Source organism: Ictidomys tridecemlineatus, chromosome 4 (assembly GCF_052094955.1).
Source record: "Ictidomys tridecemlineatus isolate mIctTri1 chromosome 4, mIctTri1.hap1, whole genome shotgun sequence".
NCBI classification, from domain to species: Eukaryota; Metazoa; Chordata; class Mammalia; order Rodentia; family Sciuridae; genus Ictidomys; species Ictidomys tridecemlineatus.
The window spans coordinates 185,323,166-185,395,254 of record NC_135480.1 but is presented as its reverse complement, the minus strand read 5'-3'; the positions used below and the strand labels follow the sequence as shown (position 1 = coordinate 185,395,254).

At 39.9% G+C, this 72,089-nt stretch overlaps 1 protein-coding gene and 1 pseudogene across 2 annotated transcripts; one reads left to right on the top strand and one right to left on the bottom strand.

Annotated features, from left to right (window-relative positions):
• Positions 1-16,040: 16,040 nt before the first annotated feature.
• Rad23b (RAD23 nucleotide excision repair protein B) lies at positions 16,041-55,651 on the bottom strand. 2 transcript variants are annotated; one of them, XM_005329734.5, is made up of 10 exons: positions 55,173-55,651; positions 43,393-43,474; positions 41,681-41,760; positions 38,398-38,666; positions 34,092-34,147; positions 28,719-28,846; positions 23,346-23,481; positions 21,952-22,079; positions 21,069-21,239; positions 16,041-17,373 (listed from the first exon to the last, which is right to left on the bottom strand). In XM_005329734.5, exons 1-10 carry the CDS (start codon positions 55,236-55,238, stop codon positions 17,260-17,262), a joined length of 1,230 nt encoding a protein of 409 aa, XP_005329791.2. In that variant the 5' UTR covers positions 55,239-55,651; the 3' UTR covers positions 16,041-17,259. The 2 variants fall into 2 exon arrangements, with proteins under 2 accessions (XP_005329791.2, XP_021585059.2); XM_021729384.3 differs by lacking the exon at positions 43,393-43,474 and having other exon boundaries at positions 55,173-55,650.
• On the top strand, positions 24,213-25,432 carry LOC144377457 (60 kDa heat shock protein, mitochondrial pseudogene; annotated as a pseudogene).
• Positions 55,652-72,089: the final 16,438 nt, after the last annotated feature.

Sequence of the window (72,089 nt, the reverse complement as noted above, 5' to 3'; positions counted from 1 at the left end):
GCTATGCTCACCTGTTCCTTTGTAATATAACCCCTTGCCCTGTTTAGGATAGAATCTTCCATGGAAGTGCCTTGTGTGTGTCCCCTCCTCTTACTGTGTCCTTGGGTGTGGCCTACCCAGGTGTCAGTCAACCTGCTGACAGTGGACATCATGAAGATAGACTCAGCCCCCTGAAACCTGATCTCTTGCCTCATTTGAATAGCTTCTCCTCAATAAAAGGGGTCAGTGAGTGTGCTCTCTCTCTCTCTCTTCCTGTGGACCCTTAAGGTAAGAAGAACCGCCACAGTGACCCCAAAGAAAAAGGTATTTGTGTCTCTTGTGTGGTTATTTCGTACAGCCCAGTTAGCCCAGTTTAACTAGAGTGACCCCTGAGCCTTTTAGTCACGAGAACAGAAACCTGGCAAAAACCTGTATCACAACTCCAGATTCATGAGCGTGCCCTCCACATGGATGCCCACCTTGGCATCGCAGTGATGTCCTGGAGAGAGACTCCTATAGGCGCCGGCATCTCCAGGAGCATCAGCAGCCAGCTCAGATTTGCTGTGCCATCACCAGAAGGATACAGTACACCAGCGAGCCAAGGGGTGTTGTCCTTCCTGGTTAGTGGAGGGAGAAACTGAGGCACAAGTGAATTGCACACAGACCCAGGCTCCTGCACCCACCTGGCTCTTCCCAGGCAGGCCCTGCCTCCCAGGCCCATCTCCACCTGCTGGCTCAGGCCTGCCCCTGGATGCTCACCCTCTGCTTCTCCTGGCTCTGTCCTCACCTCTGCCCTTCTGCTAACTATGGAGCCTCTGCCCCAACTGTCACGCTCACTTATTGGATCCAGTAAGCCCTGGCCGTTTCCCCCACCCCTGTTACACAGAAGTAACAGCCCCTACCCATCCTTCCTTGGCAGGGTTACCCGGAACCTTCTCTGGCACTGGGTTCTCCTGGTATCCAATCACTCTGGCTTTAGTGTTGCTTAGTCACAAATCTTGCCTCCCCACTTTTCTTCTGCCGCTGGATTGCAGCAGGTGCACCCCCAGCTCAGTGCCTCTGGGCTCTCCATGTACAGCACCCTTTCTACAGACGGTCTACAGACGGACTCCTCCTCCTCCAGAATCAAGTTCAAAGTTTGTTTTTCAGAGAAGAGCCCCCTTGCCTGATCATCCTAAAGAAGTCCCTTTCCCCATTTTGTGATCTTCAATGCACTGGTCATCGTCTGAGGTCACCTGACTTATTGGTGGTATCGTCACAACAGTAGGGTCCAGAGGGGGGCAGGGAATAAAGCCCAGGAATGATTTAATATCAGGATTTAGTCACGGGGCATCAGAAGAGCAAACCCAGGAAGTGCACCCAACTACCACCCCATCTGGAAGCTGGGGAAACAACAGAGGAGGCCAGGAGCCACCTCTGTCATAGAGTGGAGCAAGCGGAGGGGAGGGGACGATCCGAGGGCAAGCAGGCCACGAGGACACATTTGTTCCCAGCCCACTGTCTCTCCCCTGGAACGCAGGTTCAGGGAGGGCAGGGCCTGTCCTGTTTCTGTTCCAGCATCTCCTCGTCTCTGAGCACAGGCCACTTTCCATACATGAAGACTGTGGGGGATGGAAGCACGCTCCAGCCTCAGTTTCGACAGTCGTCACATGCAGATAAAAATAGCCACCCTAAGTTAGACTGCGATGAGTAGATGAGAACATTTGGAAAGTACACACGCCTAAAATTATAGGCAGCGTGTGACAAGGACTCCGAAAAGGACAGTAGACTACATGAGCTGATCTGCTTTCCCGTTGCACTTGGCCATGGGCACCAGACCCAGACGAGGAGTGATTTCCTGTGGGCTACTTGCGTCTCCTGATACAATAAAGGGGTTTCAAAAAATAGCACGGACATTTTTTTTTTTCATGTGACTTTTTTCTTACAACCTTTGCAAAAATGATCTCCACGTCCTCCCTCTAAACGTCTATGTGAATTCAGTAATAACAGCTATTAATGATTGAGAGCTCGTCCAGGCCTGGCCCTGTTCTAAGCACCTCACCTCTATCAGTTCCCCTCATCTTCACCAAGACCCTACAAAGTAGAGGTTACAGGTGAGGAAACGGAGGTACAGACAGGTGAAGTGACCTGTCGGAAGTCACACAGCTGGTAAACGGCAGAGCCGGGCCTCTCCTCGGTCTCTGGTGTACAGGGGTGTGCTACACAGCTTCCAGTGGGCAATTGCTCACGAGGCCCCTGACCCAGAACAGCCCCAGGGCCGTGTATGAGGTGTGGGGTGCAACAGGGATCCCCAATGGGCCTCCCCTTCTCTCCAAGCCAAAGCTGCATGGTCGTGGGTGAGAGTGACCACAGGTGGGAGGAGAAGGGGCTGCTAGCTGGCAGCTCCTGGGGAGCAGGCTCAACCTGTGGCCCTTCTGTGGGCCCTGATACTGCCCCACCCCCGTCCGCCCAGCCGAGGACCAGGGGTGCCCGATGGGTCACATAAACACAAGCACACTGCTGAGCCGTCGCTGGTGGGAATTTTCCACACACCAGCACAGAGACGCTCAGGGGCTCAGTAGTGACCTAGTCAGCAGGCTACATTCTGAGGCTGCCCACACACACCTGGGGCAGCCAGCGGCACCTGAATGGTCTGTGGCCACCAAGCCTTTGTGGGAACGGAGAGAGGCGAGGCAGACAGGTCAAAAGTTGACAACGGGGAGTGAAACGCTCTGGAAGGCCACATGCAAGGTGGCATCTTGATTTGATTTGGGACCAGGAGAAGACATTACTAGGAATCCAAACAAAGTCTGTGGTTTAATGACTTGTAAGCCCTAAGCCCAAAACTCACAGTGGCCAAACTTAATGCTGTCCTCTCAGTTGTGCTCAGTGACCACGGTTCTGCCAAGTGCTGACGCTTGGGAAACTTGTACAGGAATGTTACAGTGCAATTTTTTCTGAAATGTTAAATCATCCCCAAAATGTTTTTTTTTAAATTTATTTAATTAATTAATTAATTTATTTATTTTTTAGTACTCAGAGATGGAATTCCAACTCCTTCACATACTAGTTCAGTCATTAAGCTGGAGAGAAGACCCCGCCCAGTGGCCCCTCCAGGGCAGAGCATGTTGCTGAGCTGCTGGGAGCAGCTTGGCCCATGGTCACATCCGTCCTGGGGTAGCCACACCTGGTGCCCAAGTGTGTGGGGGAGGAGCATACAAAGGCCACTTTAGCCAGATGTGGGACCGCTGTGCCAGGTCGTGCTTGGTCCTCGTCATACTGTGGGCTGGCCAAGGTCAGGTCTATCTTACCCCTAAACTCCATTTCAGTGTTGGCTTCCAGAGTTGGGGTGAGAGTGGCCCCAGGAATCAGGTACTTAGCTGGGACCTGGCAGCTGCTTCCCCCACTTCTGACTTGGCAGCAGTGGATTGGATGGTGCAGCTGTGGGTGGAGGGTCAGCTGCCAGTGAAGTCAGGAATTTGGACCTGGGGGGCAGGGCTGGGGCTAGTGGCTACAGAGGCAACGACTCTGGATGGTCCTTGTTGAGCAACACTTATGCTCCTACTGAAGATACTGGGCAGCTGAGGTCTGGTAGTAACAGCAAGTCAGAAAGGGAACTCAAACAGCCTCTTTAGTTGCATAAAAAGAAACTGAGCATGGTGGTTCATGCCTGAATTCCAGTGACTCAGGAGGCTGAGGCAGGAGGATCACACATTTGAGACCAGCCTCAGAAACTTAGGGAGGTTCTAAGTAATTTAGTGAGACCCTATCTCAGAATAAAAAATAAAAAGGACTGGGGTTGTGGCTCAATAGAAAGTGCCTCTGGGTTCAACCCCCAAAACCAAAGAGAAAGAAAAATAAAACTTCTTCTGTAGGGGACAGGGAGAATGAACCGAGGACAAGCCCAAGATTTAACAGAGTGGCTGAACTTCAGAGACAGGTAACCCCGGGGCAAGGGCCCTGTTGTGGGGGCTTGAGCACTTCAGGATGGATGCCCTGGGTTATTTCAATATCCCAGAATCTGAAGCATGGCCCATCCCCCTCCCTCCTTTTGGAGGTGGTATACAGAGGCCCCTCCCAGAAAGCATGGTCCCCAGGGCCTACCTCTATCCCCCTTCTCCCTTGGAGATTTCCTTTAAGAAATCCTTATGTACTGTGAGCATAAAATAATATTCCTATTCTATTTTTGAGATTTTATAGTTTCATCTTTTACATTTAGGTCTTTAGTGAATGAAAGATAACTAAGAACACACATATAAAGATGTGATCTTGTTTTCGTGCATAGGAACTGGTTTCCCCAATACCATTTTCTAAACGTTCTATACCTTGTCCACGGAGTTTGGTTTTCTTTTTGCAGTACTGGGGATTGGACCCAGAGGCACTCTACCTCAGGAATGACCTCCTGAATGGAGCAGTGGTGGTAGACACCTGGCAACCTGTGCCAGCCTCACTACATCCCCAGTCCTTTTTTATTATTATTATTATTATTATTTGAGAAAGAGTCTCACTAAGTTGCTAAGGCTGGCCTTGAACTTGAGATCTTCCTGCCTCAGCCTCCCGAGTCACTGGAATTGTGGCCTGCACCACCATGACTGGCTACCCACTGAGACTTACTATCACTTCTATCCCATGTCAAGCGCTTGTGTATTTATGACTGTTTTAGGATGCACTATTTTGTTCCACGTGTTGGCTTTGCCCAGTGTGGCTCTTTGACTTCTTAACATGTCAATAACTGGATAGTTATCATCACTGCAGATAAGGACACTCAGACTTAGAAAATTGAGTGAGAGCTCTAAGATCATGCAGCTCTAAGTGGGCAAAGCAGGATTTGAACTGAGGTCCAAGTTCCTTCAGAGACCACACAATCTTCTGTCTACTGTCTTTCTCGAGAAGGAAAAAGAAACAGGATGGTAATTTGATTGCAGTGGCTTCCTGCTTCAGTCTCAAAGAGGTCAATTGGTGCCTGGAACTGGACAAGGAGTCACAGTTGGCATTTCTCAGGAGCACCCAGCAGGGCAGAAAGAGCAGTGCTGGCTCAGGACCCAGAGAACAGCCCCCGCTTTAATGGGCTTCCTGCTTCCTGTACCGTGGCCAAGGGAAGGGCTGGGAAGCCTCATAATCATCTTTATATTTTGAAAATAGACCTAAACACATCTGCCCCCTGCTAAAAGCAAAATAAACCACACTGCCTACCCCTAAGCGGGGTGACAATAATTCCCAATGAAGCAATAGGCTTATAGACTTTTGCTTGTTTGGGTTTTAGTTTTCTTTTTAGCCAATAAGTCGCCTTCCCCCCTAAAATTTATGTGCAGAAGTTCACATATCAAATATTAAATTGTAGCTTGGGAGGTCGGTGGCTTGGAGCCTTCCTGTTTAATGTCTGTGCCAGGCGTAAAGTAGGTGCTTAGTAAAATAAGTAAGCCTTTGCCCTGTCCATGCATAAGGTGGCCAACCATCAGCTCCAGCTGTAACTAAGGGTCCTGTCCTAAGGTAATCTTCCACCCCGAGGACAATGCCCAAGCCACTCCAGTGATCCGTCTTTCTCCAATTTGGTGCTTTCTTGCATCTGTCCCTTACAAGAGCTGTGACCTCAGCCTGAAGTGCCTTTCCTCCCTCTTCTCTGTGTGAGCTCTTACCAAACCCTCCCCCCAGCTCACACATCTGTTCCACGAAGTTTCCTCAATTCTTGCCAGTTCCCCTGGGGTCTGCACTTTGTGCTGATTCTGCACCCGGTGGAGTATTCTTGAGGACCTGGTAAAGCTCCGTCTATCACAGGACTCCTCAGGGTAGGGCCTGGGTCCCGTAAGCCACGGCCTGGGCCTAGCACTTCATGCTCAACACTGTCCCCTGAACAACTAAATAAGCGAATCAACAGCTTAGCTCCAACACCTGAGCAGGTACACAGCGGCAGACACGGTGGAGGTGTGTCATGGGAGGAGGTGGCTCAGGACAGACCTCCCGGATGGAGCAGTGGTGGTGGACACCTGGCAACCTGTGCCAGCCTGAAAGCAGGCGGCTTTATCTGCGTCCACGACCAGGGAGGACCTGGAATCTATGGGGCTGGGGTTTTGCCATCACAACTGAGCAGCTCTTGGAGGGAGGGCCTTCCTCCTGCCTGGGGACTCCTCTTCTCTAACACCCAAGCCTCCCATTCTGCTATCTCTCAGACCCAGGCCCCTGAGAAGTCCGTCCACCTTCATGGCCCCTGCCAGGCTGGGAAAGAGCCCCTCACACATCCCAGCTCCCGAGTTTCCTTTCCAATCCTGTAGCCAATTGTTCCACAGATACCAAAAGTCCCTGCTGTCCCTGAGAACTTTCCTGGGTTGCAGTCCCAGATGGTGGCCAGAGGGACCAAGGTCTGGAGGCCCAGACCTGTTTTCCTGACCCCTGAAACAGGCAGATGATGGTCATCTGTGTGTGTGTGTGTTTCAGTCCACAGCGGGCCATCTGTGAGACCTAACCCAGCTTTCCTGGGGGTGGTGTCAATCCACCATTGCTTAAAATTGCATCCTGTAGCTTGAGATTCTGAGCTCGGTTAACCCCTAAAGAAGGGGATTCCGGAAGGTGCTAAAGCAACCTGGGCCACAGAGAAAAAGGGCTCTCGGGAAACTTTCCTGGGTCCCGACCCCCAGATGCCTCAGGGGCCCAGGGGCTGCAGGCACCACTCACTGAAGAATCACATGAGCGAGTGAGGGCCGTCCCTGCAGCTGCACTAGGTCAGCAATGGTTAACCGGGAGTGGGGAGCTTCAGGGGGGGTTGCAGGCCAGACAGTGGGTCCTTCAGTGACCTCAGGCGTGAGGCCCAGCCCTCTGGCTGCAGGAGCTGCCTGTGTTCAAATGGGTTTTGAAGGTGAACAGAGTGACCTTCTAACGGGACAGGCTTCTCCATCCCTGCCCCACTCCACCTGCAGTAACGTCAACGCGGGAGAGGAACACCCGACTGACTCCAAATCCCATCCGCTCTTCCTGTGTCCTCCCTGCAGGGTGGCCTTAGGAGGGACAAGGGCCAAGACCATCCCTGAGACCTGAAGGGAATCCTGTTGTCTTCTGGACCTCTGACATGAAGGGGGCGGGGGGCGGGCAGGGAGGCCTGCAGTCAGTGTGAATCCCCATCTCCACCAGCGGTGTTCTAGTTCTGAGCACGGGGGCCCGTGGCTCAGCCTCTCTGAACCTCGGTCTCCTCATCTGCGCAGCAGTTCTTCCTGAGGATCCAGTGCACTACCTGCAGCCCTGTAGGTCGATTCCCTCTCTCCTTTCCCCTGTGGAGCCTGGACAGAGAGGCCACTATGGGCTGGACTTTCTAACCCAGGCATCTTCCCTTCCTCCTGCTAGCCCGATTCTCCACGGGTGGCATCCGCTCTCCCACTGTCCCAGAGAACCCAGCTCTTCCTCTCCTGCCTGGACCTTCTTTCTCATTTGAGCTCCTCCCCTGAAGCCACCTGGGCGCTCCCTCACCACGAGGGGGCGCGACAGGGCACGCTGACGGCGGCTCCCCTTCGCCTTTCCAGCATGTTCTTGTTGGGTCCTGCATGTCCCTGTCACTCACTCGGGTTTTCCTTGTATTTTCCCTCTATAATGACAGACGTGCTTCTCTCCTCCCCAACCCTGCGACCTCCCACGGCGTCAATGCACAATGCCTCGCCCTTGCCACCTCTGGAGCCGGGACCTAGGAACAACTGCGCACAGACGGTGGCGGTCAGACAGGCACCTGGAGATCGGGGTGGAGCAAGGGCGGGGCCTCTGTGGCCTCCACCGAGCCTCAGCAAGTGGGGGGTCAGTGGAGGAGAGGAGCATGGAGGCTGTCTAGGCAGAGGGTCCAGTCTCTGTGAGTGGGCAGAGGCGTGGACAGGCCGGGTAACAAAGCCCTGGACCAGGTAGAAGGTGTAGACGGGAGCAGGTCTGCGGGGCACCTTGAAGCCAAGCCAGGGAGCTCAGAGGGGCAGAGGGGCTGCAGCTCCGGGAAGGCCATCTTCCATCCGGGTCTCCAGCGCCGCAGTGTCACTCAACGAATCCGGGTGGGAAACCCATGGCACCCCACTGGGGACTTGCAAGCCTTTTGGCTTAAGCACCTCTTTACCTCTCGGGAATCATTAGGAAGAGTCTTTGCTCCTGTGGATTTTACCTGTCAATATTTACATGATGGAAATGAAGGGTGTGAAATAAATAATTGTTAATCATTAATTCATTTAAAATAAACATGTTACATGGTGGGATTCATTTGGGTGGTGCTGAGGATTCAGACTGGGGGCCCTGTGCCTGCTAGGCAAGTGCTTTGCCAACTGAGTTGCATCCTAAGTTACCACATGGTGGAATTTAAAAAAAAAAAACTATGAAAAATAACTATTTGTCCACAGTTTAGCAATTGTGAATTGTGCTGCTGTAAACATTGATGTGGCGGTGTCCCTGTAGTATGCTAGTTTTAAGTCCTTTGAGTATAGACCGAGGAGAGGGATAGCTGGGTCAAATGGTGGTTCCATTCCCAGTTTTCCAAGGAATCTCCATACTGCTTTCCAGTTTGGCTTCACCAGTTTGTAGTCCCACCAGCAATGTATGACTGTGCCCCCCGCAACCCACTGCAGCACAGTTCACAATAGCTAAACTTATAACCAAACTGGATGCCCTTTAGCAGATGATTGAATAAAGAAAATGTGGTATATGTACATAATGGACTATTACTCAGCAATGAAGGAGAATAAAATGGCATTTGAGGTAAATGGATGTCGTTGAAGAAGATAATGCTAACAGAGGTTAGCCAATCCCAAAAAACCAAATGGGGAATATTTTTCTGATAAAAGGAGGCTGATTCATAGTGGGGTTGGGAGGGGGAGCATGGGAGGAATAAACGAACTCTAGATAGGGCAGTCGGGTAGGAGAGGGAAAGGTGGGAGGGGGTGGGGGGCTGGGAAAGACGGTGGAATGAGATGGTCATCATTACCCTAAGTACAGGTATGAAGACACGAATGGTGCGACTCTACTTTGTGTACAACCAGAGACATGAAAAATTGTGCTCTATGTGTGTCATAAGAACTGTAATGCATTCTGCTGTCATAGGTAACAAATTAGAATAAAAAGTAAATTTTAAAAATAACTCTTTTTTAAAAATTAGAAGCATGGCGTTGTATCTGATCTTGGCTGATCTCTCCGGGACCTAGTTTCACAGAGGACTGGATTCTCACAGCCACTTCCCTCCACCTGCTGGATATCCCACCACAGGGACCTCTGGAAATGCCACTGTGTGGTTCACGCCTCAGGTGGGCGTGAACATGGCAAGTGGAGTCCTGGTGTCACTGTGAAAGTGGTGTGGACCTCGGAGACTCCCTGAAGTGGTGCTCGTGCCACACCCAAGGAAATGCCGGTCTGCAGCAACCGGACACTCGCCAGACTGCTAATGGCTGTCAAAGCATCATGAGGCACAGAGACATCACGGGAGGGATGGAGACTGGGTTCAGGGAACGTGAAGGGGCAGGGCAAAGGAAGCCAGCGTCACCTAGGGGACCTGTGTAGTAGCTTTGCCCAGTTGACCTCAGTTGAACCCATCTGTACAAAAGGCAATAACACCTGGTCTAAGGAAAGCACTTAGCACAGGGTGAGGCCCTGGACTTGTCAGCTCCCTTTCCTTGGACCAGAATAAGACTTTACAAAATCAGTAGCATTTTAGTAGCTGGGAGATGTGTGTCAGTACATGGTAGGCTGTGTCTGCTTCTGTAACAAGGACCAGACATGAGCCCCAAATGCAGGGACACCTGGAAAACTCTGGTATATTAGCACAACCACTTCATCTAAGTGCAATGTGGCTGTCCAACCAGTGAGCTCAAATTTGGGCTGCATTACTATAGGTATCATGCACAGAACAAGGAAGGTGAGAGCTTTCTGAGGTTCATAGTGCTGAGATCCTCCCTACAGTATTGTTTATTAAGTTGGGGAATGGACTGAACACACTCATTCTATTCGGGATTTCATTTTCTCAGCATGGAGGAGAATTGGCCAAAGTATGGGAAATAGTCAGGGAGACGCACAATCGCTTTTCTGAAAGAGCTGAAGAATTGACCCAGTGAAGAGGAGCTTGAGTGGCACAGAGGGCCCCTGAAGAAGAAAACTAGGGCCTGAGGATGGATTAGACAGAGGCTGAGGGGAGACTAAGCAGGAACTGTCCAGTGGCCAGAGAGCCTGGAATCTCAGGCCTGAGCTTGCAGGTCTGAGTGCCAGCCTCGGGCACATTCACGTGGAGGCCGGAGGGCACCGTGCTCCAGCCCTGGGTGACCATGCACAGGCCCTTCCCTGAGTTCCCAAGCCTCTGGCCAAGAGGAAGCCACAGCACCAGGACACGATGGTCCCTGGAGGAGGTGGGTTTTAAATATTGAGCTCCCTGCAGCCCCCTGGGGATTTTGGATGGTGATAGTGCAGGGGTGGGACCAAGGCACCTTGAGGTCATAGAAGTCACTCCCACTATTGAAGACAGCAGAGAGGGAGAAGATGCTTCCCCCAGGCTGGCTTTGACTTCACCCTCAGCAGAACCCTTACTGCCCTAAAGCTCAGAGGATTGAAGAGACGGAGGAAGGCAGGAGGCCATGTCACTCAGCCCATGCCCCATGAAGGTGGTCTTGCCTTCAGAGTGCAGCCCTACAGAGCAGCGGTGCATCTGTTCTCCGCCTGGGTCTCAGAGGCAAGGTCATCTGGCTTCTCAGCTGTGTCCCCAGCCCTCCCTCTATCATGTGACTTTCAGGATCTGCCACAAAGGCCCCTGGGCTGAGGCAGAAAGCCAGAGCAGCCTTTGGGCCCCTGTGCGTTCTCTCAACTTCTTGGCTTTTAGATTGCAGGGGGGCAGAAAGGTGGAGAGCTGCAGGAAAAACGACAAGCTGTCACCACCGCTTGCTCGTGGTCGTCCACCCTTCCACAGGGCCTCAGCACCTCTCTGTCCAGGCCCTCCCCGGGATCTGTGAACAGAGGAAGGCCACAGCCCTGAGCCTCCGAGTCTACAGAAGACATCCAAGACATCCAGAGGGATGGGGTCCTTGTTCTAAATTAGGAGGAGGGGGTCCTGGCAGGGCTTCCAGGAAGAGGGGCCATGAACTTACAAGTTGCAGAATTAGCAAGATATAAGTGGAACGTCCCAATAAAGTGCGGCCCGTGAAGATGGCTCTTTATTGCAGCAGAGGCCAAGATGGAGGCCAGAGAGCGGTCATCCCCTGCACCTTGAGCCTCTACACCACCTATGGGCCTCATTCCACCTAGCCTCCAGGAGGCATGCAGCTGCAGCAAGACAGATAAGGCCTCCTGGTCCAGTGAGAAGGAGCCAGGACTGGACACTGAGCCACAGCACCATTTTCACCTCCACCTGTAAGGCCAGCGGAAAGTAGCATTTAGCACGTCAGTGCTCAGGAAAGGACGGTGGCCAAGCAGCTTGGCACCCAAGCTAGAAAGACACCAGCTGCCTTGGGAACTGATGACGGGGGAGCCGGAAATGACATCAGGGATGATGGGAACAATTTTCTGAGAGTTGAAATATGGGAAGGGAGAAACCAGAAAGCCTTGTGTGCAGATCAGTTATGACAAGAAAAAAGATATGAGCTGGGCTTGGTGGCTCATGCCTATAATCCCAGCAACTCAGGAGGCTGAAGCAGGAGGTTCACAAGTTCAAGGCCAACCTAAGCAAGTTAGTGAGGCCCTAAGCAACTTAACAAGATCTTGTCTCAAAAAAGGCTGGGGATGTGACTCAGTGATTGAGCACCCCTGGGTTCAATCACTGATACCAGGGGGGAAAAATGCACAAAGGCTCAAAATATCTCATCAAATTACTATCAATTAACTAGTAATTATTAAATACAAAAGGACACTAACATTCCAGGAAAGCCTGGCAGACACCACCTTCAAGTGGTCCAAGTGAACAGCAGTGATGGGACAGAGGGGCAGTCCGCCTGTGCCAGCTCCCAGGACATGGTGAGGAACACCGCAATGCTGCTGCGTTTTCCCACAGTGCCACCCTGAGTCCAAGGCTGAGGACCACTACTGAAGATGGCTGGAGGGGCACTCCACAGCAACTGCCTTGACATTAAAAAAATGGTAAGGTCATGAAGAGGAGGAAAGTGGATCAAAGGGGACCAAGCGTTGACTGACTACATGTGGTGAGTTCACAGAGCAGATCCTTTCGCTGCAGAGGACATTAGCCGAGCAACTGAAAAATTTTAAAGGGCTCTCCGAGGTGGTAGTGGAGTGAATGGAGCTCTCTGTGCAGTTCCTGTAAAGATGGCCCAGCAACTAGGGAGGCTGAGCTAGGAGGATCCCCAAATTCAAGGTGAGCCTGGACAACCTATAAGGCCCTAAGCCACTTGGAAAGACCGTCTCAAAACAAAAAAATAAAAAGTGGTAGAAACTATAAATCAGTCAAAATGCCAAACAGAAGTAAATCTAATAAAACAAAAAGAAGTCCATTCCATTTCTTCAAATGAAATATTGTAGACTACAATCTAAGTTTAAAAATCACTTGTCCTTATGAAACCAACCAATTAATACCTCAACTCCTAAACTTTTCTAAGGCATTGTCCCAAATATCCTCAGCAATTTTTAAATTAATTTTAAGGCAATTTATTATTCTTCTAATCTGCTATTAAGTGCAAATACACAGCTTTTGCAATTGTACAAGCAAACACCTCATCTTAAAAGCAGTTTGAGACATTTCTGGACCTTTGTTATGGAGTGGAAGCTGTCAACAACCCAACCCAGTATCTTTATTGACCATTCCTTGAATCTTAGGATGGAAATTCAATCGGGCCAGTTTGCCTTCTTGAGCTAGATGTCTTTAGCCCTTGGATACTGGCACTCCTGATTCCCTGGCTTTCCAGTGTCCCCCAACCCAGCCTTTCCAGACCTCTGGCCTTGCACTGAATCGCACTAGCCTTGTGGTTCTCCAGCTCACATACAGCATGCTGTGGGACTTCTAGGCCTCCATAACTGTGAGCCAATTCCACAATACATCTCAAACCTCTACCTAGAAATTATCCTTTTAAATTATTTTTTTCTCAAGAAACCCATCTGATCCAAAATCCCAACCAGAAAGCTAATAAAAAAGTGTAGGATAGAGCTTCTCAATCTTTCCACCATGGCAAGTAGATGGCCCTCTGTATCTATGGTTCCACATCCATGGATCCAACCAACTGCAGCAAAACAAACTTTCTGTAAAGAAATTGCACCTTTGTTCAGATTGCCATTCCCTAAATAGTGTAATGACTGTTTATACAGCATTTACATTATAAGGTACCGTTAAATAACCTAGAGATGGTTTTAAGTATACAGGGGGAATATGCACAGGCTACACAATGTCATCCGCAGATGTGGATACCAAGGGGCGACTGTTCCTGTACAACACGTTGAGGGATGCAGGTGAAGCTGTGTAAGGTGGAGTTGGGAAGAACACTACTCCTCTACATCTCTACCCACAGCCAAGTCCAAGCTGGGCAGCTGTGGAAGAGGAAGATGAAGAAAGTCTATAGCAAAATAATGAGAATAAAAACTCAAGTTTGAGATTGTGGCTGAGGTCTGGGATGAACTCTCAATTTGTGCACCTGGAAGGCAGGGTTATACCTGTTAAAGAGGATCCATAACTATTAAAATAGCCTGTTAGTGTTAGTCCTCTGCACAGTGGAAAAGACCACTCTAGGGTCACTTTTTCATCCTCCCAGTTCCCTCTGTGGCAAAAACCCTGTTTACAAGACCACTGTTTCCAAGTCTAACTACTTTACATTTTTTCATTCTTTATTACTATCCTTGCATTAATGACATGCTTCTTCCCATCAAATCCAAGCTTTTGTTCCCTGACTTTTGGTCATTGCCCTTCCTATCCCCCAACTATACCCACAGTCCTCACTACGACCTGCCATCTAAACAGACCCAATGTTGTACTCCTCCCTCCAGGGCTCCACCCATTCTTCTCCCACTGTGGTCGATTCTGGGGCCATGGATTCCCACAAGCATACATACAACTTCTTCACTGTGCCAGGTGCTTCTGACAGTATGCTCAGTACTGAATGTCACTATCTTACTGTAAGAACTAGAAGTAGATAGCAATGGTGAAGAGTAATCTCAAAGTAGTCACTCAGACACCAGGAAGCTAGCACAACAGGCAGGGGCTCCTCCTTCTGAATGGAGACGCTGGGGCTGATGCAGTGTCTCTGGGAAGTTGTGATGGTCACATGGAAATAAAACTAAAGCAAAGACATGAAGTCAGGAGTCTAAGAAAGCCAAGAAAGGAATAAAAAACATCATTCAATGTTCAGAACAGGGCTGGCAAACTTTCTGTAATGGGACAGCTAGGAATTATATTTGGGTTTTGCAGGACAGTCTCTGTTTCAAGTATTCAATAGCAAACCTTTGTAGCATGAAAGAAGCTATAGACAAAAAGTAAACAAATGAGCATAACTGGTTCAATATAGACACTTGAGATGAAATCATAAATTTTCATATAATAAAAATTATCTTTTCAACACCATTTAAAAAAAAAGACCATTCCTAGCTCAGACTGTACGACAGGTGGTAAATCAGAGCTGGCTCATGTGGCTATAGTTGGCCAGTCTCTCTGGCTTAGAACAACAAAATGGAAAATGGACAGAAGACAAATGAAAGGACATATGCCCAAACCTCATAATCAGGGAAGCCAGTAGAAAGAGATTTAGTAAGAAATTACTCATTCTTGGAAATTTAGCTCATCGTTTTACAGCAGCCTTAGGTTTGCTACTCTCAGTATGGAAAACAAGGGGATTCTAAGTCTCTAGCAGCCTTCACACATCTTGGCTTACATTCCCACCAAGCATCCCATCTCTTTGTTGATGCGTTGGTTGAGAAAATAATCAGGAGACCCAATAATATCATGCATGGCCACCTATATGTTATATTCACCAATTACTGAATAAAATACAAGTATCGGTGACAGAGGTATTGTCAACTTTCAATCTAAGATTCTATTGAGAATCATTTAAAAAATGAGAAATGCAATGTTGTATGTATTGAAAATACTTTATAATTAATTCTCTAGAATCCTAGCCATCTGGTACAGGAAAAAAAAATCATGATGAAAAACTTCATTATTTTTAAACAATGAAATATTTGATCAGAGGATGGCAAAAGAATTTTACAAATATAAACTCAAGACTTCCTCACATTTTCCATAAAGCAGCTAAACAATAGACGTATTCAAGAAATAGTTGACAACATACCTCAAATGCAAAATTCCAAAATCAAATAGCCACTTACATTTAGAGATTTATCAAAACTATTTGTAAATTAAACAATAAGAGCAAAAGGCACAAAAAGCCTATTTCATTTATGGTGTTTCAGCTGATTCTTTAAGAAGCAGATAAACAAGTAATGTAAGGAATGGCCAAATCTTGGCCTGAGCTGTCTTCCGGTAATTAATCCTACTATCTGTGGTTGTCCAAGGATAAAAGCTCCGTGCCTTCAACTTCTGCTGTCACTTTCCAGAGGAAAGAAGCGGCTGCTGTTTTTCCCCGTTGCCAGTTTTTACTATGCTTTGAGCAACAAGGTAGCAGAGTGTCCTAAAAAAGCGACAGTATTCCATTCTCCAACCAGAAATGCCACCCCTCTTCCAACTTATTGTTTGTCTTTGAAAGATAAACATATTTATGAATCTTCTATTTTATTCTCCTGAGACATTATGCATGATCCATTATAAAACATACAGATAATACAAAGTCCAAAAGCCTATCATGTTTATGGAATAAACATAGGATAGTTAAACATGGTACATTGTGAAGGAAAATCATGGTTTCGTTTATTTTCATAAAGACAGGTTACGAGTGCATGACGTAAGAGCTTAAGAGAGTCATCACCAAACTGTGCTAAGGAATTGCATGAGATTACGCAGGGAGAAGTCTGTGCAAATTCATCTTCTTACTTTCAGATGGTAGGAAAAATATTATTTCTTTAAATAGTCTTGTTTATAGTCAGGAAAATAGATTTGATAAACTGAACAAGTAGACATCTGCCCCTCTTTCTGATCAAATATCAATGTCAATGAAAGAGATTCCAAAGAAAAAATTGAGATGAAAAAAATTCCAAATAAAAGCCAACACTGCTATCAAGGTTTTTCTTTTAATATGCCATGAGTTATCTTGATTGTATATTTTCCAAAGTACTTTTCCAGACACGTTTCCCAACCCTTCCAAGAGACTTCCTCAGTCAAAGATGCTGGGTTATAGTTCTGTCCATCTCCTCTTTTTGAAAACAATATAATACTAATGACCTTAATGGTAATATATTCTTATCTAATAAGGAAAAACATTTACAAATATCAGAAACCCAGTTTTGAAACATTTGCATTATTTTTGAACTGATTCAGCATTTTGTGGGTTTTAAAGACAGCAGGTTTGACTAACGACTTGCTGATAAGCACATTTTTGCTGAGGAAAGGGGGAATAGTGAATGCTGCATTTCTCCATTGGCCCCAAAAGTGCTAATTTCACAAAGGGATACATCAAAAGCAAACATGCAATGGTGGTTTTAAATTTTTTACTGCAATATAACAATGAAGTAAACAGTAATTAGACACCTACTAATTTCTCCCCAAAACAAACAAACAAAAAAAATGTAAACAGGAAAATAACTCTGCCTATACTTGTACAGCTTCTCAAATCATGTTTGAAGGGTCTCACATTCAATGATCAAGAAATTTTAAAATAGCAGTAATTATTTTCAATTTAAGAAAAAGTTCCCCTCTTCCCTCCCCCACCCCAAGTATTTAAGATGAAAGAATGGGCTTCCTTGCACATTAATTTTATACTTTATGTGAAGCAGCAACAATAACCATCAATAATTTGGCATTTCTGTTTACAGTTGCTCCAAAATTATTTTAAATTTTAAAAAGCATTATCCAGTGTTGCCATGAAACAGAGACTGTAAATTCTAGGTAGCAAAGATCCTTTCAGAAACCAATATTAAGTCAAAGAAATATAAAGCAGGGCATTACACTAAATTTCTGGATCTAGTACACTAAAAAGAGTGAAACCTAGGAAAAGGTACCTATGTTTTATAGAAGAAATAATGACCTGCAAAAGCTGATTTTTGGTTGTATAATATTTTACACACTGTGTGGATTTGCGGCATCTGCTAACAGAAGCAGACATGCACTGTATTTATCCCTGCCCGATAATCTAGATCCCGCCCTCCCCACCCCAACAATCTACTACCATATACCAAGTACTGTGGATATGAGCCCAAGTCATCCCAGACAATCCAGTGAACAAAGTTAGTGTAATGCACTGGTGTGAAGTATGAGATACAAAAAAGTCCCTTTCAATCTTCATCAAAGTTCTGCTGTAGAAGAAAATTGGCAGCCAAATTCTCATTCTTCTCACAAGCAAAATATGCTTGTATCACAAGTCCTTCAGGAAATCCTAATGCCTTTAACTGGAAGAAAAGAAGAAAAACATAAATGTAACCCATTAATTATGGCCCTTTTAATTTTCTTCATATACTCTGAATTCCAGCATAGCACTACTAACAGATCATTACCTGAAAACAATACCCACACAAAAGCTCTGAAAATTTTACATGAATTCAGTCCCACCTGAATTTGGATTCATTGTCCAACCCAAGGGCTAGAAGGTATTATGCAAATACTCTTTGCCATTAACACCAAAACCCAGAAAGTAACTATAAGGGCTTAAAAATAACCCCACAGCAATTTGTAGATCCAATAGCTTATAGTGAAGATAAGGATGGAAGCACCTGGAGAGGCTTTAACTGTCTCAATGAATTACTTGTAAATGTTTTATTTATTAAATTAACTTATGTCTTTCATTTGGATTAAATATTATTCTCAATCTCCTTCCCTTATTCAATACTTTACACTAGAAAACCAGATGATTATTTTGAAATCAACACATATGGTGACCTATTTGGGGACGGTGGGGTTGGGAGGTGGCACTCAACCACTGAACCACATCCCCAGCCCTTTTTTGTATTTTTATTTTGAGACAGTCTCTCACCAAGTTGCTGAGGCTGGCTTTGAACTCATGATCCTCCTACCTCAGCTTCCCAAGATGATGGGATCACAATGCCACTGTGCCCAGCATGGTAGACTATTTTCACTGCTTAACATGTATAGCATTTTTTTTTTTTTTTTTGGAGAGAGAGAGAGAGAGAGAGAGAGAGAGAGAGAGAGAGAGAGAATGAATTTTTAGTATTTATTTTTTTTAGTTTTTGGCGGACACAACATCTTTGTCTGTATGTGGTGCTGAGGATTGAACCCAGGCCGCACACACGCCAGGCGAGCACGCTACCGCTTGAGCCACATCCGCAGTCCCCATGTATAGCATTTTTAATGGTATTACCAGCTACTTAATTTCCTTTTCCTAGTCAATTAAAAATAAAAATACCTGTGACTCAACATGCACTGCTTCTAAAAGACTTTTAAACACTCAAGGCAATTACCTAACTCATTAAGTATTATTATTTGTCAGCCAAATGCTATTTATGAACACTCTCCTCAACTCCTCAACTGTTTCAATCACCCTATATTAGACTATTTTTAAAAGTGACTTGTAAGAACTGGGCAAAATCCCAATTCAGTGTAAGTATCTATTTATCCACAAATAGAGGAGAACAAACTAAAAGAATGAGATGTTATCTAAATCTTGTTCAGCTCATAGCTGGGACAGTGGAAATAAAAGGTAGGTCAGTCAATAGAGTACATTCCGACCACATGTTTCTTTCTGTAAGAGACACACACTTTAGATTCAAAACCCAAAAATGTTGAAAATAAAGGAATGGAAAAAGATGAATATTGGTTTTGTTTTTAAACTTCTACTCAGTAATATATTGGAGGTTCTAGGTGGGGCAATTAGACAAAAGAAAAAGGGAAGGTATTCATTTTGGAAAAGAAAAAGTGTCTCTATTCATAGACTTGTATATAGAAAATTCCAAGGAACATGTACACAAATTATTAGAACTAATAAAAATGAATTCAGGAACATTTTAGAATACAAGATCAATGTATAGAAGTAAAATTACTTATGCTGGGCATAGTGACACGCTCCTATAATCCCAGCAACTCAGGAGGTCAAGGCAGGAGGATTGCAAGTTTGAAGCCAGCTTGGACAACTTACCAAGATATATATATATTTTTTGTAAGTGCTGAGGGTGTAGCAAAGCATCTCCATTACTCCAAAAATAAATAAATAAACTTATCAAAAGTAGTACAGAACACCCTTGAAAACCTATGGAACACTAATGAAAAATTATAGAAAACCTACCAAATGGAAAGATCCCACATTCATGAGTTGGTCAGACTTAAAACAAGGCAATACTTCCCACTCATCTCCAAGATAAACATAAACACAAGTCCTATTCAATTTAGCCAGCCTCGGGAGGGGAGGGGGGATAGTAGAGGATAGGAAAGGTAGCAGAATACAACAGTCACTAATATGGCACTATGTAAAAACGTGGATGTGTAACCGATGTGATTCTGCAATCTGTATTTGGGGTAAAAATGGGAGTTCACAACCCACTTGAATCAAATGTATGAAATATGATATGCAAAGAGCTTTGTAATGTTTTGAACAACTAATAATAAAAAAAAAATTAGCCAGCCTCATCTTTGTTTATTGGTGGCAGAAATTGAACAAGTTGATCTTAAAATTGAAACATAAAGGCCAGGGATCCAGAATAACCAAGATAATACTTGGAAACAACAACAACAACAAAAACTGGGGCACTTAACACTTGCCAATTTAAAAACTTGTTAAAAAAGCCATAGTAATCAAGAAAAGGAGGTAATGGCATAATAATAAATACACAGTTCAATGGAACAGAACTGAGAGCCCAGGAATAAACCCTCACATGTGGTCAATAGATTTTCAACAAGAGAGTCAAAACAATTAAGCTGGGAAAGAGAAGTCTTTTCAACAAATGGGGTACAAGTAACTAGATATCCATATATAAAAGAATGAAGCTCAATGCCCACAACTCACATCATATTTAAAAAGCAGATCAAAACTGATCATAGACATGTAAAAGCTATAAATTCTTAACAGAAAAGACAGGATAAACAACTTTCTCTCAAAAGCATAAGCAAAATTAGAAAAATAAAACACAACCCCCCCCATACACACACCATAAACCCTGACCTCAAAATAAAAACAGTTGCTATAAAATAATTTGGGCAAGTCTTTTTTACTCAAATTATATTACGGGGGTGGGGGGGGTGAGTAGCTCAAGACATAAATTAAAATCTTAGGGTGCAAAGGTGTACACCTATAATTGGCAGACTGAGGCAGGAGGGCCTCAAGTTCTCAATCATCAAGACCCTGTCTCAAAATAAACAAAATTAAAAGGGTTGGTAGTGCAGCTTGGTTATGGAATGCTATAATAACTGGGGGGGGGGGGGCAGGGTTGGGGACATGTAGAAAACACCTAATTGTAAACTCTGAACACTCTTGTGTATAATACATAAGGACAAATTATTATTGTTCAGATGACCTTTTTAAGTATATTAAGTTATTATACACGTTATCTGATGTACATCTCAAAACAGTTGGAAAAACAGGACAAGTATGATGATTACCTGTTTATAAATATTGAAAATGAGAGATAAATAATTACTGCAGTGCCATGACCTGTACTGGTAACCAGTGCAAAAAAAAAAAAAAAAAAAAAAAAGGAAAAGGATGCAAAGAAAATCAGGATAGCTGGAATATGATGTATACTACACATCATTCTTAATAAATTCATATGCATATTTATTTTATATGACAAAAGTGAAGCAAAATTTGAAATAGAAATAATTTAGAATCAGGCATATACACTTTAAGATTTTTTTCCTTGAATTATAAAATGTCAATGAAAATTTTAGCTTATTAATATATGTACACGTTTCATGCAAGAGAAGCACTTTATTTGTCCTATGGCTTTACAAAGGATAAGGTGGGGGAGTAGGGTTTCCAGGGCTAGACTCTAGGCTCTATGTAAAATAATTCTCTACAGTGAATGGAAATGCTCTAGATCTGTTCTCTCCGGTAGTACTAGTCCCATGTGACTAATGAGCATCTGAAATGTGGTTACTGTAACTAAGAAACTTCACTCTTATTTTTAGGGGAACTTACCCTTTCTATAGCTTCTTTTTCCTGAGGTGTTACTTGAATGTAATTCATATGCCCACTTCCAGCTTCTGCAATTCCTCCACTGCCACTTCCACCTCCTCCTCCTTGACCCCCAGATTCTTGAACTGGTTCATTTAACATCTGAATAAAATGCTCCTGGTGTTGGCTAATTTGCTGTGATTTGAAGGACAGAGGAAAACAATACACTGATATTAAATATTTTTTAGGAAAAACAGCAATTCTAAACACAAATAAGAAAAGGCTATAACTTCACAATGGCAATATTTTAAAAATAATTTCTCACCTATCATTATTACTAATGGAATTCAGTACTTTTACACTAGGTAAACACTGAGGAGAATTCAAATTGTCTTTCATAAATGTCCCTCCCATAAAATCAATGTTCAAAGCTGTAGAGGCTGGATGCAGCCATGTATGCCTAAAATTCCAGCTACTTGGGAGGCTGATGTAGAGGATCTCAAGATCCAGGCCAGCCTCAGCAGTTTAATGAGGACCCCATCTCAAAATAAAATTTAATAAAGGGGTCCAGTGCAGCTCAGTGGTAGAATGCTTTTCTAGCATGTGTAAAGCCCATTCAGTTCCTAGTGACAAAAAAATAAAAATGTAAGCAGTTTTTGTTTAATAACTCTGATTATCTAATGTTAATATACACTGGGAATCTGCAAAGATAAATGTTTTCCAAACTTATTTGACAAACTGAAATTGATACAACTTCTATATCTCAACTTCTTTTCAATACACCTATATACAGCATAATGTTACTACTAAGTGTAATGTGGATTTAATCATTGTCAAGAACTAGTGAGGAGGGGACAGTACGTTCATGGACTTTTTCAAAATAAATAAACACCGATTAAATAATCACCTGCAGTAACTGAGGATTCTCTCGACCTATCTGTTGTAGCAATGCAGGAAGCAGGGAAGGGTTCTGTTGAATAATTTGTCTCATCTGTTGAAACTGAGGCTGATTTCGTAAAAATTCAAGGGGATGCCCTGAAATAAACACAAACATTTAAAAATGAGAGTAAATACACACACACACACACATACACACAAAACACACACAAAGAGAGCTGGTTAAATCATTTATACTGCAAATATTATCAAGTAAAAAATGAATTCTCAGATATAATAAAATGAATGATGCAATCTTCAAATTTTATCAATGCATGAATCTTATATCACAGAAATTACTATTGGCCAAAGCAGAAGAGTGCAGATCACCAAGAACAAACTTCCTACAAGTTCCCTGCATACCACTACCCCCCCACCCGCAAAAAACCCCCCAAAAACCCCTAGGAATTCCTGTCCTACCTATATTCTCTAAAAATAAAAAGTATTAAATTTGTTCCAATTGTTCAAAAATTGCTATGAAAAATATATATTAAAACTAACAAAAACAAAAACCCAGTTCCTTTATCATATAGACCTCACTTAAAGACAGGTAAATATTCTAAGAAATGTGTGGTTAGGCAATTCTGTCACTGCATGAACATCACAAACTGTACTGAAGCAAAGTAAAGCAGCTATGGTGTCACTAGGCAATACAATCTTATGGAACCCACTGGTGTTAAATGAAATGACTATATAGTCAAAAATCCATTAAAAACACTATTGTGAATTCCTGGGATATGTTAAGCCAGAGAGAGAAAGATATTTAGTATTTAAAAGTTAGGAATGTCAGGTTTGCACATTAGGAATTTTAATACAAGACTGTGTACAAAGCAATTAAGGGATTTTTTGTTGTCAACCAGAGCTTAGCTCCACAAGGAGAACTAGGAAAAATACAAGGAATGAAGGAGAACAACAAGTAAATCGTGGGCCTACCACAGGCTCCAGGCTTTGCTCTGAAGTTAGATCCACGGCAATGGAAGGGTGGATACTGACCAGTAAGGAGGCCCGAATTCAGGCTTTGTTCTCTTTAGATAATTGGAGACTTTAAACCTCTTAGGGTTTCATTTCCTAAGCTGTATGATAACTACTAAGATCCTGTAACAAGGTGAGTATTTTGAAAGTAACACTAAATGCAAAATGGGGAAATATCTTTTCCTTAGAGCAAACCAAACTGATTATATGTCCTTTTACAAAACTACAGCACTGACATGTAATACATGAAAAATTATCTTTTACACACTTGGAAGAATTTCTTTTGGACCCCTCTTTAATGAATATAGAACTTATTTTCAATTATTCAAATACTTTGGGAATGAATCCCACCTTAGCCATCTACAACCATTTATCTAAGAGATTCCACTTTACCTCCAGAACTTGCTGTTGTAGTGGTTGCTGTTGTAGTTGCTGCAGCTGCAGCCACTGCTGAAGACTGAGAAGTCCCAGTACCAGCTGCTTGAGCAGGTTCAACCACAGCTTGACTTTCTCTATCTCCAGGAATTCCCTACAACACAATTTACAAGCTTTAAGACAATCCACCATACCAAATTAGCTAAATATTATTATACCAATAAAAGGCTGATAGTCGGTTTAAGATCCCTGCCTAATTTCCTAAAAGCATAAAACAGATGTCTACTTCAATTAAAAGTAAAGGATTATTAAACTGCATGGATTTGAATTATATTAGACATGGCCTGGGTGTATAAGGCAGCACCGACCAATGGAAATTTCTCTATTTGCACCGACAACTAAGATACCCACCAGTCTCACATAATTATTTTAAGTTTTAAAATATTGATATGTATCTTATTAAAACTAAACCAAGGTTTTGAGCTACACATTCATTGCTCTAGTTGATTCTGAAATTCTCAGAAAAATTCAGCACTCATTGCTCAATGATACAAAGGACAATTTGTAACGACAGCCTTAAGACTATCCAAAGATGATGGTTCTGAAATAACTCCTGGGGGAAAAGAAGTTGACTCTCCCTCACTTGCTGCCAATGGCCTATTTCCCAGTGTACACTCCCTGCTAATATCCCACAGAAATGCCCTGATTACTCATAGTTCTTCAGGTGAGATCAGTGTCCAGGACACTGGCTCCTCATGTCACTGGGACTTATGTCAAAGATGTAAAAATTTGGTGCAGATGCCTGAGCCTTTCAAGGTGAAGACCTTATAGCAGAGTAGCAGTTACAATGGGGTGAAAAGGAATAAAAATAATTATTCCATAGAGATGGGAAAGTCTGAAAGTAATGAAAGATGGTGTAACTATTGCTAAGTCAATAGATTTAAAAGATAAATACAAAAATATTAGAGATAAATGAATGGAACTGGAGACTATGATGCTAAGCCAATCCCCAAAACCCAAATGTTCTTTCTGATATGCAATGCTAACACAATTTGGGGAGGGGGGAGATAGAAGTTCACTGGATTAGACAAAGGGGAATGAAAGAAAGGGAAAGAGGACGGAAATAGGAAAGACAATAGAATAAATCAGACAATCTTCCTATTTTCATATATTAATACATGCCCAGTGAAACTCTACATCATGTACACCTACAAGAATGGGATCCTAATTAGAATAAGATATAAACCATGCATGTATAATACGTCCAAATACACTCTACTATCACGTATATCTAAAAAGAACAAAAAAATATCTACTGTTAAAAAATATATTGGAGGTAAACTTGTTCAGGATATTGCCAATAACACAAACGAGTAGGTCAAGGATGGCACTGCCACTGCTGTGTAGTGGTACGCTCTATACCCAAGGAAAGCTTTGAGGAGATTAGCAAAGGAGCTAATCCAGTGGAACTCAGGAGAGGTGTGATATTAGCTGTTGATGCTACAACTCCTGAGCATAAGCAGTCTCTATCCTTGCATGATAAACTCTTGGTCATAACTGCTAAAAATATTGATGAAGACACTCCAAGTATACCTGTTTTAGTTGGCCTTTAGGTTGTGGCAGTAAAAGCTGCAAGTTTTAGTGACAACAGAAAGAACATATTTGAAGATATAGCTATTGCTACTTGTGGCACACTGTTTGGATAAGAAGGTTTGATCCTAAATTTTGAAGATGTTCGGTCTCATGAGTTAAGAAAAGTTGAAGAGGTCACCATCAACAAAGATGACGCAATGCTTTTGAAAGAAAAAGGTGACTAAGCTCAAATTGTAAAGCATATTCAGGAAGTCATTGAGTAATTATTATGCTACAACTAGTGAACAACTAAATGAATGACTGGCAAAACTTTCAGATGGAGCAGCTATCAGCTATCAGCTTTCAGCTGACAGGCCAAGTGATGATGAAGTGAACGACAAGACAGTTACAGATGCCCTCAGTGCTACAAAAGTTGCTCTTAAGGCATTCTTTTGGGCGGGGGTTGTGTTCTTTAGTACATTCCTGTCTTGGTCTCATTAACTCCAGCTAATGAAGATGAAAAGTTGGTATAGAATTAAAACAAAACACCAAACACAAACACTCAAGATTCCTACAATGACTATGCTAAGAATGCAGGTATTGAATGATCTTTCATAGGGTAAAAATCTTTCAAGATCAAAGATAATTTCTGAGTATGGAGGGAAAAGCAATCTGATCAAACACAAGTTGTTAAGAATTGTTTCAATGAATGTTGCTGAAGTGGGATTCTTCTGTTAACTTAAAGCAAAAGCAAAAGTTGTAGTCATAGAAATTCCTAAGGAGACAGACTCCGGAATGAGTGTGATGGAAAAGTAGTATGAGAGGTAGTATGTTCTGATTTTCAAAATAGTGCTTTAGCATTATGAACGGTGACAGGAAACTCAAAGCAGGGTTTCTCACCAATAATTTCAGAGAAGTCAGTTGAAGAAAACAACTGAAGAAAAGGTTAGTTGATGTTGAAGAAAATCACTATTAACTATCAGTTATTGGTTTCAGTTGACAATATAAAACAGTTTACTGGGTTCACTGTCTATGCCTTCAGATAATTTATTTTGTGTTTTTGAATAAAAAGACAATTGTATATTTCTGATACTGGGTGCAAGAGCAGAGTACCAATGCACTGCTTTCAATTTAAATCACTGGGACATTTCTACTACTATTCTGCTAAAAATCAGGATTTTAGTGCTTGCCATCACCAGACAAAGAAGTTCAGAAGCAATCTTTCTGTGGAGAATAACTGGGTACAAAGTAGAGATATTCAGTTATATGACAACCTTTGTGTAATAAAAACTGCTCAAAGTTAGATATTCTTTACTGATCCAATTCTGAGAATATGTCAGAAAGTACCACATAAAATTGTTTTCAAAACTCACAAAATAGATATTAAAGAAATTTAAATAATTTGACTTTTAGTTGATGCTTTTTATATGTCTGAGGCATTTACCTTCTTGAGTTGTTATAGTTTAAAACTGCAAGAACACTTTCTGAACAACCTATTATGAATACATATACTTATAGATATTATAGCTACTACTACTAAAAGGACTTTATCAAATTCTTGGATTTTGAGTTGGGTCTGGTAGTGCATGTGTAACCTCAGTTACTTGGGAGGCTAAGGAATAAGGATCAAAAGTTTGAGATCACCCTAGGGACTTAACAAGACCCTGTCTCAAAAAAAAAAAAAAAAAAAAAAAAGAGTATTACAACTGAATAAGAATGGTACATGCTTCTGTTTCCTAATAAACCAGAAGCCAAACCCATAAAAATCACAAAGAATAAAGGGTAATGAATGGCAGGGTGATGGCTCACTGCATTAGAAACATAGTGGGCCCTAGAAATGAGTATTTGGGGAATTGGTTGCCAATTCAAGTCCTCAGATGAAGTTATTAAGTGTTAGCAAACTATATACAGATTTTGGATCTTGAGTATCTACCCAATACTCAACAGTTTTGTTAAACTAAAAAGTAAATCAACACTGCTATCGATCTACCTGTAATTTTCACACACGATACAGCTTCTTATTAGGTAAGTGACCAATAATTCATTTCTTCTTTCCACTCATTCATTTTCACTTATATGTTAACTAGTAACAATTAAAGGTAGACTTTTTTCAGTCTATGAAATCAACTATAAATATATTCAAACACTTTAAACTGCTTCATGAACTCATTTCATCTGTTCATATATATTTTAAGAGAGAGTGAGATTTTTTTTTTTTAGTATTTATTTTTTAGTTCTCGGCGGACACAACATCTTTGTTGGTATGTGGTGCTGAGGATCGAACCCGGGCCGCACGCATGCCAGGCGAGCGCGCTACCGCTTGAGCCACATCCCCAGCCCCTCATCTTTTCATATATTTGTATTTAATTCTACATAGCCAGGAGGCTGAGACAGGAGGATAGAAAATTCAAGCCAGCCATGACAACTTAGTGAGACCCTGTCTCAAAATAAAAATATAAAAAAAAGGGTCAGGAATGTAGCTCAGTGGTAAAGTGCCCCTAGGCTCAACCTCCGGTGCCAAAAAAATAAAATGAGATGCAAGCCAGGCACAGTGGCGAAGAACTATAATCCCAGCTACTATGGAGGTTGAGACAGGAGGATCTAAAGTTTGAGGTCAGCACAGGCAACTTAGTAAAAACCTGTCTTAGAATAAAATATTAAAAAGGTGGTAATGTAGCTCAGTGGTAGAATTCTCCTAGGTTCAATCCCCCATACTGGCAGAAATAATTGAGGCTTTCCTGAGGCTAGCTGGCAACTAGAAAGGAATTTACAACAGAAGTGTAATGTAGTAACAAAGGAATGGGTTACACTGTGATATGTATTCCTCAGAGTTATGATAGTGGATGAGGTTTGTGGCAATTCACAATCAGATCAAAACCTCAGAACACCAAAGAAAATGACAGAACAAAAATGTAAGATTAAAAAGATAACCTAGCATCATTCCAAAATTCTGCATTATTTTAGAATGTAAAACACATTTATATCAGGGCGCAGTTGCACACAAGTCTGAGACTGGAAGACTGAGTTCAAAGACAGCCTCAGCAATGGCAAGGTGCTAAGCAACTCAGTGAGATCCTGTCTCTAAATAAAGTACAAAAACAGGGCTGGAGATGTGGTTCAGTGTCAAGTTCCTCTGAGTTCAATCCCTGGTACCAAAAAAAAAAAAAAGAGAAGAAAAAAAACCCCACATCTATAAAACTGGCAGATATTCATCCCAATAAAATGCCAAGGGCTTCAAAAATTCACAATAACCTATTTATCAAAAACTTTTATTACCACTTAAAAAATAAAGGGAGGACCTATAAAAAGTTCCTTAACTGTTAATGACTATAAACAAGCTAACAAATCCAAATCCAGGCTAGGAATATTACACATGGAGGCACACACCTATAATCCCAACTCTGGAGGCTGAGGCAGGAGGATCCCAAGTTGGAGGGCAGCCTCAGCAATTTAGTGAGACCTTGTCTCAAAATGAAAAACAAAAATAAACACCTCCCTTAAACCAAAGTCAGTCCAGAAAAAACAGAAATTTAAGTTTTTATATTGTCCCCAACACATACTAAAATATGAAGCACGACTCCAAATGGATAGCCAATTTTATAACTCATTTAACCATGTTTAATCCTAACTAAAACTGTACCAGAATGTTTTAGAAAAGGCTGGATTTTATCAATACAAAATGTTAACTAATTCTAGGATAAATAAAAGCATTAATTATCTAGTAAGCATTATTTTTCTCTAGTGAATTCTTTTAAAATCTTTGAGATCTTGATCTTAAAACAAACAATGGAAACAAAACAAAACAAAAGTGTTTCTCACCATTAAAAGATACTCCACTGCTCTGTCAGGGTTGTTGAAGCTGGCTCTCAGGGCTGCAATTACTTGCTCTCGTTCATAGCCCATTGACATGATCTCAGTTACCATATTCTCGTATGACTGACCTGTCACTAAAAATGGGGCGGGGTATAGAACAAAACATTTTATGTACATTCTCTATACATTTCTTAAGTGTATACATGTATATACATGTATCAGATACTACTGCTAGGATTACAAAAATAACAACATATATGTAATAGAATAATGATCCAGAATAAAAATCCCCCAGAAATGTCCATGTCCTAATACCTAGACTAGAGATTTAAAAACCATGTTAGACTACTTGGCAAAGGGCAGTGAACCTGTAGGTAAAACTGAGGTTGCTATCATCTGACTTTAAGATAAGGTACCCCCACTGGGCTTCCTGGGTAAGTAGAAGAGGGAGGCAGAGAGGTTAAGGGAGCAAAAGCAGGAGAGAAAAGCTATACTTTTGCCTGTGAGAATGGAGAAAGTACTATAAATTTCAATAAAGTAGGAAGCCTTCAAAAGATGGAAAGGACAAAGAAAGGGTTTTTGCCCAATCTTCAGCAAGAACACAACCCTGTATCAAACTTCTAACCTATAATTCTGTAAGATAATAAATAAGTCTGTGCTGTCCTATACCACTAAGTTTATGTAAACCTATTACAAGCCAATAGAAAAATAGTACATTTCCTAAGTTCAAAAGAATTATCAGGTACAAATTAACAGAGAATTAACAGGAGACTAGGCTGCAAATGTAGCTCTGTGTAGATGCATGTTAGAATTAGTAGATTAGGGAAGGCAACCTTTAATAAGAAATACATGAGCTCAATTTTGATAACAGGTAAAGGAGCAATTCAAGCAACTGATTATAACACAGCAAGTTGGCAGTTTTCTTTTGATATCTTTATTATTACCAAAAAAGTGGGAGAAAGGTAGTTAGTAAACAAGAAAGTTAGCATCTCCCATACAACACAAGACTGTTATTATTCCAGTAAGTCACAGCCAGAAGTCTTTCTCCAATCTTCCCTTGGAGATGTAGCTCAGTGGTCAAGTTCCTATCTTGCTTTCCATGAAGAGGGCTGACAACACTTACCAAAATTATCAAGTGAAAGCTGTCTTCTCCTTTCACCCATGGTCTGTAAACTATTGCCTTTACTGCCACCTCAAAGATTAGATCTGGTTACCCTCTCTTTTCTCCACCTTCCACCTTCACTCCCGGAGTAATCATTCCAATCAGCAACTACGATCAATTATGTATTTTGTATGTGTCTTCTTTAAACAACAACTTCGCATGACTCCATCCTCATCTCTTTCAGCAACTGGTACGTTTGTCTGCTCTCTTCCTTCTATAGCTACAGCTATCCACACATGCTAGGTCCAATTCCTCACATTCTTCAACTAATTCCAATAAAGATTTCCCCTTAAATGTGTTCCTCTCCACAGGCTGCCTATCCACCTAAGTGCTTGAACCAGAAAGCTTGATCATTTCAACTTCTTTACCTGCCTTTCCACATCTAATCGACCAGTATATCTGGTAGCTCCCATCTTTTTTTTTTTTTTTTTAATATTTATGTTTTAGTTGCTGTTGGACACAATATTTATTTATTTTTATGTAGTGCCGAAGATCGAAGGGAGGGCCTCACACTTGCTAGGCGAGCGCTCTACCACTGAGCTACAATCCTGGCCCTTCCATCTTAAAATCATAACCCAAACCCATCTAGCTCCTTTCTCCACTGCCATCACTCAAGATCAGCCCACAGCAACCACTGGTCTGATTTATACTCTGCCCCCAGACCTACAACCCACTATTTAGCCAGCAGCAAAAATGAGCCTTTGAAAAAAAAAAAAAACCTCAGTTCAGGCTCCCCACCATCAGTAATCCTCCTCTACCCACAACCATCCTGAGTTACTCAACAGGTCATCTTTCCCTGCCGAGAACCTTCATGTGTGTAGCCTTCTATGGAGCCAGATCCTTCACACATTCCAGTTCTAAAATTAAAAGTGACAGTGTCAGAGAGGTATTGCCTAGCTATCTTAAGTAGAACTATTTTCCTTTGTAGAAACTCTCTGTATTAAAATCATTTAACATGATTTATAATTTATTTTTTTCTAACCCCATCCAAACACAGGTTCAGCCGAGCAGGGAGCAGTGTCATTTTGCATATTTTTTCTATAGACTTCTAAAAAATCTAAAGGTACTTTAATAGCAAAAAAACAAAAAACAAAAATAAAACCAAAAAACCCCTAAATATGAAGTTTGTCCCTCTGAGGATGCAAGTGTTAATAGTGCTCAGTGTGGCAAAATGAGATGGAGACCCTCACTTATTTATCTAAAAGTGAATTATAAAAGAGCCCCTCCTCGCTCTCTGTTTTCTTGTCTCACCACAGGAACCTTCCCTCCTATACTTCTACCACTGTGATGCCATCCTCCATGGAACCTTTACCAGAACACAGATGGGCAGATGTCAGTACCACATACTCATACTTGAACCTCCAAAACTGTAAGCTAAACAAACCCCTTTTCTTTATAAAGCAGAGAGCCTCAGGTATTCCACCCCAGTTAAACACACACACACACACACAACCTTTCTTTTCCCATCCCATAAACACTAATTTGTTTTTGTGTGTGCACCAACGATTGAACCCAAAGGTGCTTAACCACTGAGCCACATCCCCAGCCCCTTTTAGTTTTTATTTTGAGAGGGTCTTGCTAAATTGCTTAGGACCTCACTAAATTGCTGAAGCTAGCCTTGAAATCACAATCCTCTTGCCTCAGCCTTGAGCCATGAGATTATGGGCATGTGCCATTGCTCCTGGCTACTTTTTAATACTCTTTTATTTTCCTAATCATCTATTGATGTAATTCTAGCACAAATCCACTCAGTTTGGCAAAATACTCTCCATCACCTAGTTTCCACATAGAAAAATAGATATCAATATTAACGAAATTAAGACATATGGAAGATTATATTTTTTAACATATATTTCATTTAGTTCTCAAAACAACCCAATGAGAAAGGTTTATTCTCATCGCCTTTTAAATACAAGGAAATTAAGGCTTAGAGATTATTGCTAAGGTGATCAAGGTATCAATGGCTGGTAAATAATGGTACAAAGATACACGCAGACTGTGAGTCCAGAATACTCTACACCCAGTCATTGTACCACACCTCCTAAAATAATTTCTTAATTAATCAAGTTATTAAAAAATCAAAAAGACATGTCAGCAGTCTGATACTTTTTAGATCTTAAAAGTACAAGCACATACAGTTGTACAAGGGACCATGTCATTCTTCAAGACTATAAGCAGTCTGATACTTATAGAAAAACTGGGGAGAACAAACAAAAGACAAAGGTAGGAATAAGGTTGAAGTGGCAATAAACATCCTTACATATTTCATTAAGAATGAGTTCTAGACTTATTTCAACTAACAATAATCCCATCAAAGTTGCCTTCTAGAAAGTCTACTCTCAACAAAGAATGTTAAGAGTCAAGGTAAGAAACTAAACTAAGGCAACTAAGTAAGTGGCAGTGGAAACAAATGTTCTGGAGACTTGAAAAGAATCAATCAGACTCACTGGGCCAAGGCAGACAGAGGATAATGCCAACTGTGAGGGAAAGGGTAGATAATGGTGTAAACAAGTTAGAAAACAAAGGCAAAGAATTGACGAGTGGAATAAAAAGTTGAGTCAATTTGAAATATAAGATATTTATGAAGGATGAAAGTTTTCTAACTGGTAATTTAAACAAATGAGTTTGGGAGTTCAGAGGGGTCTATATAATGGAGTTAAAACTTGGGGAATCCTTATGACAAGTGCATGGTACTGTCTATTTCCAAAGTGTAAACTCTGAACTATGGCCTTAAAACAGAACCATAGAAAAACGTATATATTTTAGGGGCAGGTAAAATAAAAAGAATTAACTAAAAAGTCTGAAAAGAATAGTATGAGATATACATCAGGAAACGAGCAGTGTCAATGCCAAAGAAGGACAGTTTGAAGAAGTAGGAAAGCAACCTGGAGACCAGGTAGATGAAAGATTACAGGACAAAGGGGCAGTGGTGCGCACCTGTCATTCTGGCTACTCAGGAGGCTGAAGTAGGAGAATAAAGAGTTTGAGTCCAGGTCAGGCAACTCAGCAAGACCGTGACTCAACATAAAAGATATGTTGGGGATGAGCTCAGTGGTTGAGTGTTCTGGGTTCAATCCTGACACAAGAGGAAAGAAAAAGAGCAAAGAATTCTGGGACTAGAAAGCTGAGAAGGGGTGCTCCAGGAGACATAAAGATATAAAAGAAATACATTGCCACTTCCACCAGAGGTAAGGTGTAGCAAGAGTAGACAGAGCCTTGAGTAATATCAGGGGCATATCAGGCTATAGAACAGTTTACCATTGTCTGGGTAACCTCCTTCTACAGCTGTTCTAATACCTTTGTAATAGTTCCCTAAGATTCGGCCTTTCTATGTTTGAAGTAAAGCAATTTCTGTCATCCTGATTAGATGCCAACTGCTATAGTACTTGGTGGCAAAGTAGTCCCAGTTAGCAGTCCCTCAAAGATGGAAATCTGGTTTTGATATATTCATGAACTGTTAGTTATTAGGGTATCAGGGAAGTTTAAGCCCAGGGAGGTCAGAGGACCAACCCAAGATCCCCATAGGCACTGTTGTTAGAATCCTACTGCTGCAGGAGCCCATACTGATCCCACCTGTTCCCAGACAATAAAATAGTACTATACCAGAGACAGTATAAAGGAGGGGAGCTGGTTTTTGAAAAAACACAAGTGAAGGCAGAGGAAAAGACTGTATTCAATAGATACAATTAAAAGTTAGGATAGGAGGGCTGGAGATACAGCTCAGTTGGTAGAGTGCTTGCCTAGCAGGCACAAGACCCTGGGTTCCATCCCTAGCACCGCCAAAAAAAAAAGGAAAAGTTAGGATAAAAAGGCATTTACTTGCTGTAAGTCAATACAAGGGACAAGATATAAATGAGAACCTCTAGGGTCAATGGGTAGGCATGAAAACTAAATGTGAATAACGTAAGTATGGGGGCAGATGGACGAATTTATTCCCTTTCAAAGACACACTTTGTAACAAACTCACACTAGGAAATACAAATTACTTGCTATAAGGAACGAAATATGCTTAACATTAACTGTAAGATTGAATTCTGAAAGACAACATTAAAAAATATTGTAGTCTTTGGTGATAACCCTGCTGAATAATTATTTAGATCAATTATTTTACAGCTAGACTATAAAAAAACATGAAAATTAATACATTATTGTAATCTTAAAAAACTAACTTAAAATTCTTCCCTACCTCTAAGGTTATATACAAGGTAAATACTTACCAAGTGCACTTGTTGCATCTTCAAAAAGGTTTGACCGAGAAGCATCTCCTGATGTACTGTAAAGTTTTTAGAAAAAGCACATTTCACTAAGTATGTAATATTTAATTTATATTAGTTTAGTAACTATCCCATTTGTAAAAAGAGTCTTTGTCTTTAATATAAAGTTTGGCTATAGTGCTTAAACAGTCTTGTCCAGGTTAACCCCAAAAACTTCACTGTTAACATTTTAAATTTGGAGAAATTTTCAACCTCAATCCTCCTTCTATTTTGAGAACTCATCATTTAAAATGCCCAAAGTTACAAAAGTTAAAGACAGCTTATTCTATTTAAGAAATATGAAAAGATAATAATAGACAAACAAAATAATGCATGAATCAAGTTGCAACAGAGAAATACCAAAAGCAGTACACTGTAGAATGTCCATTCAGAAAACATAAGGAAACTCCATACTGAAATTTTATGGACAACTCCAAAAGACAAAACTAAAACAACATATACTTCAAAGAATATATAGCATATGAAAAAAAAATGCAGATGTGGGATAACCTAAAGGAAAGTTCTAACCTAAAGGAAACCAATGAGTCTAGTATAAAAAATAAACAAGTTATGAAATACCATGAAAAAAAAATGGATGAAGAAAAATAAACAGAAGGGCTGGGATATAGCTCAGTTGGTAAAGTGCTTGCCTTGCATGGTGAAGGCCCTGGGCTCTAATCCCCAGCACCACAAAAAACAAGAAACAAAAAACACAAAAATAAAAAATGAGTTGAAGTTTACAAATGTGGCAAAGGTATTAATTAGAAGTTTAAATGAATACACACACACATACTCTTACATCTCCATTTCAATTTTAAAAACAAAAATACATCATGCTTCAAAGTTCTGAGAAGGCCTTTGTAGTATAGCAAAAATTAGGGAATCCAAGTTTGATTCATAAATTATTTAAACTTTCTAAGGCCTCAGTTTCTCCATCAACACCATGAGGTCAACTATAATAGTATCAAATACTCCCAAGTATTGTAGGTATGATTACTACCAGTGAAGTACTCAGGAAAGTACCACCCAATATGATTATGATTACAACAATCTTTTGGTACAACTGAAATTTCTTCATTAACTAAACAGTAAAATTAAACTTGTTGAGTCAAGTGGAGCACAACTTCAAAGCCGGACTCAGCAATTCAGCAAGGCCCTAAGCAATTTAGCAAGACCCTGTCTCAAAATAAAAAATAAAAGGGGCTGGGATGTGGCTCAGTAGTTAAGCACCCCTGGGTTCAATACTTGGTACCAAAACAAATAACATGTTCAGAAGGTAACATTTCAAAAAGAATATTTAAAAACTAGTTTTCCTGCCCAAGGTCCCTACCACAGAGACAATGACTAATGTCAGTTTCTATTTTAAAGAATGACTTGTCTTGCGTGTGTTTGTGGTTTTCTCACCTAATAATCAGATCTATCTCAATTTTTTTCTTCACACATGCATAATATTCAATTTAATGGACCAAATCAAGCTCTGAAAGAATGTATACTGGGTTTTCCAATCTTTATTCTTAAAGTTTTTCTCTTCTTCTTCACAAGTCCTCAGCTCCACTTTTTGAATTAAATCTTAATTGATCTAAAATTTATTTCTGAGTATACAATATGAGGGATTGATCCATCTTTTTTACCCTGATGGTGAGGCATTTAATCCAACAGCATTTTCACCAAAATGGTCTCTAATTACATCTGAATCTTAAATTCCTGGTTGGTTTTACCTCCAGCCTATTCCACAAGTTTCCAATGTGAGTCATTCCAGTTTTAATCATTACTACACAACAGATTTTAGTATTTGCTAGAATTAATTTCCTATAGAATAATTTGCATTAATTTCACAAATTGTTTTAAAAATTCTCTTTGAAGGATTAAAGACTGAGGTATACTTTAAAAAACCACCACTCTTCAATCTTGACTCAGCCTCACCACTTTTTCCCTCCCAGACCACAGGGGAAACCACTCATCAGTTAAGTATGCCAGAACTTTGCTACTTTTTCCTAAATAGTAACAGGCCAATGCACAAAAATATACAATGTAGTTTTACAGCTGTTGTTTGGTTTATGGCTATTGCCTATACTGTTTTACAACTATTTTATTCAATAAAAAGCCTCAAAATCACATTCATTTAATATGCTTACATACTATACTTTAGCTATAAAGGTTTCTCAAGTTTTAGTAAGCATTAAGAATTCACCAGGAAGAGTTTGTGCAAATACAGAATTCTGGGATCCACCCCTACATAATTATAATTCAGAATCTGGGGATTAAGAATTAATTTCAAACAAATTCCCAGTGATGCTGATTGCTGCCTATTGATTACTAACTACACTTTGAGTAGCACTGTTCTCTAGTATGAATAATACACAGGTCAAGTTCTTCCCTTATTGATATTTAAGTTAATTTGAATTTGTCCTCTACTACACACAATACAATCTTTGTACACAAGTGCCATTACTCTAAAGCAAATATCATCTAGTAAAATGTACACTACAACAGACGGCTTTCAAAGAGCAAAAGTGACCTAAAAGCAGCTTGTTTTCGGAGTGTCCTTCATTCTTCTCATCCTGTATTATCCTCCTCTGAGATGGGTAATTTTGAGACATAAGAATAAGTAGCTAGCATACAAAAATCCAATTAGTGTCTGCTTTCCCGGACCACTGACCATCAACTCATTTATGCAACTCTGTAGATCTGATAAATCACAACTCTTCAGACTAGGTATACTATAACCCCAGGAAAAAAAGAAAAGTAGAAATATAAAGAAATAAAATGATGATATCAGCACATTAAAATATACTAGCCAGTTATGAATTTCTCACTGTGAGATTTTAAAGGAGCTTAAAGCAATTAGAAAATAAGACATACTATAATGATTCCACATATTAAAGTTCACAATGTTTAAGTGGTTTGGGGAATCAGTGTGTTAAGTTTGTACCTTACTTTCATATAGACTGATCAACACCCCTTTCATGTAACAGCTTAACTTGACTCTGGGTATCTCCCATCATAAGAGAGTTGAATACTTTTCTAGTTCTACAAGGGAAAGATGGCTCAAATTGGTGCAAGCCTGTAATTCCAGTAGCTCAGGAGGCTGAGACAGGAGGATTGTGAGTTCAAAGCTAGCCTCAGCAAAAGCAAGGAACTAAGCAACTCAGCTTAAGACCCTGTCTCTAAATAAAATACAAAATAGGGCTGGGGATGTGGCTTAATGGACCAGTTCAATCCCTGGTTCCCACCCCCACCCCTGCCCGACAAAAAAGATGGCTCAAATTAGGCAATGGTGCCACACAATGTTAATAGACAAAAATTCTAGGCAAACACAGGGAAAATATTATATTTCCTAAGCCCACAATATATTTACAGCATGGGTCCAGGTGACCCAGACTCCTTCAAACATTGCTGACTGGGTTAGATGCAGAAAATACACTTAAAGACAGAACACCAAAATGAAGTAGTTTTGAGTTACCCACAGTGAACCATAACCTGAAAAAATTAAGTGAAATTTCCAGAGATAAATTATTTGTAAATTTTAAATTGTGTACCGTTGTGAGTGGCATGGTGAAATCTGTGCAAAAGTTCTGTCTAGAACATGAAGCAGCTATACTATATATAAGACCTACCTGTTAAGTCTATATTATACTTTATATACGAAAGACTCATGTGTTAACGTCTTGGCCCCCAATAGAGTAATGTTTAGTGATGGGGCTTTTAGAAAGTGACTGGATCATGAGGGCTCCAACCTCACAAGTGGATCAATACTGATAGCTGAATTAACTCCTGAGGTGGTGAAAATGATAGACAACAAGGCATAGTTGGAGGAAGCAGGTCACTGGGGAAATAACCTTTCGGGAAAAGTCACTTCTTGTCCCTGACCTATGCAACTCCCCCTTCCTGGCTGCAGGAGCTGAGCAGCTTTCCTTTACCACATCCTGACCAACACAGTCACTTAGCAGTTTCAGTCATCAGAGCAACTGTTGAGGTATCAAAGTGTTAAGTCACACAGATTGCCAAGGTCTACAATACAATGAGACATTTTGAGAGAATCTACATTCTACTGTAACTTTTATGACAGTGTATTGCTATAATTGCTTAAAATGCATAAGTTGTCATTAATACACTGGTAATGTGTGCCCATATTCCTTTAGTAAACTATGAATACAGATCCAAACACATGGTTTAGTCAAATTTCAAAGTTTAGGGAGGGGGACAGTAGATAAGAAATCATTTTTTTATCAAAATTAATACATGCAAAAGTTCTTAATCCAGTTCTTACCTATCACTTGATGTTGGGCTGGTAGCCGCTGGTGTCTCCACTGGCTTTTCTGCAGCTTTCTCTTGCTGAGTTGCACTAGTAGGTGCAGGTTCAGAAGATGCTGTCGTTGTTGCTGGAGTGATAGATGCAGGTGTGGAAGTGGGGGCCAAAGCAGGTGTGGGTGTTGGAGCCTGAGTCACAGCTGGTGCTGTGGAGGAACTAACTGTGGTAGTAGTGGCAGAACTTGATTGCTGAGTTGGTGCTGGTGCTGGTGTTGTCACTGCTTTGGGCTAAATATTTTAAAAAGGAAAATAATTATGAAAAAATACATCATTACATGAAAATACATCATATGAACTATATTCTCATGATGCTACCAACACCAATACAAAATTACAACTTGAACATGATTTTGTAAAATAATATAATTATCAATACCAACACTTTGTTACTCTTGCGTATTCAATATAATTTCCTTAAAATGCAACTATAAAAAGAAGTATGATTATTAATAAACATGCTAAATATTCTGTGGCATTTTAGGAGGGGGAAAACTAATACAGAATGTAAATCAACAGGTACAAGTACAAAAAGGTTAACAATATTTTGAGATATATAAACAAAAAAATTAAGACCAAATGAATTTATAAGCACATGCTCAGTGCTTTCTGAATTAGAAGCAGAGCCATAAGCTTCCTACAGAGCAAAAATGCAATTACGTATGTATGAAAATCATACTCTATGGGCTCTATTCTCCTGGGGTCCATCAATATCCACTATCTGTTTAGCTCATAACTTTCCTAAGAGCAAAAAGTTAACTGTTTTGGTGGAAGATGTGATTAAAATGCAACATGATTTGCTGTAAAAATCAACAAACTGTAAAAGCTATAAGCTGCCTTGTATTTAATTTGAGGTAACAGACAGGATGTTAGAAAAAAGTCCCTAGTACAAGGTCAGGGGAGAAGGTTTTAAAAAATACCAGTACCCTTTTACTCCCTTTATTCTTCCAGGACTCCTAGAGCTAGCTCTATGTTCTTTCTTTCTTTTTTTTTTTTTTTTTTTTTTTAGTTGTAGATGGACACAATATCTTTATTTATTTTTATGTGGTTCTGAGGATCCAACTCAGTGCCTCACACGTGTGAGGCGGGTGCTCTACCACTGAGCTACAGCCCCTGCCTGCTATGATGTTCTTAATGGCCAATACAATACTCAAGATTATCAATATTCTTTTTTTTTTTTTTTTTTTTTAGGGGTGGTGGGTGTTGGGGAAGGACCAGGGATTGAACTCAGGGGCACTCCACCACTGAACCACATCCCCAGCCCAATTTTTGAATGTTTTTATTAGAGACATGGTCTCACTGACCATTGCTGAGGCTGGCTTCAAACTTGTGTAGCCTCCCAAACTGCTAGGATTACAGGCATGCGCCACTGCGCTTGGCCTTATCAATATTCTTTAAATACCAATGTTAGCAGAAATCCTTAGGCAATGAGTTATTCTGGATAAACTGGAGCTTCACAAGGGTAAGGATTTCTATTTTTAGCACTAAAACATATTAACTGATCTAGATTAAATGCTTTATTTAAATTATCTGTGATTGGATGATTACTGTAGTAGACCAATGTCCCTATTTCCACAAAGTAATACTTGACCCTTATTCCTGACAGTACCAAGCCCCTTGGCTTTTTCAAGTTTTTCTTCTTACTTTTGATCTTAATTGGTTTCTCCTCTCTCCCTGTAACAAGGTCTTGCTTCCATAATGCGTAACTAATAGTTGGTTTCTGTTATAAACTTCAAAATAAAACAACGATGATTATCATCAGGATTCTGTATAATAAATAGAGTACCAAGTAGCTATTCCTGGAAAACATGCACTTTATTCTGAGATCTTTTCTGCTTAATTCTTACAGTCTGAATAGTCAAGGTTAATGCAATACCAAAGAACTATGTTAACAATAACAAAATATCCAAATGTATGCCTATCATATTCCCCCTTATGTAATATGTATAAAACTAGATGAAAAAAATAACTTTACAAAGGAAGGAAATTATGGCATATGCTACACAAAACAGATGAACCTTGAAGACATTATGCTCCAAATCACTAAAGGACAAATATTGTAGGATTCCTTTTAAAGAGGACAAATTCAGAGACAGAAAAGTATAATGTTAGCTGCTAGGGGCTGAAGAGAAGAAGAATAAGAGTATTTAATGAGTACAGAGTTTCAGTTTGGGAAAATAAAATTTTTGAAGATGAATGGTGGTGATATTTGTACAGCAATGTGCTATATCCCTTATGTGCTACTAAACTGTACACTTGGAAATAGTTAAATTGATAGATTTTGCATTATGTATATTAAAACTAGATGATACAGGTTTTCTCACTTGATTCCTTCTCTGTATTTAAAGCTGAACTTTTAATAAGTACTTTAAGTATAGCTAAATGGCTCTTCTTGGATTAAAAAATTTTCAAGTCTATCTAATCCATTTAGCTGCTTTTTGTTTCTCAGTACATATAATTATTATTTCATTTTCTACTATCAATTATGTAGCGACTTTGAAAATAACCTTTATATTTATTCCATTTTTGATCTTTGATGAACTTGTTTTAATTAATTCAAACTCACACTCAATGCTATAACACTACTTGCTATTGTTTGGGTTGCCTCACTTCCTCCCAACTCAAGTAGTTTAATCCCAAAGTTTTATTTTAAGGTATTAAGAACATGAATAATCAATCTTACTATGGTGTTTAGAAGAAGGGTCTTTGGAAATTGATATCATTAAAATGGAATCCTTATGTCTAAATTCTGATCTATGAACCTCTTTTTCTTATAAAAATTATCTACCTTAGGTACTTCATTATAGTAATGAGAAGCTCTTCTTTCTCAGATTAAGACAATCAACTAATGAGTTTATATTACACACCTTTTCTGCCTTGAGGAGTTTGTAACATTTAGCATATAACTTACCAAGCCCCTTTAAAGTACCCTTAATTAAAATTCCCAGAATAACATTTACTAGGTTTCTAAGAATAATTTAAATCATATGATTATTTAACTACTCCAGCAAAAACAATTAATACATTTCATATTTCAACTGTTTTAATTTATATAAAAATTATGTTAAAACTACAAATGTATAAAACCATTAACTTTATGGTTGACTCAAGTAAATTTAAAAAATGACAGTTACGTATGTAATCCTATGGAATGTATATAAATTCTGTCCACTGTATGGACTTGAGTCATTATTTTTTAAAAGACTAACATGCATAAAGACACACAGAATGAGGATGAAACTTACTTTTGTCACCATAACCACCACAAAGTTTTTCTCATCAATTTTGTATTCTTTGAGAGCAGTATCATCATTGAGGATTTTGCCTATATATTCATAGGAAAAACAATGTTTTTTAAGGCACAGTAATCTTTGACACATAAATGAAGTCAAAACAACTTTCTATTAATCACCAATGTTAATTCTATCAATTCTTGTCCCAAAGAAAATCATTACCCAATCAGTCAAGATAAAAATGAATGGAAATACAATTAAAAAGGCATAAGCATTTGACTAAGTGATGTCAAACATATCTACTACACACAGAATGCCCAACAATTTTTAAAACTGTTATTAATTATATAAAAGACTTGCTGGGCAAGGAAATATAAAACAGATCCTGAGAAATGGGAGATTATAAAGACAAAGACAATTAAATATCGTGATTACTTTCATATTCCTTAGAAAATAACCCACATTCTCTCTCCTGATAGAAGGAAAGAACAACAAAACTTCCTTCTCCTAAAAACCAGATACTTAACAAATCAGAAATATTCCAATGTTAGAAATGTAAGATACTTGGGCTAGGGATGTGGCTCAAGCGGTAACGTGCTCGCCTGGCATGCATGGGGGGCACTGGGTTCGATCCTCAGCACCACATAAAAATAAAGATGTTGTGTCCACTGAAAAACTGAAAAAAATTAAAAATATTCTCTTTAAAAAATAAAAAAGAAATGTAAGATACTAAAAGACACTTCAGAAGATGACATGGTATACAAGAAAAGAGAAGATGGTACAGAACTTGGTAATGCACAAAGTAAACAAATGCAGTTATACTAAGAGTCAGGACTCCTTGAGGTTTCCGTTTCCTTAATTTAGTTTCTCATTTTTAAAAATTACTGCATCAAAAGCTGCAATTATCAAACCAGAAAGGAATAGTGTCTCTATTTTTTTTATAGGAATTAGACAACAGGCTGACAGGCACCAAAAATTGCAGTTCTATGCCTAAGACATCTTTTTAGGTTTCTGAATTCTGACCTATAAAAATACTGGGGTTGGATCACAAGGCTGCCATTTTTTCTAAACCATCTTAAAGAAATACTACGAAATTTTATCCAGCAAAGACAAAAGAATCTGCAGGCAATCAAAGACCACTGTACTGGTAAGTATAACAACAGCGTTCAGTATTTCCTTTGAAGAACAAAGAAAATTTTTCTCAACTAAATTTGGGTTTTGAGTCTACTTTTAACATACCTTGTCCTGGTTACCAATGAGGCTAATTAAATTTGCAATTTCCTATTCTCATCTTTAGTTTTTCATTTTTAAAACTAGATCATCCTTTCCTTATTGATTTATAAGTCTTAATATAAATTTAATTTTACATGAATGATTTCGAGCACATAAACAAACACAATCAGTATAACCATTTAATGCAGATTAAAAAAACCAAAATGCTGTTTGATTAAAAACACAAAAGCCAATTACATGATGCTTTAAAAAGATGAAAATACATAAAAATTATACCATTCAATGGAAAATATGCAGGGAAAATGTGAATAAAGAGAAGATTGAATATTAATGCCATATTCAAATGACTGCTTTCATCACTTTTATCTATACAATTATGTTTCTGACAGAATCAATTTGAATATAGTATAATTTGTAAGATAACATTTCTAAAACTAAAAGAATGTCACTATAAACAAGACAGTATATTAATTTCAATATTTAATTCATACCTGCATAAATTAATTTTTGGCCTGCCACTGGAAAGGCATCTTTCCCCTTTTCAGATTCAATCTTCTCTTTCAGTGCTTTCACCTATAGGAACAATAAAGATTTTTTTTTAAAAAGCCTAAACAAAAAGTGACAATCCACACTCTGAATAAATAATGCAAAATTAAAATTTTAATATTTTAATTACAAATAGTTCCAAAAACTACAATCATGTCTTTCTAATATCACACCCCAAAACTTACCATTAACTTGTACTTATAGATACAAAAGACATAATCTTCCCAATACACACAGATTTTAAGAACTTCACTAGTTGACTTGACAAATTAAAACAAAGATCTGAAAATCAAAGATTTGGTTTTGCATAAAAAGTTTATGGGCTTATTTCCCACAGAGTAGGAAAGTAAAGAAAAGTATTCTAAACTGGTCTCATCCATAATAATACTTCAGTATTAAAGGTTAAATATGAATGTTAAAAGGTAAATGACTCATTTTTAAGAGTGTTGTAATATTTCATTATAATCACCCCTGGGTTTTACAAAGACCAATTAAAACAACTGAGGAGTTCACAGTACAGTATTTAAAAAAAAAAAAAAAAACTTTACAGGTGGTTCAAAGTTCAACTAAGGCTGAGAACTACTGTGATAGTAACTGACAAGAAAGGATGGTACAAGAGTAAAAACATCAAGGGAACTTGGCTTTTCCATGTGCCTCAATGGAACGTTATTTTTTGATAATGGGTATTGAATCAAGGAGCACTTTGGTCACTCAGCTCTGTCCCCAATCCTTTGTAAAAGTTTTTTCTTTTGAGACAGGGTCTCACTAAGTTGCTGAAGTTGGCCTCAAACTTGGTGATCCTCCTGTCTTAGCTTACTGAGTCGCTGGGATTATAGCAGTGTGACACTGCACCAGGCTGGAACTACATTATTTTAAAAGCACAAGGATCAAGGGGGAGATTCCATTTCCTCCAATTTTCCAGACTAGTTTTGAAAATTGTCTAAGTAAACTGTTCTGAGCCTATGTTAAGGGGATAAAGATAGCTGCTTTGTTCAATTAAAAAAATAGATTGGACTTTTATTTAGCTTCAAATACATTAACATGCAAAATCCACATGATCCTTAAAATTCTGGAACCAATGAAAATACCATCCACTCCATTTCACAGATGAAGAGATAGAACCAAAATCATCTATCTCTGTGACTTAAAACTTTTAAAGCATTTTGTAAATGCCACAGTAATCACCCTTGCTACACCAATCTTCCAGAAATGGGTCAGTAGTATCACTGCTATTGACATTCCTCAATGTCCAGAGATCTCAACAAATTATTTTCCACTGTTCCAAATGTCAAAGATAAACCTAAAACAAGAATTTTTTAAAAAAGAACCCAGAAAATCAAGTCGGCAAACTTGAGAATAACAAATTACATACCATTATCTAATGTATACTGTTTTTTTCTATTAGATGATAAAATTGTGAGTAAATCCAGCTCTCAGTACAGGACATAATGGTTGAGCATATAGTGTGTGCTTATTTATTAAGTGCTGAATAAATAAGTGACCTGACCATAAAAGTAATATGAAGGAAATAAAAAGATATACATGAAACCAAAGAAACAGCAAGAATAGCATTTTGCTATTTGAATGAGTAAGGTAATAAAGACAAATTAATACACAGTCATCCAACAGAAATAGATGGAGTATAAAAACATCACCATTATTAAACAAATTAGATCAAAAAGTACCTGAACTAGACTTTGGAATGGGTTCAATGAGCTGTCCAAAATTTTGGTGTCATTTCTTCATCTCAATAACAATGATATTTACTTCCAATCCATTTAAGTCATCTCACAGGACACAGGCTGAATTCTGTCATCCATAAAATTATTGTATCTTTGAAATTACAATGAAGTTAACAATCATCTATTTCTGCTGGCTCTCAACAACTCTTTATTACACTTGCTCCAAAGCCTCGCAGATACTTTGGTCCCTAGTCTCTGCCTTCACTTCAATTTTCACTACCACTCTCTTGGACAACACTGCCATTCCTCCTATCACCTTCTTCCTAATATCAGACTCCTTTATCTTTCCAGTGCTTCTGTTAGGCAAAATTCTCTACATGAACCAAAATAATGTAATCTCTAACAGTATCCCAATCACTCTACAATGTCAAACTCTTCCACCTCATTTAGCTAATCTGAACCTTTTATATATCTGACTCTATATACATTTACATCCAGTCTTGAAAATACTCCTGGAGAAAAGGAAAGATACTCATTATCTGTTATCCTGACCAGCCCTCTCCTCCAAATCTGATGCCCAACACCCCCTCCCTTGCTCTGCAAAGTCTACTTTCTACTTTATTCAAAACAGAAAATATCAGAGAAGAACTCATCCTCAACTTCCTGCCACAGGACTGAAGCATCTTATCACATCCACATCTATCTAATCTCCTCTCTTCCCATTAACAAAAGTGCTATCCCTTCTTTCCACTTGTTCTGACTCCCCCTCCAGTGAATAGTCTGCTAAACCGTTTCCCACTCTTCTCATCCCAGCTTTAGAATCAACTTCTTCCTGAAAGCCAGTTCATTTCCATTCACATTCTTTTCTCTTATGACACTGTGCCTCTGAAAATAAAACACAGCCAATATAATGTTAAACATAGTTGGTACGGATTTTACTTTCTCTCCAAAGAGAGGCAATCATAATAGCTATTTGAAAGTGCAAACACAAGCTAAACCTACCATTTAGTTTCCTAATCTGAACACTACAAATGCATCCCGTTGGCACTACACTAGTTCAGGCTAACAACCACTGAAAGTACAGTCATTTGTGGCACAACATTTTTGCCAACAGTGAACCTCATAAAATGGAGCTAAAACTAATTCCCATCACAGTGACATCACAGCCATCATAACACTGTAGTACAACACATTACCCATGCACTTGTGGCAATGTTGGCATAAACAAACCAACTATGCTGTTTATGTATTACCTGTACTACACATGCAGGTGATACTATTCTTATTTTCTAATGACGACACTAACACACATGAAGAGAAAAGGTTTAAGGACACAGGCTCTGGAGGCAGACTATTAAATGTGAATCCTCACTAGTTAGTCAGCACATCAAATACTGTTGTACTTGGAGCACTAATTCAGGCATTTTTAAAGCAGTCTGTCTGCCTTTGACTAAGTTTGTCAAGACAAAGTTATATGCCATTATAACACAAAAAACTGAAAACATTTGTTAAACATCAATTTAGATGAAATGGTATCATTGCACAAACATTCACGAATACTATGCAATATTAATGAATGAAATATCTACAGTTATCTTTAAAGGGAAGTCAATGGATAAACAAAAAAAAATTTTTTTAAAGTGTAGTGCTTATGTATTACCTGTAGAAATATTTTTTAAAGGACTGGAAGAAAACAAAGTACACAATGGTTGTTACTTAACAGGTCAAGGTCTTCATTTACTTCATTTACTACAACAAGCCTAGATAATTTAACCATTTTTAGAGAAAACTGGAGTTAAAAAAAGTTGCATCATATCCCCCATCAACATTTACTCACGATATACATTATGCTGCAATTTTGAGAGATTATACAGGGAGGGGTAGTTCTACTACCACATAATCTAATTAATAAAAAATAACACCAATCAAATTTTGGTGGTTACCTATCAGCAAAAGAGAAAAAGATTCCCAAAGCGAAATATGCTTACAAAAGGATTTCAAAAACTTTCCTTTTTTGTTTCCATATGAAAAACTGGCACAAGCACCAAGAAGAAGCTCCTAAATTTCTTCTCAAAAGTAGGTTTGGGATAATTTTAAAACACAGAATTGATTATATAAACATGACTGCTAACTTCAATAGAAATGGGAAAATTTCCCTTCTAGATCCAAGGAATAATAATAATAATAAAAATGTAAAACATGAAAGGACATTTCAACTGATATTATAGTATTACATGAGAAGAGAGTAACAAAGATAATCCTCAAACTGGAGTTATCATCCAAACAACTATTTGAAATCCAGAATCTATTTTCCCATCAGAAACCATGTAAAATGGCATTCAGGACCTATACATGTCAACTCAATCACATTTAAAATATGTTACTGACTGCACAATTTCAACAAGATCAAAACAGACACAACAATTGAAAACTGAGAAAGCAGAACTCCAAGATACCCACAGATTTTAAAGTTTCTAGAGAAATAAGCTGGTCTTGGTGATGCACACCTGAAATCTTAGCCACTAGGGAGACTGAAGCACAAAGATCACAAGTTCAAGGTCAGCCTCAAATACTCAGTGAGACACTCTTTCAAAATAATAAAAAACTGGGGAGTGGGAGGTGAATTTGCAGTCCACTGCCCATGGCTTCCATCCCCAGTTCTAATAATAAAGGAAGGAGGGGAAAAAAAAAGCTGCCCCACCTAATTCAACCAGAAGTGTGAGGGGGAAAGAGGCTGAGGATTGTATCTACCACTTGTGCATCAGTCATTTGTACCTGATCTGCTTCCTCTGCTGGAATAGGTTCACATAATTTCTAAAGAGATTATGAAGTTCATTTGGCTGTAAAACTCACTTTTTTTAAAAAGTCCAGAATCTATTTTCCCAACAGAAACAATGTAAACTGGCATTTAGGTTGCTAAATAACCTACCCATGCCAACTTATCATATCACACAAAGAAATTTATCTGATCTTATAGGGAATAGATGGTATAGCGAATTTGGCAGGATCCACTCTGCTACAGTAGACTTAAATTTAGTACATTTCTTTCAAAATGGAAATGGAAATTTTACATATCACTTATCCAAAAAATTTCTCTATTTTCAAGTCAAAACAGCAGGCCTTTGTTCACTGTTCCAAACTGCTGATGTGTCAAACTGAGAAAATGAAAATATCTCATTCACACAAATCTTTAAAAAAAAATGACAGTGAAAAGACTGATCAAAATAAAGAAAAACTGATAAAAGCAGAATTTGCATAAAAAAATCACAATTTATTTCTAATTTCACAATTCACTATATAACTTTTTAGACTCCTTATTTCACCTGATTTTCACATCAACTTTAAGGAAGACAGGTCAATCATTATTATCCCATTTTACAAATGAGAAAGAGATTTTTCAAGTATGGTGCTCAAGAACAAAATATAAATACTAAGTGGTGGCAACCCCTCTAGGAGCTTTATGGTGCATTTGAAAGAGAGAAAGATGTGGAAAAAATGTAAACAGTTTTGTGAGGGGCAAGGAAATAGAGCAGTAGCTAAAGAGATGTGGCGACAAGGGCTTTATTAAGATGGGAAAAGATGTTTATGCACTCTAGAAGTGGAAAAACAAAAGATGCAAAAGAGAAGATATGATACAGATATTAAAGAAAAGTAGAGGGATTGGCCTTAGGTAAGTATCATCCACAATTAAGAGGCCAGCAGGTATATAGACTATGATAGGACCTTGTAGAGGTTCTATCCCAATTGTTTGGAATTCTTGATAAAATAAAAACTAGGACTATTAATAGTTGAAAATAAGAAGAGAAAATAAAAAATGTCCATATGGCAGTGAAGAACGAAAGGATTAGTGAAATGTGGACTGTTGGGAGCACCCTACAGGTCCAATTAATTTTTATGTTCATGAATTCAAGTGAGACAAGTCCATGTAGCTACACATTTTTCTTTGGCTGCACTGATGTAAACACAAAATCCAGCTGAATTACATTGGGGTTTCCCAAATCAGAACAATGGTGTAAGAGTGGACCATGTTGCCAAGCACTGTAACTGTCCTTAAGCATTATATACATATTATCCCAAACTCACAGAACCTTCAAAAACTTATTTATTTTCAGAGCTACTGTCCTCATTTTACAGATGAGGAAATGGGCACTGATTGGGTAACTTGACCAAGGTCACACAACAATTGGTTCAGGGAAGACTTAAACACAGGCAGCATGATTACAGGCATGCTTCGCCAACTCCTCCAAAGGAATGAGTATATTCACTGCCTCTATCTTAGCTGGACAACAATGGAAGTGTTAACATGAGGTATAAGGGCCAATGAAAAGGTAATGGGATAAAATGGATTATAAATCTCATTAGATTTGGAATCAGAGGGAATGTAGTGTGAAACACTAAGTTTACTGGTAATGGAGGAAGAGATAATATTTACTAGGAATAGTGAGGGATAGTTACATGTCCTGAGACTGAATAGTTGAAGCAGAATAAAAGGAAGATCACTAGATAATGAGATTAAAGAACAGAAGGACAGAGATCTAGGCAAGACTATCTTTTGTAGAAAATGAAACAACCAAAACCATTTACTGTTGATTTTAATTTCCTTTAAAAAAATACACTACTATATACCTTTCACAATGTTGTATGGGTTTTTTTTCTTTTAAAACAATATCTACTATATGTTATCAAGCTTAGAATTACTGTGTTCAATCTTATATTTACTTTAAGTCACAAATGAAAGCAGGGACATCAAGAAAAAGAACTGGGCCCTGTGGAGCAGGCCTGTTATCCCAGCTGCTCGGGAGTTCAAAGGCAGCCTCAGCAACAAGGTGCTAAGCAACTCAGTGAGACCCTGTCTCTAAATAAAATAGGGCTAGCAATGTGGCTCAATGGTCAAGTGCTCCCAAGTTTAATCCCCAGTATGGGGGGGGGGGGTGGAGGGCAGCGAGGCAGGGGATATAATGTCAAAGATAAGTAACACTCTAAGTCCGAGGTTACTATTTCCACTTCCTCACATACTGCTCCTTGTTCAATTCACTTCCATCTAGCTTCTGGCAATATCTCTACTAAAAGAAAGCAGGTCACAAATGACCTCCAAGTTGCCAAAATCAGAGCTCTCATTTCTGTTCTCATCTTACTATTAACTGCTCAAGCATTAGATACATTTGACCCTTTTTCCTCCTACAAACTTTTTTAAAAATACTATCTCAAATGTTACTCCTTAACTGATCTCTGTTCATCTCCACATATCAGAGCAGCTCAGGATTCAACCCTAACTAAATCCATCCTCCTAGCAACATTCTCACCAAAGTCCAACAATTATAAAAAGCACAAAAGTTAATTACATACAAAACTTAGGTATTAGAGATCAATTTTCTCAAGGAATAGGCACTGAAAATGACTGCTGGAGATCTCATCCAGTCCCATGGCTTCAAGTTTACCACATACGCTGGCTATTTTCATGTCTCTATCTCCAGCCCAAACTTTTCTCTAATCTACCCTCATAACAAATATCTCCACACAAATATTTAATATTTAACAAGCACGTTAAATTTGAGTTCCTACCCTAACTTCCAATCCTGCTACTCTCTCAGCCTTCTACATTTCAGGAAAGAACACAAGTACTCACACAATCTGTATAACCAAAATTTAGGTATAATCTTTGATTTCTCAATTTGTATCATTCCAACCCATCAAAAAATTCAACTCTCCCTTCCCAAATATACCCCAATTCCATCTCCACTCCCATCCTAATCCAAACTGCGATTGCTTAAAAGTATTGTGCAAGCCTCCTAACAGGTCTCACTGTTTTCCTTCTTGCCCACCCTACCTCCACTTTCCCTACAGCATCAAGGTAACTTTCTAAAATTATAAACGAAATTCCCCACTGCTGATGAAGGCTTCCCATTTTACCTCAAAAAACCCTAGCCCACAACACATCCTCTGGCCCTTTGCCTAACTCTAATCTCCCCTTTACCTCAGCAATACAGGTCTTTTTTGATTTCCAAAATACATTCTTAAACTCTTTTTAAAGGTCTGTGCCCTAGCAGTCCCCTACAGAAAACACTCCCCTCATCTCTGAATGCTCATTATTCAGATCTCAGACTAAATGTTACCTTACCCAGAAAGACCTTCTGTGACTAGTCTATTTAAAAGTCAAGCACTACACCATCACCTCACACTATTCAGTTTTCTACACAGTGCTTATCATTGCCTACTTCTTTATATTTGTTTTTCAGTATCTTATCCCTCTAGAATATACATACACATCATGAGAGTCCAGTCTGGCATTAATAAGTAATTAATAAATATTTGTTAAATAAATGAATCAACATGCAAACACACTACACTGAGGGAGCACTGACTTGACATTTCACCAAAAGAATGTATTTAATTCATTAAAAAGATTTCATTATGTGCCTTCAATGTGCCAGGCTCTGAAAACACAGCTCTGGTAGAAACCACACAAGACTCCAGTTTCTTCACATATCTGTTCTACCAATATGCCAAGAACCCTTCTTTCACCTCTACAATATGGTACTTTATGTACTACTACTCAATGTTTAAGGCACTGTATCTAGCATGACTGTATTGAAAATACAATAAATCACAACAGAAACAATCTGTTGGTAAATAATGGCTAACAAATACTACACACAGAACTAATACTAAAGAAATACTTTATAACAATCACCATCATCGCAAAAATAAACCACAAATGAGGTAACTGTAGATTCCTGTACAACATACTAAATATGCTGTTTATAGAAGTCAAAACTTCATAATTCTCTTATCAAAATCACCCAATGTACAGTTTTAATGTCACTTATATAGTAATGTAACTTCATTTCAGGTCCTGCATTTAAAGTTTACTGGCTTCCCACTCCCATTATTTAAAGCATATAACAGTGTCAGGGGTTAGCACATATAGGATAATTCTATATACCACATACTCCTGTTGCAATGATTTCAAAATTTTTATTCTAGAATCTGCCTGTTCTTAATTAATGGCTGTAAGCAGCACCAACAAAAAACTAAGTGACTTTGGATCTGAGCTTAAAAACTATATGCATTCCATTTTCTCCTAAATGTCCATCACATCAAACTGTTGAATTTTTATCTTTTAAGAATAGCAGTATATCAGCCATCTCACAATGCTTTGTATTGTATGTAGGTTATTTAATTATCTTCTATATTTTATAGTAAGTCAATCTATTAAAAATAGAATATCACATAATGAAAGAAAAGTCTCCCCATCTCACTTGTAACACATTTCACTGTTTCTTATTGCTTATATGTTCTTAAAGAGCAGATGCACTACTACAGTAAAAATAAAAAGAGCTTTGCAAAGGTTAACAATAAAGGCAGTGCATGATAATGGTCATGCACTGGTACAAAACAATAAGGGAAAGACTTCCAACTTTCAAAAAATAGAGCAAATAAAAACACCTTTAAAACAAATTATCTTGCCTTTTCCATTTTCTACTACCCTTTTTAGCCAGAGCAGTTAGGTCAATAAAGCTCCCATTAGACCCAAATCATGACCTTCCTATAAGTCCCTGTAACTACACTCCAGTCCAGCCAGCATAGCTCACTAAACATTTACTTATTCAACAAATGAATCTTTAATACCCACCATCTCTCAATCTTCTCTTCCTCCTCATGCTCATCTAGAACCCAGGAAGTTTCTATACTAGCAACCTTAAGTTATTTAATTTCCCTGGTTCGTTCCAGGTAAAAATTGAACCAAATTTTAAGCTACCAAAATACAGATCTGAGAAGCCCAAATCTATTAATTGTAGGTATACCTACAGATCTCACTAAGAATTATATTCTTTCTTAAATTTTAGATCTATTTCTAAAACCTCTGGTTACATAGTTTCACAAACTAGAAACATGACACTGAAAATGATTTTCAATGTTTCCTTTTTATAGGGATTCTAAAGCACTGTATCAAAAATAAACATTAATTACAACACCCTATGAAGTTAAATAAGAGCAGGGGGTATGGCACACTGGCCGATGTCTGAGGCCCTGAATTGATTCCCACTACAAACCAAAAAAAAGATGGAATTAGAACAGTTGTTTTGAAAAACTTTTTTTGAACTATTAGCTTTTACATTTAAATTAATAGCAACAATTTATATAAATAATAACAAAAAGTTGAGGAAGCCATTGTAACAATGAGCTTACTGAAAATATAGTTGGGTAATATACTAATACATTCCCTGTAAATTACTGGAAGATAAATGTAGTTGAGAATTTATACAAATGTTACAGACTGATTTCAGTGGAGTATGGAGTCACTGCAGAACTTCAACACACTACACATTTAAAAAAAAAATCAAATCTTAGGTTTTGGTAATTCTGACATTAATTCTGAATATGATGCTGATAGTTATAGTGGCAAAAGGGTACCAACATTTATCACCACAAACAATCAAAGGCAAAGAGGTATTTTATTTTATGTAGTTTTGTTTAAAAATTATTCAGTAGTCAATTGTATTTTAACTTTCATCCTCCAATTTACTAATACACAAGTAGTAAGGGAATATTCAAGAATAATTCTATTCTATTCGTAATATCAGTCCATTGGATGTTGACAATTACTTCTGAGGACACTGAAGTCTCTCATATATAAATCTTCCGAAACTTTAAATATTATACACGCTACATGTTTTACAACAATGAAATATCTTGATATTAAGTCATTGTGTTCCACAACTGTAAAAAGGTTAGGAACTCTCCTTTAAGAAAGTAAAGACATAGAAAACTTTATAAGAAATCTAACACTGCATCTTCACTCAAAGGTGTCCAATGATTAAATAATCGATTTCATTTACTGACGGAGAACAAAATACCACATAATCCATACATCTCTACAGGTATTCCTGTTTAGAGGATAACACCAAGTAATTTTCTCTAGCAAATGAGTTACAGGACCACAAAAGGAACGGAGTTCTATTTAACACCAAGGCCTCATCTTTAAAAAAAAAAAAAAAAAATTATATGGAGGGGGGAAGCTGTAAGTTGCTAGTTTAAACCTCGTACTGTAACCATCTTGATGGTGCACAGCAGCCCAATCCCAGAACATACAAGTGAATTTACATTCATGACATTAAGATTCTTGGTAAAAAGTTTAATTAACTTTAACTGTGTCACTTTTTGCAGTTAGAAATACAGAAGAGAGCATCAGAATTTATCACGTGAACTTTTGAAGTATTTAAAACTTCAACAGCTGAAGCCATTTGCAGTTTTTATATATTTCTCCTCTTGAAAGCTACTATTCGGGGATCGGTCATAGAGGTTGCAGGGTTCCTTCCAGAACTTCTGAGACAGAACCCGTTAAATCTGAAGCTGAGACTTGAGCCTGGATTCGAAGGGCTCTCAGGCAAAAAAAAAAAAAAAAAAAAATCTTCACTAACAGGCCTCAGAGCACAATTTATGTGGGTGTGGGTTTGGGTGGCCGCACGGCGGTGGTAAAGTAACCTGTGATAACACAAATCAAAGGTCTAACAATTCTAAGGAGAAGGGGCAAAGAATTCCTCTTGCCCACCTCTCACCACACCTCTAGCAGGCTGCAGACAGAACCTGATACTTTTTCAAGGCTCATCATCTCAGGTTACCAACTCCTAGACCTTAGTGCCTAACCAGGTCCCTGCAGGGGTGGTGACGACGCCTACATCGCCCTCCCCCACCTGTGCACCACACCAGCAGGCCAAGCTCCGCAGCCCAGGCGGCCCCGTCCTCCCCTCCCCTCCCCCTCCCGCCTCACACCACGCGCTCGAGCTGAGGCCTCCCGTGCCCGCGGGCGTGTGCTCCACGCCATCTGCCTCCAGGCGTCCGGCCCCCGTCTCCCCTTTCTCGGGCCACAAAGCCCGCGGAGCATCGGGAGGGTCGGCCCGCCGCCCCCCGCCAGGGCCCAGCTGCGCTCTCCCGAGGTCCCGGTTGCGGGCCCGTTCGCCGCCCCCTGCCCAGGCCTGGCGGGCGCCTGGAGCTCCCGCACGCGGCCGCCCCCACTGGGCCCGCGGCCCCGCCGCACGTACCGTCTCCTCTGGGTCGATGTCGATCTTGAAGGTCTGCTGCTGGAGGGTCTTCAGGGTGACCTGCATGGTGCCGCCGCAGCTCCGCTGCCGGGCCTGCGCCGGGTGGGGGCCTCTGGGCGGGGTCTGTGGCCTGGCCGCCCCGGGGTCGCCCGCGCTCCTCGCGCTCTCAGGAGGAAGGCGGTGGGGGTGGGGGCTTGTCACATTCGCCTTGCGGAGCGGCCTCTCCCCCAGCCCGTGCCTGGGGCCGCGCCGCTGCTCCCGCGACTGCGGCCTTCCCTGCGAGCTCGAGCCGCGTGCTTCTTCACGCGCCGGCCGCTGAGTCCACAGGAGGAGCGAGGGGACCCACGAGAGCAGCTGAGAACCCGCTACCTCACCACAGGATGGTGGCCGCCATCATCGTGACTCGCCGAGACGTGCCCCCTCCCCCACCAGAAAAACCTGGGGGATGGGGCCGGGCTGTCCAAGCGCGCAGGCGTAGGGTGCGGCGAGCTTGTGCGCCGGCGTAACCAGAAACTCCGCCCCGGAACTGGGGGTGGGGCCGCTGGCGGCTCTGGAATGTTGGAGGCCGGGATCGGGTGTGCGCAAGCGTACACCGCGGGCGTCGGTGGCCCTCGGGGTTTCCTTGTCGCGTCTGCTGCCGGGCGCGCAGGCTACCCGCCTCCGGTCGCCGCCCCGCCTACGTTCAGACTCCGCCCCGCTGCACGAATTGCGCAATCCGTCGCCGGGGAAGCGCTACGTGGAGGCACAGCTGAGAGTGGATGCTGAGCCTGAAGCCAAGGACCCAGAGGGCGGTAGTCGGGGCGGAGTATAAATGAAACGATCGCGGTAACCATAGTGGTGGGTCAGCACTGTGAGGCGCTGGCAGCTGTGCGAGCTTTTGTGGTGTCGACTCATTTTTAAATCCCAGAGTAGACTTCCAACTCCAGACTGCCTGGCTGCAGATTTTGTATTCACTCTCTAACCTTAGTACCTTGAACTTAAACAGAAGGATGGATTTAAAACGGAGGTCAAGTTATTCATTTGGACAGAATAGGTCTCTTGTGCCCCATCTCATCCAGAGGAAAAGTCAAAAGTTCTTAAAATTGAGTGCATCACCGCATCCCTTGCTCTACCCCTACATGGAATTGTTGGTGGACAGTAGGCAAATATGCCCCCAAGTGCCTTATTTGCACTTGCCATTCTGTCTCCTCACCTGCTAAAGCTTTGCTCAAATTTCTTTGCCTCAGTGAAGTCTACTGAGGTTAAGTTACTAAAAATCACAACTTCTCTAGCTCCATTATCCTATCCATTTGTTCTATAGCATTTATCATCTTCTGATTACCATATAATATACATAATTATTAAATTTATCATTCCTTCCCCTTTGAAACCCAGGCTGAAACTGCACAAAAGCAAGGTTTTGCTTAGTTTGCTGATAGTCCCATCCAGAAACATTGCAGACGAACAGTAAATATTTAGTGGAATGGAGGAATATGCTCCCATTTCATTAGCAGTAATTTGGAGATAAGGTCAATCAGCTCATTGATTGTTGGGGCTGGGGTGTGTGGAATAATGCATGTAAAATCTTAGTACAAGGAACATGACAGTCCTTAGGTGTTTAACTGTTAGTAGTATGCCCATTTACTGAAGAGATGACTAAAATACTGAGATGTTGAGTAATATGTTTAGAGTTACCAAACTGGTGAGTGGCAGATCCAGATGGTGAACTCAGGCAGATGACTTTAGAACTGGTGTTCCTGACTGCCTCTTTAATAGTCCCTCCCTCCATGATATTTGACTTAAATTGCTCAAGTATCAAACACAGTTACAGTCATACGACCATTAGCTGTATGACCAATAGCAAATCACCACTCTGAGCCAGCAGCTTCATAGATATAATGTCACTGTAGTTTTTCATGAACTCTTAAAGTTTGAATATAAGTCTTTCATGAAACTTTCCTGAGCAATCTTCCTTTCCTCCTACGTGATATTTCTCCTCTCACAGCACCTATTTACCTATACGGTGATTCAATATCTAATTATCTGTCCTCTGTCTTCTTCTGTGTCTTAGTCACCAGGTGATCTCATCTTGGTCCTTGTTTTGAAGGACCTCCAGCCTGGACTAAATCTGGACTCTTAGCTATAGCGTCAGTCTACCACTTAAGCAATATTTTCACTTGTAATATAACAAGCCTCAGAAAAATAGCATGGCTGAACAGAACAATTGATTTCCTTATGGACCTTTCTTGCCCCTGCAAACTGTTCACAGCACCCCTGCCCCCACCATTCTCAGTTTTCCCTATATTGATTCAGGGTATCACCATTTACCTGGGTATTCAGACCAAACCTAGTCCTCATTCCTAAGTCCCTTTCTTCCCTATCTTTCCCTCCCCTACTTCCATCCAATCCATTAGGGAGTCCTGTCAATTTTATTCTCCAATCTATATCCCAACTCAGCCTTTTTTCACCATTTCTACTTCTATAATTATAGGTGATTCCATCATCCTTCACCTGCCCCCAACTGGTCTCCCCACTTTTGCTCTTCTTCTTCCAGCTGCCTCCCCAACAGCCAACATGGTCTTTTTAAATGATAGATCATGTTACATCTATGTATATTAGTCAGATTTCTGTCACTGTGACAAAATACCCAAGATAATCAACTTACAAGGAGAAAAGATTTATCTTACCTCATAATTTCAGTTCATGGTCCCTTGGACACATTGCTTTGGACCTGTGGAGCACAGTACATCATAATAAGAGAGTGTAGAGGTACAATTGCTCACCCACTGACAGCCAGGAAGCAAAGAAAGGGACAGAAATGGGTGGAGTCCCAATATCCCCTTCAAGGGTAAGCCCCCAATGACCTAACTTTTTTCATTTAGGCTTCACCTCCTAAAGGTAGTGCTAACGGCTGATAACTAAGCCTTTAGCATATTGGCCTTTAAGCATATGGACATTTACTATCCAAATGTCCTTTAAAATTACCATGACAACACCTTGGACTACTGTCAAATTCTCCAGATTCACCTCTTTCCTTCTCTCTCCCTCTCATGCAGTCATCCTTCTGTACTATCTTTCATTTACCTTTTTTTTTCTTTTATTCCTCAGACAGGCTAAATTGCATTCTGTTTTTGTACTGCTGAGGTTTTACAATGCTGGAGCATGCTAAAACACTTTACCACTGAGCTATATCCCTAGGGCTTGGCTGAGGTGGTTCTGTCCTCAGGGGCTTTGCATTTGAGGTTCCTTCAGCTCAAACTCTTTCTTTCTAAATAGTTGAATGGCTCTTTTTCATTGTCAGATGGTTCATTATGATTTGAATGTCTCGTTTCAAACTCAGGTTGAATTTTTTTCCCCCACAGCACAGGGGATTGAACTCAGGAGTGTTCTACTACTGCGCTACATCCTCAGCCCTTGTTTTTTTTCCCTTTTTTTTTTTTTTTTTTTTGGTTTTTTGTTTTGTTTGTTTTTTGGGATTGAACTCAGAGGCACTCAGCCACTGAGCCACATCCACAGTCCTATTTTCTATTTTATGAGACAGAAAACTTGCAATCCTCCTGCCTCAGCCTCCTGAACTTCTGTGATTACAGGTGGATGCCACTGTGCCTGGCTTCCCAGCCCTTTTTTAAATTTAATTTTGAGGTATGGTCTTGCTAAGTTGCTGAGGTTGGCATCAAGCTTGCCATCCTCTTGCTTCAACCTCCTGCACCCAGAGTCATGTGAAATTTTACTGTCATGTTCACAGTATTAAGAGATGAAAACTTTAAGAGGTGATTAGGTTCTTCCCTGGTGAATGGAGTAAGTTATTAGCACAGGAGTGAGTTAGTTATCTCAGGAATGGCTCTCTGATAAGAGTGGGCTTGGTTCCCTTTATCTGGTATGTGTTCACTTGTCTTTCCACCATGTTATGATGCAGCATAAAGTGCCTCCATCACCAGATGCTAGTGCCTGTGCTTGGACTTCCAAGACTGCAGAACCATGAGCCAAATAAACTTCTATCATTTATAAATTACCCAATATGTAATATTCTTTTAAAGCAGCAGAAAATGGACTGCTACAGGCTCCAAGTCAAATTTTACTTTCTCAGAGAGTACCTCTCCAACAGATACAAGTAAAAACCACGTACAAGTAACGTGTCCCTCATCTAATAAGTTTAGGATGAGAAATGTTTCAAATTTCAACTGTTTCAGATTTTAGAATATTTGTATATATTTTACTAGTTGAGGATCCCTTATCCAAAAATCTGAAATTCAAACTCTTCAAAATCCAAAGCTTTTGGAGCATTGGTAGGGTGCTCAACCTACATTAAACCTTTTGTCTTGGCAAGGCACTTGCTTCTTGGGGAGGTGAACTCACTGCCATTCTTGGCTGTTGTTCTAGCACCTACAACAGTGCCTGGAGCACAACAGGTTCAGTAGCATATGTCAGCTGACTCCCAGATCAGTTATAAGCTCCATATGGCCAGGTGGTGTGTCAGTCTTATTCATCATGTTGTCTTCAGAGTCTGGAACAATGTAGATGCTTCAATATCTATTGGTTGAAAAATGGCTAAGAAAATGTGAAAATATTCTAAAAACTAGTATATATTGTACAAAGTTATAATAGTAAATTCATCCTCTCCAAATACTACTGTCTATCTATCTACAAAAGAAAAGGGAAGGGAGAGATTCCATATATTAATGTATGTTAAAAAAATTATTCGGGCTGGGGATGTGGCTCAAGCGGTAGCGCGCTCGCCTGGCATGCGTGCGGCCCGGGTTCGATCCTCAGCACCACATACCAACAAAGATGTTGTGTCCGCCGAGAACTAAAAAAAATAAATATTAAAAAAAAAATTATTCTTCTCATGGTAAAAAAAAAAAAAGAAAAGAAAAGAAAAACAGCAACATAGAAAAAGATTGATTGAAAAATCTTCCTTCCCTCTCCTTAGAAGTAAGTTTATTTTGAGTGTTTTTAGAAACTTTCTAGATATATACAAGAATATATTCTGCCATTAGCTGTGGCAACAGTAGATTTTAAGTGTCAGTTAGTTAAAAGGCTCACCCATAATATTTTCTAAAGCACAGTGTTAAGATAAAATTGCTGTTTTTTTTTTTAACTATTTCTAGAAAAACTGCATACCAGACATAGTCATTTTGACCCAGTAAAACCAGTTGGATAGGCTATATGGGCCCTCCTGGAATGCCTAAGCCCATAGTCCCATAGTTCACATGCTAGATAAGGCCTTACCCCTGTGCCACAGTACAAAGGCTTTGTCAACAAAATCTCCAGTCTCTCTTCTGTCAGGTCGGTGGACTTAGAACAAAGCAGCCTGCAGGGGAAAGAATCAGGCACAATCAGTGGGGTCTCCTGACTAAGGCCTGTCAATCATCAGGACCCCCTGGCCAATCTGAAGTTCAGCCAAGCTCCCCCTGACCAACTCCAGTGGGACAAGGGACTCTAGAAACACTTTTCCTTTCCCAAGCCCTTCCCTTCCTGCTGTAAGCCCCATAAAAGTCCAGTCCGGTCAAGCTCCCATGTGGTTTCTCCTCAGACCCTTCTCCTGTCCATTCTGTTAGTCTGATCGATTCTGCCCAGAAGTGATATCTCGAATAATGCCTCTTTAGGTGGCTTTTTTATATCTGCCTCCTTTGCTTGCTGCCCGCCTCGCCTGATCTTACACCTTCTACAATAGATAAAACGATGGAAGGAGTCATTGATTCCTAAGAATTTTGCTTGTATGTTGTAGAAATCAATCAAATGATTTCAGGGGAAAGGATGAGCAAGAGGATAGGCCGCAGCTACTGATCTAGAAAATGCTGGGTGTATTAGTCCATTTTGTATTATCATAGTGAAGTGTCTGAGGCTGAGTGCCTTCATAAGGAAAAGAGATATTTTGGTTCATAACTATGGAGGTGCACAAAGGAAAGAAGTATATCTTGGCTCAAAGCTCATTCATGGTCTTGCTGGTAGAGTCCAAGGCAAGAAACAGAGATGCATATGCTTCTGTGTATTTCTGGACTCTCTCTCCCTCTTCTCATAAAGCCACCAGTATTCAATCATTCGGGCTCCACCTGATGGCCTTATCTAATCTTGATCACTTCCCTAAGGCCAGAGCCCTAAGTACAATGGTCAGATTAGGTTTCTATCCTCTTAAAAATATCTCACAGTGGAGCTTACATTTCAACCCACAAACCCTAGGGGAACATATTCACACATTCAAATTATATGCAGACCATAGCTCCAGGGTGAGAATACTGCACTTCAAACAATTCATTACACAAGTAGAGTTTGAGACTATCCATACCAGGAAGCATTCTGGGGGCCGGGGAAACAGTAGTATCCATCAAACTTCACTGCCCTCATGAAATTTGTATTCTAGAAGGATAATAATTAAATAAACATAAAGAACTAAAAATCAAAAGGTATGCATATTACACCACATGATGATAAGTGCTATTTTTCTTAGAAAGCATGAGAAAAGAATCAACAGTGCTTGGGAAAAGGAATGTTGCTACAGAGAATATTTTAAATATGTTTCATTCCCACCCCACCACCCCTATCATTTTTTCTTCCCCTTTGTCACCTAGTAATTAGCTCCGACAGATCTAACCTCTCTGGAATACTGCAGTGTGCTTCCTGGGCCTTGTGGGGAGGGAGGAAAATGAAGTTAGGGAATTCATTCCTTCTTGTGATTGGCAATGCACTTGATGCAAGGTTATCTGCAGGGTGACTCCTCTTCAGGTAACACTATTACAGATTCTGGTATTGAGCCCTACCTTGTCCCTTCAGGCCTAGAGGGTCTTATTTCTCACTCCAGAGTCCTGCAGTCTCCTTATTGTTTTCCCTATACTCTATCTGTAAAGAGTCCTTCTATTGAACCTTTCTGGAATACACCTCTATGAGTTTTCCAGGGCTGTGTAACAAAGTACCATAGACTGAATGACTTAAGACAGTGAAATTGTATTATTTATCAATTCTGGAGGCTGGAAGTACAAAATCAGGATATTGACAAGGCTCTGCTCACTCTGAATTGTCAGGGAGAGTTCTTCTGTCTCCTCCTGGATCCTGGTAGTTTTTTGGTAGTCCTCCATGTTCCTTGGTCTGAAGCTAAGGCATTTCAATCTCCACCTCCATCATTATATGACACTCTCCCTTTCTGTGTCTGTGTTCCTGTGTCTCCTCTTATAAGATGTAGGGACTCAGCCTAGCATGACTACAGTCAAATGGTCATGATTGCCACTTCCCACCAAGTAAGTCTAGTGTGCATTCTGAACCCTGGGGATAAAAGCTGTCATTAAGATAGTCAGTTGAGGGCTGGGGATGTGGCTCAAGTGGTAGCTCTCTCGCCTAGCTTGCATGCGGCCCGGGTTCGATCCTCAGCACCACATACAAACAAAGATGTTGTGTCCGCCGAGAACTAAGAAAAAATAAATAAATGTTAAAATTCTCTCTCTCTCTCTGTCCCCCTCTCTCTAAAAAAAAAAGATAGTCAGTTGAGGGGCTGGAGTTGTGGCTCAGTGGTAGAGCACTGCCTGGCACGCATGAGGCACTGGGTTGATCCTCAGTACCATATAAAAATGAAATAAAGATATTGTGTATTCCCACAATTAAAAAATAAATATTTTTTAAAGAAGATAGTTAGTTGAGCATTTTATATCATGCTCCTGGATTATTTCTTTACTGATGTGTAATATGTTAATGGTTTTGAGAAAGCTCAGGTACATTATGCTTGGCTGAGTCCCACCTGATATAAAAACCTTCCTATGCCTTGGGTGCAGGAAGCCTCCTGTTTTGCAGCCACTCAAGAAACACTTCTTTTCATAAATCCCTAATAAATTAAATTTTGTGCAATCCTGGTTTCACTGGCTTCTTTCTTTGGTCTCTTGATACCTTCCTCCTTTGGCAGCAGATTCGCATACACCAGTCTTTTCTGAAACAAGTCAGATTAGGAGCCCACCCTTACAAGTTATCTAATAAATCGAATCTACAATGACCCCATTTCCATACAAAGTCACGTTCTGAGGTACTATTTTGTTTTATTTTGTTTTGTGATGAAGGGAAGAACACAATTCAACCCATAAAAATACCTAATTTGAATGGGATATCTGTTTTTCTGCTGAGGTCCAGATTGACATACAGATGAATTAAGAAAAGTCCCTTACTGTAGTGATATTAGTGCAGAGAGTAGAAAAGAAGCCAGCCCTGCAGTTACCACAGAAAACTAGAGGGAACCAAATAAGGGAAACAATAATAATAGACAGTAAAGTTCACCCTCCCATTGTATTTCTTCATCATGTGCAGATAGGTGCAGGGTCATGAGGTTGAAGCATGCTTGGTGCATAGAAGGAATACTGAGGTCAGCCAAAGGGGCCAGGGAAGCAAGGGAGAAGTGAGCCTATGGGTAAAAAAGACAAGGCAAAGACTTCAGCTTTAATTCTGAGAAACACGCAGAGTCAATGGAGGGTCAAGGCAAAGAAGTGACATGTTGCAGCTTTTGTTTTGAAAGGATTGCTCTGATTTCTACATGGAGAACTTCCTAGGGGAGGTAAGGATTCAAAAAGACTAGTTACAAGGTTATTGCAGTAGTCCAGTTGAGAGTGGTAACTTGAGTCAGTATGGAAGCCACGCAAACAGAAGTGGTTGTTTTCTGGATTTATTGAAGTTGGAGCTGGCAGGTTTTGCTGGTGGAGTTGATGTGTGGTGTAAGACTCACCAAAGCATCACTTCATGTTAGGGAACTCCCTTGGGATCCTCTAGTCCTGAGTCAAGAGTAACTATGCTCACTGATATTGTACTGCAGGATATTCATAGTCTACCCAGCAAGTGATCTCCGAGTACCTACTCTGTACCAGCAGTGTGTTGGAAATACAGTGATGGACAAAGTCTGATTATGGATTAAAAAAAAATAGCAGCATTTCATTTAAGCTTTTTTATAGGCAGAACACATACTGTCATGAATTTGTTTAATATAGTTGCTGCTGTAGCATCCATTATTAAGTCTGACGTTATTTGAGCCCAGTTGGACCACATCACCTTTAGCCTAGTTAAAACTTCCCCCTTCCCATGTGGTTGTTTGAAATATAGCTCACTTATTCTTCATCCCAGTGACTCAAAACCCATGTGCCACAGCTGTGACCACAATAAAACCTAATGGCTAAAACTAAAGTCATTCAAATAAGTATCTGTCCCTTCCCATGTGTTTTGTTTAAACTAACCACTCCTTCAACCCACGCAAATGCCCACCATGGGAAAGCCCAAGGGAAAACACCCAAAAACCTTAATAAAGGTCTAGCTCTACAGGTTCCTGCTTTCCACCTGATGTTTGAGTTTTTGATGTCCCTGGACTTTCCGTAGGCCTCCTGTCACCATTCCTAACCTATTTGGGATCTGTAAGTAATAAATTTCTTCTGTTTCATGGTTTTGGTTCCACCTCCTCATGTGTCTCACCTGACCAACATTGGAACGACCCCCCACTGTCCCCTATCAAGGGTGTCCCAGAGAGTGTCTGTATTGGCTATTGCCACTCTCCAGAGAGATACCTTAACACCAAAGTAGACAAATAACACAACAATAAAAATCACAACCATGCTAGCTGTTGGCAATGGCTCCCCTTACCATTGTTTATAAACGGATTAGTGATTTATGACAAACATTTATGTTCATGAAACCTCTTTCCAAATTCTAGATGTTTGTAGGGTGGTGACATTTTCTTAATTACAAAAATACTCCCATAATGTAATAAAAGTGTTCCACTCATTATTAAAGGCATTTCAGAAGCAGACCATAATTTAAAAATACTTTTTAAACAATTTCAGTCTATAACAATCAAGCTTTAAAATTATCTTTTGTCTTCTAGCTTAAACTTCTGGCTCCTTCAACCTCCAGGTGCTCCCAACACCCAAGTTTCTCAGTCCTCTGAATCTCTTATTGATCATCTCCATCACTGCCATGATGGCCATTCCATTCATGGGTCCATCGTGCTTCTACTCTTGCCTCCTTATAGTCTGTTCTAAAAACAATAGCCAGATCTTATCTATAAATGAGATTGAGTCCACTATGTAAAATTAGGAAGCAGACACTGAAATAGAGTTAGAAGTATGAGTATTTTCTCGGGATGGGGGGGGGGTGGAGCAGTTATCAACTGTGAAAAATAAAGGGGAGGAAGCAGAAATTGGTAAGGAAAACTTTTAAAATGTAATATTGATATGTTCCTGTTCAAGGAAAGAGGGAAGGAAGCAAAATTGAGCAGGAAAAGATTCAGCCTATGATATGGAGTTGACAAAATCTCAATCAACCCAATGGGCTGCTCTGGAGCAAATACTAACCATTAGAGCAATCCCTGTTCCAACACAATTACCTCACTCCGGTACCCAAGCCATGCTCAGTAGCTAAGGGCTACCCAGGAATACCTGACAGCTAACTACACTTCTCAGCTAAGTACTCACAGACAACATTTTCCTTAAAGGGTTATCTGAGCAGTGTACTTCCCAGTGATCTCCTGATACTATAGTTCCCAGTTACTATGTTCGGTGAGATGCTAAGCTTATAAATCATGCACTCTGTAAATTACTAGATAGTGGTATAGGCTGAAGCTCTGTGGGCAGGAAATGGAAATCTATACCAGAAATAAATGTCCACTTCAGTAAGAACAAATTGCATGAACTTCCTACATGCAAACACCCCAGTGCAGACCACTTGCCACTGAGACATTAGTTGATCCCTCAAAAATAAGTGTCATATTGAGAATTCAGCACTGGGCTCTGTTTGTTACAGGTATGTGGGAAGCCACCTTCACCCATGAAGCTTCTTGAGTGGTCTTTTGCTTGGTACTCAGCCATGGAGGACTTAGGTCTCCCCTTGGGAACAATCCTAGCTTTCCCATGTGTAGACGGCTAAACGCATGAGATATCTGCCCTCGCTGTACTAGTTGGACAGCTCTCCCTCTGGAGTTGGGCATAACCCATTGGGAACTAGACAGCCCACTTTCTACCTTATTTGGTAAAGAACATTCCATGGAAAACCTTTGAAGCTCCCCCATATAAATAAAACAAATGCAGGCTCCAGTGTTCTCTCTTTCCAGTGTGAAAGCTTAACCACTAAAGTCAAAGAGCTGTCCCATCCCCATTTCTAAAATTACTTCCTGTGTCCTGTGATTTCTTCACTTTATTTCACAGCCAGCTCACTACATGCAGAGGAACTCCAAATTTCATTGCCGGTGTGGGATGTGGGTGAGGCAGGTTGGATATTCAGAGGTGATGATAACTATCAACTTGGTAAGAGTCCATGACAAGGAACCATGCATACTGGCTCCCACAGTGCCACCATGGTCACTCAATTCATGGGCCCATCATGCTTCTATCTTGTTCCTTTTAGTCTGCTCTAAAAATAATAGCCAGATTCTTTTACAACATAAATCAGATCAGTTCACTTTTGCTTAAAACCTTGTAATGACACCTTACTTAGGAAAATTCTGAGTCCCTTACAGTGGACAAAACCCTACATGATTTGTCTTCCTCTCACCTCCCCTTCTTTTTCTGATTTATTTGCTATACACTTCCCCGGCTCACTCTTCTCTGGCCATTCTGGTCTCCTTACTGTCCCTTGAAGTGGCCAGGCCCACTGCCATATAAGACTTTTGTTCTCTCTTCATATAAAACTCTTTTGTAGATATCCACCCTTTCCTTCACCTCTTCTAATCTGTGCTTAAATCTCACTTTCTCAACTATACCTCGACCTTTAATCACACTATTTATTATGACAAAATGCCCAACACTCCCCAGTTCAGCATTCCTTCATGCTCCTTATCCAGCTTTCCTTTTTTCCCCTTTTAAAATTACTATATTCTAAATATAGATATTGAAATTATAATCCATTACTCCTACCTTAAGACTGGTGAAACGGGCTTGCTGGATGTATAAAACCAAAACTTGAAAACAAAAACTAAGGAAGTAAAGGGCCAAGGAAAAACAGCCAATGCTTTGTTTCTTGCCTTCCGAGATCAGCCAGAACCCAGGGAATGATGGGCCAAAGGCCCTGCAACTCCAGTGAGTCACCTGACCTCCTGGTCAGAGGGAGCATAAGGACCCTAGAGAAGAGGAAGCCAACCAGTACTCATGCTGTAAAGAGGAGGGATCATTGGAAAGGGAAGCCACACGTGGTCAGCAAGACCTTGACTCATCCTGGCAGATGGCACAACTGGTAGAGGAAAAGCTGAAGGAGCAAAGAGACTTCTCACAAGTTCCCAAGAGTAACTCCTTAAGGAATTTAAGTTCAGGAACAAGGTCAATTTTGACCAACTTGTTTTTAAACACCTGGCAAGAGAGTATAACCAAAGCACAGTCATATACGGATGTTTGAAAGCAAAAAATGATTCTTGTAATGTGCCTTGAGATGTACACTTGAGTTAGCCCTACCAAAAATAAGTAAAGATGGAGGCTATAAAAGAAGGGTTCTTTGGAGTGCCTGATAATTATCACTTAAAACTGTCAGAGTCACAAGTTTCTTTCTGAGTCAATTTGAGACCTCCAAACTGCCTTACCTTCTACAGAGGCAGGTTTGATCTGTGTTTTACTGATATCTTTATCTATCCCCAATATTTATTCCATATATTAACTATAGCTCAAGGAGACACTTGTGACATTATAAAAACTAAATGTTGTATATATGTTTCTAACAACTCTGCTAACATTTCTAAAGCTTTAAATGGCCTCCATTCACAAACCAATGCCATGTTGGTCTCCACCGTAAGCTTTAAAGAGTTGATGTCTTCATGGTTTCCAGAGACTCACCAATAATACCAATTGCCTTTATGTTAACACAAAAGTGTTTACAAGGAAATGATGCTTTGCTGTCCTGTTCATTGTGGTCCTAGCATGATCCCCTCCCTATATACCTCACCCAGTCTCCTGCCAGCTTCTGCCAGAAGACTGCATCAGTCTCCTGGATACTGAATGTCCTCAAGTGTCTATGCCTCACCTGATAGAAAACCATTAAAAAAATCTAGGCCATCAAACTCAAGCTGGTACTATGACAAGACTACAAATGGATCCTATCCTACAAGTGAACCCCAACACTCTGCTGTTTCATCTTGACCAGAGAGGATGAAAGTTCTGTGAATACCAAATATGCAGGGACAACAGTCAATTGTCAACCTGAAGCAGCAATAAGAAGATGAGATCTCTAGCTCCTCAACCACCCCAAAAGAATTTTGGGATCATGTCTTTTAGGGGGAAATGTTAGGTAGGAGTTCAGGGATTCCAAGATGGAACAGGCAGGGTAGAAGAAAAATGCCAGTAGTGGACATGACTGGGAGATGAGTCATCTTGTCCTTTGTTTAAGTTAAGTCCTGTTACCATGACAACTCCCACCACTGAGGACTTATCATCCAAGGTAACTCCTTGCCACAGGTTTGGTGTTCTGAAACAGCCAATGGAGGTAAAGTGGACAGTATTCCAACTAGGTTTTCTAAAGTACCAATGGAGAAAAATTGAACACCATTCTCATCAGGTATTGTAAGGTAACCAATGGGAGCAAATGGGGTAAGTTTTCTATCATGTTCATGTTAGGAAGAGAGTGCCTCAGAGTTCAGCATATAACACATTAATTTCCAGACATTGGGATCTTCGGCCTCTCTCTCTTTCTCAGCCCATTTTGCTCTACCTTACAGAGTGCTGCTTCCACCTTAACCTTCAATAAATCTGTACTTTGCCCGTGAAAAACATTTTTAAAATAAAATTACTATCTTCTAACATACTGCTTAATTTATGTGTTATTTTACTTGTTTAGTGTTATATCCTCTGCTAGAAGACAGGGATCTTGGTCTGTTGGCTCTCTTTCTTTAAGCACTCAAAAGTATGACTGAAGCAGAGAAAGAGCACAATAAATAATGCGGGGGGAAAAAAAAAACCTGGTCAAAGAGAGAAAATTGAATCTAGGTGATAGTGTGTATGTGTGTCTGTATGAGTACATACACACATACACCCGTACTGTGATGCTTGGGATTGAGTCCAGGGCTTCAAGCATGCTGGCCAGGGCTTCAAGCGTGCTGGACAAGTACTGTATCACTGAACTATACCTCCAGCTGTTCCATGTTAAAATTAACCAAGACTTAATAACTTCCAACAACATAAAAAATGGATGGGAGAGGTGCTTTCATAGTTTGCTGGTGAGTTTATATTTGTCACAATCTTTTGGAAAGCATTTAGCCATATAGGTGGTTCTTAACTTCTAGGAATTCAGTTCTTGTGCACACCAAAACCTTGTCCATTCTACATGCATACCCCTAAACCACTTTATTGGTTTAACACCTAACTGTGATTTGGAAAATTGATTTCCTAGCTTTAGTCAGCAAGCTACTGGGGCAAAGGCCTGGCAGTAACATTTTTGTGTGTGTTTAAACAGTATCATTTACGCAACTCATCTTTCTTTTTTTTCTTATTTGAACTTATCATCAGTTTTGCAAGAAAGAGTAGAAAAATTGTTAGCAACAAATTATGAAATAGATCTTTTGCTAAAGTTCAGTATGCTTAAATATTTTTTATCCAACCCAACATTCTTTTTCACATTCCAACAAAGTTTCTCATTTCCAGTTAAAGTTGCTTTTAATACATGATTTATTTTTCAAGTATACCTGACTTATCTCTTAAGCTGAAAATCATAGCTGACATCTTGTTGAAATCTCATGCACTTGTTAATTTATTATAATTTATTCTTTAGCATTTACTGGGATGTAGATATATGTCAAATCCTATTTTGGATAAACCTCTGAATCTTTGCCCTGAAGAACCTAAAAGGAGAAATAAATAAGTGAAAGATCTATGTAATGTGCTGGGCTTGAGAAATGTCCCAGGAAGTCAGTGAGGGTTGATTGACCCTGGGTGATGGGGGAAGTGGATGTGGGGGGGACACATCATCTTTTCAACTTCCCTATAACTTTCATAGCTGGTTTTCTAATCTGTGTATAGGCCAGATGTTCTGACAGTTATATTATAATATTCTGTAAAATAACTTCTGAGATAATTTATATAACTCCATATATTTCCTAAAAGAAACTCAATTTAGAGCGTTAAATAATATTTTAGAACTTTAAGTGGAAAGTGTATATCCCCTTTTCATGGACCCATAATTATTATTTGTATTTTTGCAATACTAGCCTGCTTGTGTTTTACAGAGTTGTTATACTAGGTATTAATTAAGAAGAGCTCCAGAACTAAATATGTTTGAAGTTCAGATAGTAATTGCTCCACTGATATATCTATTCTTACATATTCATTGTTAAGTGAAATTTATTTTATAGTTTCTGGCTCCCATTTGTATTCTCAATTGTTTTAGTTTTTTTTTCTTTGACTTTCCAAATTATTAGAAAGTAGATATATCCCACATGTGGTTTAGTTAAAAATAAAACCAATAAAGTGCAGCAGGGATTGTAAGTGGAATGCCCCCTTAAACACAGGGAGAATTGTATCTCTTTCTCTTCTATGTAGCTTTCATAACAAAAACAGTGGGTCTGAGAAAGCTAGAAATGAGGAAACCTCTGCAGACAGAAATAAGTTGGTTGTGTAGCTGAATTATATGACATTTCTAAAAAGTCTCCATATTTGAACTATTTCTCAAAATAATTATAAGCCACCTCAAGATAAATTTTCACTTCATACAAAGAATTAAAAAATAGAGCAAGGAGTTAAAACAGTAGCCTCATAGAGATCTCAATATGTATCCATTTACTACATCCATTTAAACAGATGATGGTATGATGAAACATTAACATTTTTAATAGGGAAGTGTTAGTGCTAGAATAATTTGTTAAGTATTTAAAAACTGTTGTAGATTGCATTGTGTCAAAAATATGTCAAGTCTTAACCTATGGTGACTACCTGTGATTCTGACTTTATTTGGTAGTAGGGTCTTGGAAGATGTAATCAGGTTAAGACGAGGTCATATGAGATGAGACTGGGCCTTAATGCAATGACTTGTATTTTTTTTTTTCTACTCAGTAAAGGAAACAATCAGGAATGTGAATTTAGAACCCACAGAATGGGAGAAAATCTTTGCTATCTACTCTTCTGTTAGAAGATTAGTATCTATAATATATAAAGAACTAAAAATACTTAGCATCAAACCCCCAAATATCTCGACTAATAAATGATCAAATGAACTAAACAGATATTTCTCAAAAGAAGAAATACAAATGGCCAACAAATGAATGAAAGAATGTTTAACATCATTAGTAATTGGAAAACTGACATCAAAACTACACTGAGATTTCATCTCACACAAGTTAGAATGGCAGCCATCAGGAATGCAAACAATAAAAAATGCTGGAGAGGATGTGGAGAAAAAAGAACACTTACACTGTTGGTGGGACTGTAAATGAGTACAACCACTGTGGAAATCAGTATGGAGGCTCCTCAAAAGACTAGGCATGGAACCATCATCTGCTCAGTATTTATCCACTCCTCAGTATTTATCTTAAATAATCAAAGTCATCATTCTATAATGATATATGCATATCCATGTTTATGACAACATAAGTCACAAGAGCCAAAGTGTGAAACCAACTTAGGTGCTCATCAACAGATAAATTAATGGAGAAAATATGTTATATGTACACAATGGAATTTTTTTTTCAGTTATAAAGAAAAATGGAATTATGTCCTTTGCAGAAAATTGGATGGAACTTGAGAACATTATGTTAAACAGATAAGCAAAAATCAGAAGGTCAAGGATCATATGTTTTCTCTCACATGTGGAAGCTGGAGAGAAAAAAGGAAAATAAAAGTCAGAGGTGAGGGAGTCTCATGAAAATTGAAGGGACATCTGCAGAGCAGAGGAAAGGGATCAGAGGAGAGGGACGGGAGGGAAAGGGGAAATTCTGTGGAATAATATTGGCTGAATTATATCATTTTATTGTGTGCATGTATGAAAATGTAACAATAAATTCATCATTATACACAACTA

Coding starts and splice junctions, on each gene's coding strand:
- Rad23b (XM_005329734.5), bottom strand. CDS start 55,238: ATGCAGGTCACCCTGAAGACCCTCCAGCAGCAGACCTTCAAGATCGAC. Junction 34,148..38,397: donor AGCCCAACATCAAGTGATAG/GTAAGAACTGGA, acceptor AAAACTTTACAG/TACATCAGGAGATGCTTCTC. Junction 28,847..34,091: donor AGATGCAACAAGTGCACTTG/GTAAGTATTTAC, acceptor CCCCATTTTTAG/TGACAGGTCAGTCATACGAG.